Genomic DNA, 72,089 nt, shown 5'->3' on the forward strand with positions numbered 1-72,089 from the left:
GGAAGAAATTCCATCATTCTCACAACATCAGTTACATAGGTCTGATGATGAGGAAAAGGAAGACGTTTGGTTCTCCAGCGTACCTGCCCAAGAACTTTTAACGCAAGTGACAAAAATCCTTTACCCACAATCTGGACTTCAGAGATCTAAACGTGAGAAAAAACAAAACCAGATTCAAACCATGCCTATGGTTAAAGTTGCAGTTCCCACTGGACCATTACTGGTTTATCGACCCTGGACTGAGACTGACATCATGGAAGCATAACAATGCTTACCAGATCCAGAGATTTCTGGACCCCATTTTGCTGACGAGTTGCGAGATTTCTGCGCACAATTCTGCCCGACCGGGGTTGAATTGCGTCGCATATTGGCAAAAAAGTTCAAACTGACCGACCTCTGCAAAATAGAGGCCAGTATGCTACAACTGGATTTGCGACCTACCAACAGTGAACGAGGACATAATGATAACGCTCAATATGAAGCAGCCATCCAAAGACTGTGTCAAGCCATCACCACTCAATTTCCAACCAAAATCAATATGTCCCACATTTACACCTGCAAACAGAAACCCGGTGAAGGGACTGATGATTTTGTACACCGCATCCTTGAGGAAGTCAGCAAGCACAGCGGTCATCAGAGACCAAGGGATTTGGGTAATGAATCAGGACCATGGGAGAGTATTGCATGCAATGCAATAATTAAAGGCCTCATGCCAGATGTCGCCACTGAAGTAAAGAACATTTACGTGGGATGGTGTGAGGGTCCTCGTTTGGCTGACGTTCGCCGATATGCTCGCCATGCTCATAACCAAGTTGAGACGCGTAAGACAACCAAAAGGGACAAGTGTGAAAAGGAGCTGCATTTGGCAGCCATGACCATGTATTACGCAGTTGGTGTAAACAGAGGACGAGGCCGAAGTTGAAGACGTGGACGTGTGGGAGAGGAGGTCGAAATGGGCCACGCCAGAGCTATGATCCGAATATTTGTTTTTACTGTGGCTGTGTCCACAGCTGAAAAGTGATGAAATTGGGCAAAAGGCTGACTGAGGGTGGGAGGCAGGTTCTGGACGTCACGCGGCAGCGGAGCCTCCACTAATGGGTGATAGCACAAACACACTCACACATTTTTCCTGCTCTGTGTAGTGAAGAAACGCTTGCCGACTGTGATTCACGTAGTAAAGTTTTGTATGCTAGTTCCGTCCTAGAGCAAAGATATTTCTCTCAGAATATAGGAACTTATGTTCATCAGTAGTGACGTCAGGGGAGGTTGATTGTCCTCCAAAGTTAAGTGGAAACCACGTTTACTCTATGTCTGCATCAGGCCAGGTTGTGAAGGAGAAAATGACATCGCCCATTGCGTGTGTCACTCCCGATGGGCTCTCCTTCAAACACTCATTTTTGTTATCAGAGTTGTGTCCCATTAACCTGATGGGCTGTGATCTCATGTGTAAATTAGGCATTATTTTAACTTCTACACCAGAGGGTGTTAACGTTATGTTACAGCCTGACAAAGTTTTTACAGCAGTGCAGTTTGATTCATCTGCACTTACATATGCTTATGAGTGGAAACTTCCCAGCTCTCCTTTTTCACAACAACTAGTGGAAGAAGCAAAAGCGTTAGTTTCACCCCTTTCTGATTTCATGCAACCTGCTGATTTGCACTGAACATCACACATTTCTTTGGGGCCTGACAATGACTATGAGAAGAAGTGAAAAAATATGTGCGCCTACTTTATTGGCTGTGTCGCTCACTCCAGAGCAATTCGATTTTTTTAATGTTTGTGGTACTCGCCCTCACATTTCCTTGGCCAAACCTACACACTGGCATTGACAAGGTGTGGGAGAGTTTGTTGCTACATGTCAGAAAGAAACGGATTGGACCGTTTCACCTGCTGATCCAAATTTGATGTTTTCTGAACGATTGTCAGCATACAAAAAAACATTTTTGAGTACAATGCATTGTCAAAGAACTGTGGAATTAATTCCTACCACAGAATCACATTTTGAAGCATGTTTTTAATCTGAAAAAGATTTGTCTTCGATACCCATGTTGGCTGAAGTGCCCAATGATCTTTGGGCGAAGAGCAAATATGATGTGGGGTTGTTTATTGTTGAAACTAGATTAGAAATAGATAAATATGAAGGACAAAGCAGTTTGAACTTGGTTTGAGAGAAGGAATTAATTTTATTGCAAAATCCGAATTCATGCATAACTCGTCAAATAGATAGTGAAGTGTCGTTCGTGAGCGATTCGTTCGATATGAACAAATTTTTTATATGACTCGGGAGTAACGAGTTGTCTCAGTGAGTGATTCGTTCATTTTCATGCAGTACCCTTCCTCACCACATGGCAGGCGGCAGCTTCATAAGCTCAGTCAGCAGGACAGGAAACAGTATTGATTCGTTCATGACTCAACTCCTCGACTGACGGGTCCTCGCACAGGAAACAGTATTGATTAGTTTACGACTCAACTCCTTGGGTCTTCGTTCATTTGTCACGTTTTAAATTCTACGTTTCATTTGACAGGCTGAAGAGCAGTAGGCACAACAGTTCGTTCACAAACCGCATCGTTAATCTCATAGACTATTCTACCATCAACAACTTGGAAACCACAATCGACTCTCTAGATGCAGAAAAAGCATTTAATGGAGGGAACTGGAAATTTTTATTCGCAGCATAAAACAAATTCGGGTTTGGGTCACACTTCATCAACTGGATAAGGATATTATATAGCTCCCCAAATGCAAGTGTCAGGACAAATGATCAAACTTCTCCAAGCTTCAGTCTGCAGAGAGGTACAAGACAGGGTTGCTCACTTTCTCCCTCACTTTTTGCTATTTTCATCAAACCTTTAGCAGCTGCTATCAGACAAGATAGAAATATTAAAGGCATCCAACCCCAAAATATTGAGCATAAAATAAGTCTTTATGCTGATGATGTATTATTTTTCCTTCAGAACTCAGAGACGTCTCTCACTCACACGATCACACTCATAAATAAATTCTCGGCACTTTCTGACTACTCTATCAAATGGTCTAAGACCACAGTTCTGCCCATTAACTGTAGGGTCCAGAATATACCTGCGATCACTTTACAGTCAGGAAATATTAGATATTTAGGCATAAACATTTCCTCCAGGCTCCCAGAGCTAACAAAGCTAAATTATGTGCAATTATTAAAGACAGTAGAGGACGATCTCTCTCGTTGGAAGTCCTTACCTATATCACTTATGGGGAGAGTTACAACCATTAAAATGATGATACTACCAAAAGTTAACTATTTGTTCTCAATGATCCCCATAAAACCATTTGCTACTTGGTTTAAGTCACTAGATTCATGCATCTCCAAATTTCTGTGGAAAAACAAACCACCACGTATTAGTTTAAAAACCCTACAGAAGACCAAGGACAGTGGTGGATTAGATTTACCTAATTTTCAGCACTATTCCTTAGCCAATAGGTTACAATATATATCAAAATGGTTTAAACCTTGTTGTTGTCACAGTTCCCAGAGACGTTGTAATCGTTGAGGATTCTATATTCACCCCCTCATTAGAGGCACGTGTTGCAGATTGATGACACTGAATCTTCTTCTCTGTTCATTGCTGGCATCATTCCCAGCATCGTAAGTGTTCGTGGCATTGTTAGCCTCTTCTTCTGGATCTTGATATCGAGCATCCTTTTGTATTTCTGGTTTGTAAGTCCTCTCTCTTCGTTCACCGGAGTCTTCGTCTCTTTGTCCTTGAGTTTGGTGATTTTTTCTTCTTTTGATGCCTTGACACAGTGTGACAGGTGATACCACGTGGGAGATCCTTTAACTTGGACTGCTGTCCCTGTGCTGCGAAATGGCTGTGCTGCTCAAATGGTCTCTCCTTCATCATATACACAGTTATTTATACATCACCTTCCACCATGAAGCGTTGTCCCTTTTTGTTTCTCTCTTTGTTCTTAAAATGCTGTTATGCATGTCTAAACCAATCCATTAAACTAGATCATTTTGGCAGTAAAGCGATCTACAATGTGCTTGGTCGCAAAGCTGCTCATCTGTGGTAAACAGCTCTTCAGAAAGGCATTCTTCAATTGATTTCACTAATTTTATGTAATAATTTTGTGATTTCCTACAAAACTACACTTCTTCTCCCATCTGTCTGAGTATTTAATATTGTCTGGGTCCCGTTAAAACATGTATTTTTCCCATCTAATTCCTTGTTTGCTTTAAAACAAGTATTCCCCATTTTCTATCCCTTCAGTAGCCAACCAGTTTGTATGGAGTACACTGGAGCAACTTGACTGATCAGTAAAACACTGCTTTTGTTGTCACCGCAAGGCTTCCCCCGTCGGTTGTTTCACTGAGACACTACTGAGTAACTACAACTCAACACAGTTTATACACATAACATTCATATACATACTAACAAACAAACAAACAATAATTTATCGCAATTTTCTCATCTCTGTTTGAACGTACACCCAGGTAAATATTCCTGTAGTCTTCTCATACCGACTATGGACCCATTCATTGTTTAACTTCACTGTTTTGCAAATCCTAATTGAATATTACACATTGACATTGAACTTTACTGGATAAGCAGGTCTTCATTGCATTCAGCAGCCTATATGTGAGCATCTATGTGTAAGCTGTTCTTCTTTGCATTTATCAGCAGCAAGCAATTCTTCACTGCACATGCATATGTAAATAGTAAAACAATTCCAATGTGTTAGCGAAACCTTCTACATCACAGTGGTTTCTAAGATCTATTTTAAGTTCTTTGCCATCAGTGAGATGACATAGTTTACAAAGCCCTTATTTACAAAATACCCTTAGATCCTATTTCGGTGAATTTGACATCTGCCTTGCATGTAACAGATTAGCGGTTTAGCAGTTTAAATTTAGTTTGAGTGAAGGAATTCATTTTATAGCAAAATCCAAAATCGTGAAGAACTCATGGAAGTAAGCTTATTCTCGGATTCTTGAAACTTTAGATTTGCTCTTTCTTTTACTGCAAAGTACAACGTTGAGCAGCACTAATGAGTTGTTTCTATTTTTGGCAGGCTTTACCTTTGCGGATGAAGCCCTTTCTGTCTGTGCAAAAGAAATTTTGTTACTGTGCAGAGTGACTTCTCTGAGTAGAGTCGCCTTACTTGTTGCGACTGTGCCGATGTTCGAAGCTGGAGTGCAAAGTTGTTGCTTGAATGGTGCTCGCTGGAGCGTGCGGTAGTGTAAAGTTATACCATTTAAAAGGGCTGAAGAGTGCTCAGTGCAGCGGGTGGGCGGAGGTGCAAAGTGACACTATGGCCATAAAAAGAACACCGCTACAAGTGCGCATTGTGCCAGGAAGGGCCCTCGAACGTGAACCAGTGGACAGTTATCGCTTCTCGGCCTTTTGGCTAAGATCAAGTGTAGTATCTGTACTTATCAGTTTAATGTCTGATGTGTCCTCTATGCAAGGACTACATATTAAATGGATTTGTATCAATAGGAGTTGAAAAAGGAGCTTGCTCCGTTCACTCCAAGCATCGACTTGGTACTGCAGTGCCGCTGGGAACGGTGCGCTCTCCTCTGCTCTTGTGAAAAAGCAAACAGCGGTGCAGGATGGAAGTTTCTTTTAATCTGCTGAGAAAAGAGAGTGAATGCGAAGCAGACTTTAACACGGCTCTGGGAGCGAGCCGTGTGCGGGCTAACCGGGAGAATTGCTTGAAAGAAATGCGACACCGAATGAGCGGTCAGAACAAAGCCTCAATACGGTGTTCCTGTGGTGTTTTTATAAAAAAAAAGGTGTGAATGCCCCATAGAAAACTAAAAGGTGGAGCGGAAGTGTTCGGCTGCAAGAAGGTGTGAATGTCCGACTATATTTGGTGAAAAGCAGGTGAAGCAAGGTCTGAAGGCCAACCTTACATCATCAAAAGCGAGATCAGAGGTTTTTGGCTGCAAGAAGGCCATAGTTTGCCAAAAGCGGGTAAGGTGCGAATGACCGACTAAATATCAACAAAAGTGGGGGCGGAGGTCTTCGGATGCAAGTGGGTGTGAATATCCCACCATACAAGTATGGTGGAGAGGAAGCTGTGAATGGCCGACCATAGTTTGCAAAAAGCGGGTGAGAAAAGGTGCGAATGTCCAACCATACATGATCAAAACAGGGAGCGGAGGTGTTTGGCTGCGACAAGGTGTGAATGTCCACCCATAATTAATGAAAAGCGGGCAACAAGTAGGTTCGAATGCCCAACCATACATCATCAAAAGCAGGAGTGGATGTGTTCGGCTACAAGAAGGTTTGAATGTCCGAGCATAGGTTGTAAAAAGCGGGTAAGAAAAGGTTCGAATGCCCGAACATACACCATCAAAAGAGGGAGCGGAGGTGTTCCGCTGTAAGACGGTGTGAATGTCCGACCATATTTGGTAAAAAGTGGGTATGAAAAGGTTCGAATGCCCAAATTCGGCTGCAAAAAACTGTGTTCGGCTGCAAAAAGGTGTGAATGTTTGACTAAAGTTTGTAAAAAGCGGGTAAGACAAGGTGCGAATGCCTGACAATGTATGATCAAAAGCGGAAGAAGAGGTGTTCAGCTGCAAGAAGGTCTAAATGTCCATCATTAATTGCTAGAAAACATGAAAGAAAATTTTCGAAAATCAATCCGCACATGATCATAAGTGGGAGAGGAGGTGTTCAGCTGCAAGAAGGTGTGAATGTCCTACCATAATTGCTGAAAAATGTGTTAGAAACGGTAAGAATCCCGGACCATACATCATCAAAAGCTAGAGAGGTGGTGTTCGGTTGCAAGTAGGTGTGAGTGTCTGACTAAAGTTGAAATATATTAACAAAAGCGGGAGGAGAGGTCTTCGGATGAGTGGTTGAGAATTTTCAACTATAATCTATAAAATGCGGTGAAAAAAAAGGTGTGATAGAAACCTAAAAGGTGGAGCGGAAGTGTTCGGCTGCAAGAAGGTGTGAATGTCCGTCTATAGTTGGTGAAAAGCAGGAAAAGCAAGGTCTGATTGCCCAATCTTACATCATCAAAAGCGAGATCAGAGGTGTTTGGCTGCAAGAAAACGGGTAAGGTGTGAATGACCGACTAAATATCAACAAAAGTGGGGGCGGAGGTCTTCGGATGCAAGTGGGTGTGAATATCCCACCATACAAGTATGGTGGAGAGGAAGCTGTGAATGGCCGACCATAGTTTGCAAAAAGCGGGTGAGAAAAGGTGCGAATGTCCAACCATACATGATCAAAACAGGGAGCGGAGGTGTTTGGCTGCGACAAGGTGTGAATGTCCACCCATAATTAATGAAAAGCGGGCAACAAGTAGGTTCGAATGCCCAAACATACATCAACAAAAGCAGGAGTGGATGTGTTTGGCTACAAGAAGGTTTGAATGTCCGAGCATAGTTTGTAAAAAGCGGGTAAGAAAAGGTGCGAATGCCCGACAATGGATGATCAAAAGAGGGAGTGGAGGTTTTCGGCTACAAGAAGGTATGAATGTCCGACCATAGTTTGTAAAAAGCGGGTGAGAAAAGGTGCGAATGTCCAACCATACATGATCAAAACAGGGAGCGGAGGTGTTTGGCTGCGACAAGGTGTGAATGTCCACCCATAATTAATGAAAAGCGGGCAACAAGTAGGTTCGAATGCCCAAACATACATCAACAAAAGCAGGAGTGGATGTGTTTGGCTACAAGAAGGTTTGAATGTCCGAGCATAGTTTGTAAAAAGCGGGTAAGAAAAGGTGCGAATGCCCGACAATGGATGATCAAAAGAGGGAGTGGAGGTTTTCGGCTACAAGAAGGTATGAATGTCCGACCATAGTTTGTAAAAAGCGGGTAAGAAAAGGTGCGAATGCCCGAACATACACCATCAAAAGAGGGAGCGGAGGTGTTTCGCTGTAAGATGGTGCGAATGTCCGACCGGTAAAAAGCGGGTAAGAAAAGGTTCGAATGCCCGAATATATACCATCAAAAGCGGAAGCGGAGGTATTCGGCTGCAAGAAGGTGTGAACGTCCGACCAAAGTTTGTAAAAAGCAGTTAAGAAAAGGTTCGAATATCCAACCAAACATAATCAAAAGTGGGAGGAGAGCTGTTCGACTGCAAGTAGGTGTGAATGTCCACCCATAATTCCTGAAAAATGGGTAAGAAAAGGTGCGAATATCCAACCATACATCATCAAAAGAAGAAATGGATGTGTTCTGCTACAAGAAGGTTTGAATGTCCGAACATAGTTTGTAAAAAGTGGGTAAGAAAAAGTTCGAATGCCCGAACATACACCATCAAAAGAGGGAGCGGAGGTGTTCCGCTGTAAGACGGTGTGAATGTCCGAGCATAATTGGTAAAAAGCGGGTAAGAAAAGGTTAAAATACCCGACTCTACACAATCAATAGCGGGAGCGGAGTTGTTCGGCTAAAAGAAGGTGTGAAAGTCCGACCATGGTTTGTAAAAAGCGGGTAAGAAAAGGTTCGAATGCCAAAATATACACCATCAAAAGCGGAATCCGAGGTGTTCGGCTGCAAGTAGGTGTGAATGTCAGATCATAATTTGCAAAAAGCTGATGAGAAAGGTGTGAATGACCGACAATAATTGCTGAAAAATGTGTTAGAAAAGGTAAGAATGCCGGACCATTCATCATCAAAAGCGGGAGAAGAGGTGTTCCGCTGTAAGATGGTGTGAATGTCCGACCATAGTTGGTAAAAAGCGGGTAAGAAAAGGTTCGAATGCCCGAATATACACCATCAAAAGCGGAAGCGGAGGTGTTCGGCTGCAAGAAGGTGTCAACGTCCGACCAAAGTTTGTAAAAAGCAGGTAAAAAAAGGTGCGAATGCCCGAACATACACCATCAAAAGAGGGAGCGGAGGTGTTCCGCTTTAAGATGGTGTGAATGTCCGACCATAGTTGGTAAAAAGCGGGTAAGAAAAGGTTCGAATGCCCGAATATATACCATCAAAAGCGGAAGCGGAGGTGTTCAGCTGCAAGAAGGTGTGAACGTCCGACCAAAGTTTGTAAAAAGCAGTTAAGAAAAGGTTCGAATATCCAACCAAACATAATCAAAAGTGGGAGCAGAGCTGTTCGACTGCAAGTAGGTTTGAATGTCCACCCATAATTCCTGAAAAATGGGTAAGAAAAGGTGCGAATGCCCAACCATACATCATCAAAAGAAGAAGTGGTGGTGTTCTGCTACAAGAAGGTTTGAATGTCCGACCATAGTTTGTAAAAAGTGGGTAAGAAAAAGTTTGAATGCCCGAACATACACCATCAAAAGAGGGAGCGGAGGTGTTCCGCTGTAAGACGGTGTGAATGTCCGACCATAATTGGTAAAAAGCGGGTAAGAAAAGGTTAAAATACCCGACTGTACACAATCAATAGCGGGAGCGGAGTTGTTCGGCTACAAGAAGGTGTGAAAGTCCGACCATGGTTTGTAAAATGCGGGTAAGACAAGGTGCGAATGCCCGACAATGTATGATCAAAAGAGGGAGCGGAGGTGTTCGGCTGCAAGGTCTGAATTTCCAACCATAATTTGTAAACAATGTTGAAGAAAAGCCTCGAAAGCCCGACTATACACCATCAAAAGCGGGAGCAGAGGTGTTCAGCTGCAAGAAGGTCTGAATGTCCATCAATAATTACTGAAAAATGGGTAAGAAAAGGTGTGAATGCCCAACTATACATCATCAAAAGCAGAAGTGGATGTGTTCGGCCATAAGAAGGTTTGAATGTCCGACCATAGTTTGTAAAAGGCGGGTAAGAAAAGGTTCGAATGCCCGAACATACACAATCAAAAGAGGGAGTGGAGGTGTTTCGCTGCAAGAAGGTGTGAATGTCCGAGCATAGTTTGTAAAAAGTGGGTAAGAAAAGGTTCGAATGCCAGAACATACACCATCAAAAGAGGGAGCGGAGGTGTTCCGCTGTAAGAAGGTGTGAATGTCCGACCATAGTTTGTAAAAAGCGGGTAAGAAAAGGTTAAAATACCCGACTCTACACAATCAATAGCGAGAGCGGAGTTGTTCGGCTAAAAGAAGGTGTGAAAGTCCGACCATGGTTTGTAAAAAGCGGGTAAGAAAAGGTTCGAATGCCCGAATATATACCATCAAAAGCGGAAGCGGAGGTATTCGGCTGCAAGAAGGTGTGAACGTCCGACCAAAGTTTGTAAAAAGCAGTTAAGAAAAGGTTCGAATATCCAACCAAACATAATCAAAAGTGGGAGGAGAGCTGTTCGACTGCAAGTAGGTGTGAATGTCCACCCATAATTCCTGAAAAATGGGTAAGAAAAGGTGCGAATATCCAACCATACATCATCAAAAGAAGAAATGGATGTGTTCTGCTACAAGAAGGTTTGAATGTCCGAACATAGTTTGTAAAAAGTGGGTAAGAAAAAGTTCGAATGCCCGAACATACACCATCAAAAGAGGGAGCGGAGGTGTTCCGCTGTAAGACGGTGTGAATGTCCGAGCATAATTGGTAAAAAGCGGGTAAGAAAAGGTTAAAATACCCGACTCTACACAATCAATAGCGGGAGCGGAGTTGTTCGGCTAAAAGAAGGTGTGAAAGTCCGACCATGGTTTGTAAAAAGCGGGTAAGAAAAGGTTCGAATGCCAAAATATACACCATCAAAAGCGGAATCCGAGGTGTTCGGCTGCAAGTAGGTGTGAATGTCAGATCATAATTTGCAAAAAGCTGATGAGAAAGGTGTGAATGACCGACAATAATTGCTGAAAAATGTGTTAGAAAAGGTAAGAATGCCGGACCATTCATCATCAAAAGCGGGAGAAGAGGTGTTCTGCTGTAAGATGGTGTGAATGTCCGACCATAGTTGGTAAAAAGCGGGTAAGAAAAGGTTCGAATGCCCGAATATACACCATCAAAAGCGGAAGCGGAGGTGTTCGGCTGCAAGAAGGTGTCAACGTCCGACCAAAGTTTGTAAAAAGCAGGTAAAAAAAGGTGCGAATGCCCGAACATACACCATCAAAAGAGGGAGCGGAGGTGTTCCGCTTTAAGATGGTGTGAATGTCCGACCATAGTTGGTAAAAAGCGGGTAAGAAAAGGTTCGAATGCCCGAATATATACCATCAAAAGCGGAAGCGGAGGTGTTCAGCTGCAAGAAGGTGTGAACGTCCGACCAAAGTTTGTAAAAAGCAGTTAAGAAAAGGTTCGAATATCCAACCAAACATAATCAAAAGTGGGAGCAGAGCTGTTCGACTGCAAGTAGGTTTGAATGTCCACCCATAATTCCTGAAAAATGGGTAAGAAAAGGTGCGAATGCCCAACCATACATCATCAAAAGAAGAAGTGGTGGTGTTCTGCTACAAGAAGGTTTGAATGTCCGACCATAGTTTGTAAAAAGTGGGTAAGAAAAAGTTTGAATGCCCGAACATACACCATCAAAAGAGGGAGCGGAGGTGTTCCGCTGTAAGACGGTGTGAATGTCCGACCATAATTGGTAAAAAGCGGGTAAGAAAAGGTTAAAATACCCGACTGTACACAATCAATAGCGGGAGCGGAGTTGTTCGGCTACAAGAAGGTGTGAATGTCCGACCATGGTTTGTAAAACGCGGGTAAGACAAGGTGCGAATGCCCGACAATGTATGATCAAAAGAGGGAGCGGAGGTGTTCGGCTGCAAGGTCTGAATTTCCAACCATAATTTGTAAACAATGTTGAAGAAAAGCCTCGAAAGCCCGACTATACACCATCAAAAGCGGGAGCAGAGGTGTTCAGCTGCAAGAAGGTCTGAATGTCCATCAATAATTACTGAAAAATGGGTAAGAAAAGGTGTGAATGCCCAACTATACATCATCAAAAGCAGAAGTGGATGTGTTCGGCCATAAGAAGGTTTGAATGTCCGACCATAGTTTGTAAAAGGCGGGTAAGAAAAGGTTCGAATGCCCGAACATACACAATCAAAAGAGGGAGTGGAGGTGTTTCGCTGCAAGAAGGTGTGAATGTCCGAGCATAGTTTGTAAAAAGTGGGTAAGAAAAGGTTCGAATGCCAGAACATACACCATCAAAAGAGGGAGCGGAGGTGTTCCGCTGTAAGAAGGTGTGAATGTCCGACCATAGTTTGTAAAAAGCGGGTAAGAAAAGGTTAAAATACCCGACTCTACACAATCAATAGCGAGAGCGGAGTTGTTCGGCTAAAAGAAGGTGTGAAAGTCCGACCATGGTTTGTAAAAAGCGGGTAAGAAAAGGTTCGAATGCCAAAATATACACCATCAAAAGCGGAAGCCGAGGTGTTCGGCTGCAAGTACGTGTGAATGTCAGATCATAATTTGCAAAAAGCTGATGAGAAAGGTGTGAATGACCGACAATAATTGCTGAAAAATGTGTTAGAAAAGGTAAGAATGCCGGACCATTCATCATCAAAAGCGGGAGAAGAGGTGTTCGGCTGCAAGAAGCTGTGAATGTCCAGCCATAATTACTGAAAAACGGGTAAGAAAAGGTAGTATTGCCAGACCATAAATGATCAAAACAGGGAGCGGAGGTGTTCCGCTGAAAGAAGGTGTGAATGTCCGACCATAATTGGTAAAAAGCGGGTAAGAAAAGGTTAAAATACCCGACTGTACACAACCAATAGCGGTAGCGGAGTTGTTTGGCTACTAAAAGGTGTGAAAGTCCGACCATGGTTTGTAAAAAGCGGGTAAGAAAAGGTGTGAATGCCGGACAATGTATGATCAAAAGAGGAAACAGAGGTTTTCGGCTGCAAGAAGGTCTAAATGTCCAACCGTAATTTGTAAAAACCGGGGAAGAAAAGGCTCGGAAGCCCGACTATACACCATCAAAAGCGGGTGCAGAGGGGTTCAGCTGCAAGAAGGTCTGAATGTCCATCAATAATTGCTAGAAAACATGAAAATTTTTTTTCGAATATCCAACCGCACATGATCATAAGTGGGAGAGGAGGTGTTCAGCTGCAACAAGGTGTGAATGTCCACCCATAATTCCTCAAAAATGGGTAAAAAAAAAAGGTGCGAATGCCCAACATACATCATCAAAAGCAGGACTGGATGTGTTCGGCTACAAGAAGGTTTGAATGTCCGAGCATAGTTTGTAAAAAGCGGGTAAGAAAAGGTTCGAATGCCCGAACATACACCATCAAAAGAGGGAGCGGAGGTGTTCCGCCATAAGAAGGTGTGAATGTCCGACCGTAGTTGGTAAAAAGCGGGTAAGAAAAGGTTAAAATACCCGACTGTACACAATCAATAGCGGGAAGGGATGTGTTCGGCTACAAGAAGGTGTGAAAGTCCGACCATGTTTTGTAAAAAGCGTTTAAGAAAAGGTGCGAATGCCCGACAATGTATGATCAAAAGAGGGAGCGGAGGTTTTCGGCTGCAAGAAGGTCTGAATGTCCAACCATAATTTGTAAAAACCGGGGAAGAAAAGGCTCGAAAGCCCGACTATACACCATCAAAAGCGGGAGCAGAGGTGTTCAGCTGCAAGAAGGTCTCAATGTCCATCAATAATTGCTAAAAAACATGAAAGAAAATTTTCGAATATCAAACCGCACATGATCATATGCGAGAGAGGAGGTGTTCAGCTGCAAGAAGGTGTGAATGTCCACCCATAATTCCTGAAAAATGGGTAAAAAAAGGTACGAATGCCCAACCATACATCATCAAAAGCCGGTGTGAATGTCAGATCATAATTTGCAAAAACCTGATGAGAAATGGTGAGAATGCCTGACTATACACCATCAAATGCGGGAGCGGAGGTGTTCGGCTGTGAGTAGGTGTGAATGTCCGACCATACTTGCTGAAAAATATGACAAAGCAGTTTTCACTTGGTTCTAGTGAAGGAATTCATTTTATATCAAAATCCGAAATTGTGTAGAACTCGTTGAAATAAGTTTATTCTTTGATTCCTAAAGGTTTAATGTTGTTCTTTGGTATACTGCAAAGTAATACTTTCTATTTTGTTGAAACCGATTCAGACATAGATGAATATGAAGGACAAAGCAGTTTTAACTTGGTTTGAGTGAAGGAATTCATTTTATATCAAAATCCGAAATTGTGTAGAACTTGTCAATCGACGCTTATTCTCGGATTCCTGAAAAGGTTTAGAGTTGTTCTTTCCTATCCTGCAAAGTACAACGTTCTTTTTTTGTTTAAAGCTATTTAGACATGGATAAATATGAAGGACAAAGCAGTTCCTTCTGTGGGTACAGTAGCTCCCGGAATATGGTGACTGCAGGCCCTGAGCCTGGTGGACATAAGGCCCTCCTGCCCTGTGTTGGGTCCCAGGTTGCGGGGATGCCTATTGCAGCCAGTCTCTGGCTGCCCTCTCCGGGGTGGGAGGGACCAGGCGGATGAATTAATTATTCTGCTAGTTTATATATTTTAAACATAAACAATAAACATTTATAAAACTTCCCTTGGAAAGGCAAATCTGTTTGGCATAAAAGGTATGCAGACTACAATTCTGCTGCCATAATGCACAACTCTGGATTTTGATATAAAATGAATTCCTTCACTCAAACCAAGTTAAAACTGCTTTGTCCTTCATATTTATCCATGTCATAATAGCTTTAAAGAAAAAAAGAACGTTGTACTTTGCAGGATAGGAAATAACAACACTAAACCTTTAGGAATCCGAGAATAATCTTATTTTCACGAGTTCTACACAATTTCGGATTTTGATATAAAATGAATTCCTTCACTCAAACCAAGTTAAAACTGCTTTGTCCTTCATATTTATCCATGTCTAAATAGCTTTAAACAAAAAAAGAACGTTGTGCTTTGCAGGATAGGAAAGAACAACTCTAAACCTTTTCAGGAATCCGAGAATATGCGTCGATTGACGAGTTCTACACAATTTCGGATTTTGATATAAAATGAATTCCTTCACTCAAACCAAGTTAAAACTGCTTTGTCCTTCATATTTATCCATGTCTGAATAGGTTTCAACAAAAAAGAAAGTATTACTTTGCAGTATACCAAAGAACAACACTAAACCTTTAGGAATCCGAGAATAAGCTTCTTGTCACCAGTTCTACACAATTTCGGATTTTGATATAAAATGAATTCCTTCACTCAAACCAAGTTAAAACTGCTTTGTCCTTCATATTTACCCATGTCTAAATAGCTTTAAACAAAAAAGAACGTAGTACTTTGCAGGATAGGAAAGAACAACACTAATTTTTTTCATGAATCCGATAATAAGCTTCTTTTCACGAGTTCTACACAATTCCGGATTTTGATATAAAATGAATTCCTTCACTCAAACCAAGTTAAAACTGCTTTGTCCTTAATATTTATCCATGTCTGAATAGGTTTCAACAAAAAAGAAAGTATTACTTTGCAGTATAGGAAAGAACAACACTAAACCTTTAGTAATCCGAGAATAAGCTTCTTTTCACCAGTTCTACACAATTTAGGATTTTGATATAAAATGAATTCCTTCACTCAAACCCAGTTAAAACTGCTTTGTCCTTCATATTTATCCATGTCTGAATCGGTTTCAACAAAATAGAAAGTATTACTTTGCAGTATACCAAAGAACAACACTAAACTTTTAGGAATCCGAGAATAAACTTATTTCCACGAGTTCTACACAATTTCGGATTTTGATATAAAATTAATTCCTTCACTCAAACTAAGTGAAAACTGCTTTGTCATATTTTTCAGCAAGTATGGTTGGACATTCACACCTACTCACAGCTGAACACCTCCGCTCCCGCATTTGATGGTGTATAGTCGGGCATTCTCACCATTTCTCATCAGGTTTTTAAATTATGATCTGACATTCACACCTGCTTTTGATGTTGTATGGTTGGGCATTCGCACCTTTTTTTATCCATTTTTCAGGAATTATGGGTGGACATTCACACCTTCTTGCAGCTGAACACCTCCTCTCCCGCATATGATTGTGTGCGGTTTGATATTCAAAAAATTTTCTTTCATGTTTTCTAGCAATTATTGATGGACATTGAGACCTTCTTGCAGCTGAACACCTCTGCTCCCGCTTTTGATGGTGTATAGTCGGGCTTTCGAGCCTTTTCTTCCCCGGTTTTTACAAATTATGGTTGGACATTTAGACCTTCTTGCAGCCGAAAACCTCCGTTCCCTCTTTTGATCATACATTGTCCGGCATTCGCACCTTTTCTTACCCGCTTTTTGCAAACCATGGTCGGACTTTCACACCTTTTAGTAGCCAAACAACTCCGCTCCCGCTATTGATTGTGTACAGTCGGGTATTTTAACGTTTTCTTACCCGCTTTTTACCAATTATGGTCGGACATTCACACCTTCTTACAGCGGAACACCTCCGCTCCCTGTTTTGATCATTTATGGTCTGGCAATACTACCTTTTCTTACCCATTTTTGAGTAATTATGGCTGGACATTCACAGCTTCTTGCAGCCGAACACCTCTTCTCCTGCTTTTGATGATGAATGGTCCGGCATTCTTACCTTTTCTAACACATTTTTCAGCAATTATTGTCGGTCATTCACACCTTTCTCATCAGCTTTTTGCAAATTATGATCTGACATTCACACCTACTTGCAGCTGAACACCTCAGCTTCCGCTTTTGATGGTGTATATTTTGGCATTCGAACCTTTTCTTACCCGGTTTTTACAAACCATGGTCGGACTTTCACACCTTCTTTTAGCCGAACAACTCCGCTCCCGCTATTGATTGTGTAGAGTCGGGTATTTTAACCTTTTCTTACCCGCTTTTTACCAACTATGGTCGGACATTCACACCTTCTTGCAGCGAAACACCTCCGCTCCCTCTTTTGATTGTGTATGTTCGGTCATTCGAACCTTTTCTTACCCGCCTTTTACAAACTATGGTCGGACATTCAAACCTTCTTGTGGCCGAACACTTCCACTTCTGCTTTTGATGATGTATAGTTGGGCATTCACACCTTTTCTTACCCATTTTTCAGTAATTATTGGTGGACATTCAGACCTTCTTGCAGCTGAACACCTCCGCTCCCGCTTTTGATGGTGTATAGTCGGGCTTTCGAGGCTTTTCTTCAACGGTGTTTACAAATTATGGTTGGAAATTCAGACCTTGCAGCCGAACAACTCCGCTCCCTCTTTTGATCATACATTGTCGGGTATTCGCACCTTGTCTTACCCGCGTTTTACAAACCATGGTCGGACTTTCACACCTTCTTGTAGCCGAACAACTCCGCTCCCGCTATTGATTGTGTACAGTCGGGTTTTTTAACCTTTTCTTACCCGCTTTTTACCAACTATGGTCGGACATTCGCAGCATCTTACAGCGGAACACCTCCGCTCCCTCTTTTGATGGTGTATGTTCGGGCATTCGAAGTTTTTCTTACCCACTTTTTACAAACTATGGTCGGACATTCAAACCTTCTTGTAGCAGAACACATCCACTTCTTCTTTTGATGATGTATGGTTGGGCATTCGCACCTTTTGTTACCCATTTTTCAGGAATTATTGGTGGACATTCACACCTACTTGCAGTCGAACAGCTCTGCTCCCACTTTTGATTATGTTTGGTTGGATATTCGAACCTTTTCTTAACTGCTTTTTACAAACTTTGGTCGGATGTTCACACCTTCTTGCAGCCGAACACCTCCGCTTCCTCTTTTGATGGTATATATTCGGGCATTCGCACCTTTTCTTACCCGCTTTTTACAAACTATGGTCGGACATTCAAACCTTGTAGCCGAAAACCTCCACTCCCTCTTTTGATCATACTTTGTCGGGCATTCGCACCTTTTCTTACCCGCTTTTTACAAACTATGCTCGGACATTCAAACCTTCTTGTATCCAAACACATCCACTCCTGCTTTTGTTGATGTATGGTTGGGCATTCGAACCTACTTGTTGCCCGCTTTTCATTAATTATGGGTGGACATTCACACCTTGTCGCAGCCAAACACTTCCGCTCCCTGTTTTGATCATGTATGGTTGGACATTCGCACCTTTTCTCACCCGCTTTTTGCAAACTATGGTCGGTCATTCACAGCTTCCTCTCCACCATACTTGTATGGTGGGATATTCACACCCACTTGCATCCGAAGATCTCCGCCCCCACTTTTGTTGATATTTAGTCGGTCATTCACACCTTACCCGTTTTCTTGCCGCCAAACACCTCTGATCTCACTTTTGATGATGTAAGATTGGGCATTCAGACCTTGCTTTTCCTGCTTTTCACCAACTATAGATGGACATTCACACCTTCTTGCAGCCGAACACTTCCGCTCCACCTTTTAGGTTTCTATCACACCTTTTTTTTCACCGCATTTTATAGATTATGGTCGGAAATTCTCAACCACTCATCCGAAGACCTCTCCTCCCGCTTTTGTTAATATATTTGAACTTTAGTCAGACATTCACACCTACTTGCAGCCGAACACCACCTCTCTAGCTTTTGATGATGTATGGTCCGGCATTCTTACCGTTTCTAACACATTTTTCAGCAATTATGGTAGGACATTCACACCTTCTTGCAGCTGAACACCTCCTCTCCCACTTATGATCATGTGCGGATTGATTTTCGAAAATTTTCTTTCATGTTTTCTAGCAATTAATGATGGACATTTAGACCTTCTTGCAGCTGAACACCTCCGCTCCCGCTTTTGATCATACATTGTCAGGCATTCGCACCTTGTCTTACCCGCTTTTTACAAACTTTAGTCAAACATTCACACCTTTTTGCAGCCGAACACAGTTTTTTGCAGCCGAATTTGGGCATTCGAACCTTTTCATACCCACTTTTTACCAAATATGGTCGGACATTCACACAGTCTTACAGCGGAACACCTCCGCTCCCTCTTTTGATGGTGTATGTTCGGGCATTCGAACCTTTTCTTACCCGCTTTTTACAAACTATGCTCAGACATACAAACCTTCTTGTAGCCGAACACATCCACTCCTGCTTTTGATGATGTATGGTTGGGCATTCGAACCTACTTGTTGCCCGCTTTTCATTAATTATGGGTGGACATTCACACCTTGTCGCAGCCAAACACCTCCGCTCCCTGTTTTGATCATGTATGGTCGGCCATTCACAGCTTCCTCTCCACCATACTTGTATGGTGGGATATTCACACCCACTTGCATCCGAAGACCTCCGCCCTCACTTTTGTTGATATTTAGTCGGTCATTCGCACCTTACCCGCTTTTGGCAAACTATCGCCTTCTTGCAGCCAAAAACCTCTGATCTCGCTTTTGATGATGTAAGGTTGGGCATTCAGACCTTGCTTCACCTGCTTTTCACCAAATATAGTCGGACATTCACACCTTCTTGCAGCCGAACACTTCCGCTCCACCTTTTAGTTTTCTCTGGGGCATTCACACCTTTTTTTTCAACGCATTTTATAAAAACACCACAGGAACACCGTATTGAGGCTTTGTTCTGACCGCTCATTCGGTTCGCGTTTCTTTCAAGCAATTCTCCTGGTTAGCCCGCACTCGGCTCGCTCCCAGAGCCGTGTTAAAGTCTACTTCGCATTCACTCTCTTTTCTCAGCAGACTAAAAGAAACTTCCATCCTGCACCACTGTTTGCTTTTTCACAAGAGCAGAGGAGAGCGCACCGTTCCCAGCGGCACTGCAGTACCGGGTCGATGCTTGGAGTGAACGGAGCAAGCTCCTTTTTCAAATCCTATTGATAAAAATCCATTTAATATGTAGTCCTTGCATAGACATATCACATACTACACTTGATCTTAGCCAAAAGGCCGAGAAGCGATATCTGTCCACTGGTTCACGTCCGAGGGCCCTTCCTGGCACAATGCGCACTTGTAGCGGTGTTCTTTTTATGGCCATAGTGTCACTTTGCACCTCCACCCACCCGCTGCACTGAGCACTCTTCAACCCTTTTAAATGGTATAACTTTACACTACCGCATGCTCCAGCGAGCACCATTCAAGCAACAACTTTGCACTCCAGCTTTGAACATCGGCACAGTCGCAACAAGTAAGGCGACTCTACTCAGAGAAGTCACTCTGCACAGTAACAAGATTTCTTTTGCACAGACAGAAAGGGCTTCATCCACAAAGGTAAAGCCTGCCAAAAATAGAAACAACTCATTAGTGCTGCTCAACGTTGTACTTTGCAGTAAAAGAAAGAGCAAATCTAAAGTTTCAGGAATCCGAGAATAAGCTTACTTTCTTCTTTCTTCTTCACGATTTTGGATTTTGCTATAAAATGAATTCCTTCACTCAAACTAAATTAAAACTGCTAAACCGCTAATCTGTTAAATGCAAGGCAGATGTCAAATTCACCGAAATAGGATCTAAGGGTATTTGGCCAATCGAGCTGTAGCAGCTTCGGTAAAAGAGTATAAGTTGAAGAGTTTGTGAATAAAGGTGTGCGCACACATAGTGAGTTGTAGGAAAATAGGCAGGGAGCAATGCCGGCTGGGGTATATGTTCTTGTATGTTGTCTGACTGTTTGATTTGAATATGTTGTGTAAGTGTCCTGTTGAATGTTACATGTTTGGGCTTTGACACGCTTCACTGTGGTTGTTAACTGTGTGGTGTGTCCTGAAATGTTATATGTTTGGGCTGTGTGACATGCTTAATGCTTTTCAGTAGCAACCCACTTATTCATATATAGCAACTGACAACATAAGAAGTCCGGACATCTTTGATAGTAGTTGTAGAAGTATCCTTATTGATAATAGATAAACTAATTCATAGTGATAGAACAGTAGATGAACAGGTGCCTGCACATGTCTCATGAAAATAAAATGGGTGTATGATTGCTGACGGCAGAGCAATACTGCCAAACTTATGAGTTCTTGTGGCAAACTTGATTCAGTGTCTTGACGTGTATACGCTGTTTCGCTGACTTGTCACAAGAAACAAAGTGTGTTTGATAAGATCCGACCATTTTATTATGGGAGGATCAGTATGTATGGATTCTGATGTGACTGATAAACCCATTCGTATCTTAAGCATAATCAAATACGTGAGACAACGCCCTGGCACACAATCAAAAAAAAAAAAAGAGAGAGCGGTTTTGTGTCCCCACAGTCCATAATGTAGAAAAGAGAGAAAAAAGCCTTTCTGATTTGGTGTGTGTGCTCACAGTGCAGAGTGTAGAGAAAAGAGAGAAAAGAAAGCCGTTTTGGTGTCACGGGAGTTGTGACTTAAACACACACATTTCTGAATTGAGAAAGGAAATTATTTTAGAGGAAGCACTAGAGTTTAGATCCCACATTTGTTGATAGGCATTCATTTAATTTTTCTTTTAATCAGTTTTAAAGTGAATACTAACTGAGAAATGAAAAAGGTGAAGAGTTTAGAAGCTTGGTTCAAGAGCAAAACTTGGTTTATGATCAGCTGAGTCTCTAAACAGAACAGCAAAGGGCTTCATCGAACATTTAAAAAAGATTCAGATTGTTAGAATATCCAGAATTTATAGAAATGGTGGTGATTACTCTTATTTTCTAGAATGGAAATAACTGCACCATGTCTGTTTTATGAATTTAAGGGGCTAAAAAGTTTTGTTCTCGTTTTTCTATGATTAACCGAATGTATGTGAGAGTCCAAACAGACAGAAGGGTTACGGCCGAGCGCTGGACCTTCCAAAAAAGATGAGACAGGCTGGACCCGTGCCATACTAGTTAAGACCTGCCTGTGGATAACAGGTTCTTTAAACTCTCACAAACTCACACACGTTCGCACACATACACCCATACACACACACATTCTTGAACTTGCTGCAAGATTAAACCTTTGCATTAACTGACTCCAGCAACTCTGAGTCTCATTGAGAGACTTTTCTCAACAATTGGGTCCTCAAACCAGATCTCAACGTTTTTTCCGCTGTCCAGGGTCGGAGCTGAAACCGTGCACGGGGGAGTCCAGTACTCCTAATGAAAGACCCCCTGCTGAATTGCGGTAATTAGGGGCCAGTGTCCACTGAAAGGGGGAAAAAGGGACGAGATCGTACTTTTGAATCAATGGCCAGAAGCCATTGGCAGTGCAGGCATCAACAATAATGGTGTTATTTCACCCATTAACACTTAAGGTACCTCATGCAGTGGCTGTGATATGGTTACTTAACAAAATATCTTTACCAGACATCTCTCCTACATAACAGTTCTTCTTTCACAGCCACACCTTGTTGTCGAGAGATGTGCTACACTTAATCCATCCACACTGCTACCTACCCCACAGATGGAAAGCCTCATGATTGCATGTCAGAAATAACCATCAGTGTTTTACCCAGGCCAGACTTAACTGATATACGTTATGAAAATGCAGAAATAACTATATTTATTCAACAGGTCAAGCAAAAAACCCTGATGGCACAAATGCTACAGGATTTACAGTAGTAACAAAAACTGAAGTTTTCTTAAAACAACCACTACCAAAAAATTACTCTGTTCAAGCGGTCGAATTGGTAGCTTTAACTGAAGCTTGTAAATTAAATAACAAAAAGGTTGTTAACGTTTACACTGACAGTCAGTATGCTAAGTGTGACCAAATTTCATCTGCAGAGGCAAAAGTTTGCAAAGCATGGAGATCTGTGAGGGAGTCTTCTGCCTGCAAAGAGAGGGAAGCGAAAACAGGAAAAGATTTAGCTGCTTGCTTAGCTGCAGCATCAGCTCTGGCATTGCCACAAGCAACAGGATCGTCTGAGTTAGTGTGAGCCGCACACTTACAGACCGAGATTGCTGTAGGCAAAAGGATCGCATCAAGAAGATCAGAAACCTGCTTGGAGTTCAGAATAGTTTTACCATCTGATTTAAGGAAATGCCTGTGTTTCCACAGCGCACCAAAGTCATGAACAACACCAAAAGCATATCTGGAATCTGTGTAAATAGTGACTTACCAGCTGCCAACTTACAAGCTTCAGTAAGTGCAATAAGCTCAGTAGTTTGAGCAGAGAAATGTTTAGGAAGAGAACCAGACAACAAAGTGTCATGTGAAGAACATACTGCAAACCAAACACAGTTAGTACCTGTGGCTGGATCACGCAAAGCTGATCCATCTACAAAAAGAATCATGTCAGAGTTTGGAAGAGGAGTCTCTAAAAGATCAGGTCGGGGTGTACAAACTTGTTCCAAAACAGCTTCACAGTCATGAGGCTCCCCATCCTCAGGAGTTGGAAGCAAAGTAGCAGGATTCAGAACAGTACAACGTTTAACAGTGACATTTGGCATATCACAGAGGTGTATCTGAGCCAACGAGCAGTTGAAAGATGTGAAGTTTTCTGCTCGAGAAGAATAATGGCAACAGCATGAGGAACCAAAACAGTCAAATTAGCGTAGCCCACAATATCTTGGGAGGCCAGGACAGCTTTCTCTGCAGCTGCAACAGCACGAAGACAACCAGGCAGGCCTGCAGCCACAGAGTCCAGTTTTGCTGAGAAATGAGCCACTGGCCTTTGCCTGCCCCATGTTCCTGCATAAGAACAGATGTCATACAACCATGCTTCTCATCAACTGCCTGTATGAAAGGTTTATGAGGATCTGGAATGCCAAGTGTTGGTGCTGTTTGAAGAGCCAGCTTAAGCTGACTAAAGGCTGATTCAGCCTCAGGAGTCCATGGAACACGATCAGCTGACTGGAGGCCTTTACCATGGATAAGAGCACCTAAGAGAGCTTCGAGAAAAGAGTAGTTAGGAATAAAGTTCCTGCAGTAAGATGTTATACCTAAGAATGACATAAGCTGTTTTTTAGTAACCGGTTTAGGAATGATCTGAACTGCAGCAACACGTTTAGGAGAAAGTGAGCGCCCATCCTTAGAAATCACATGACCCAAAAAGGTGACTTCGTCCTGTACAAACTGTAAATTAGAAAGGCTGGCTTTATGGCCATAAGAAGGAAGATGTTTCAACAGATTCACTGTCTTTTTCACACTGTTGTTTAGATGGACTACATAAAAGGATGTCATCCACATACTGCAAAAGAGCGGAGCCTGTGGTTGATTGAAGTTAATCCAGACTAGCTTTGAGGGCAGCATTGTAAATAGTGGGACTTTCACAGTACCCCTGGCATAACCGGGTAAAAGTCCAAGATCTCCCTTCAAACTAAAAAGCAAACCAAAATGGGCTATCAGGGTGCACTGGCGACAAGTCAACCACTGAGAAAAACTGTGCATCTGATGTAATTTGAGACAAAATAGTGTGTGGGTTGGGCACAGTAGGAGCATGTGGCTGAACTGCAGCATTCACCGCTTGGAGGTCCTGTACAAAACGCCATTCATCTGGCTGGCCAGCATCTTTAATCTTTTTAACAGGAAACAATGGAGTAAGCACAGGTGAATTTTCAAAAGGAACAATAACGCCTGTTTTCTGAAAAGATTGAAAAACAGGTTTAATCCCTTTAATTGCTTCAGGCTTAAAAGGGTATTGTTTTTTACATGGACAAAAGTCTGATTTAGGGGTGACAATTACTGGTTCACAGCCTTTTATCAACCCCACATCATATTTGCTCTTAGCCCAAAGATCATTGGGCACTTCAGCCAACATGGGTATCGAAGACAAATCTGTTTCAGATAAAAAACATGCTTCAAAATGTGATTCTGTGGTAGGAATTAAGTCCACAGTTCTTTGAGAATGCATTGTACTCAAAAATGTTTTTTTGTACGCTGACAATCGTTCAGAAAACATCAAATTTGGATCAGCAGGTGAAACGGTCCACTCCATTTCTCTCTGACATGTAGCAACAAACTCTCCCACACCTTGTCACTGCCAGTGTGTACGTTTGGCCAAGGAAATGTGAGGGCGAGTACCACAAACATTAAAAAAATCGAAGTGCTCTGGAGTGAGCGACACAGCCAATAAAGTAGGCGCACATATTTTTTCACTTCTTCTCATAGTCATTGTCAGGCCCCAAAGAAATGTGTGATGTGCAGTGCAAATCAGTAGGTTGCATGACATCAGAAAGGGGTGAAACTAACGCTTTTGCTTCTTCCACTAGTTGTTGTGAAAAAGGAGAGCTGGGAAGTTTCCACTCATAAGCATATGTAAGTGCCGATGAATCAAACTGCACTGCTGTGAAAACTTTGTCAGACTGTAACATAACCTTAACACCCTCTGGTGTAGAAGTTAAAATAATGCCTAATTTACACATGAGATCACAGCCCATCAGGTTAATGGGACACAACTCTGATAACAAAAATGAGTGTTTGAAGGAGAGCTCATCGGGAGTGACAACACGCAATGGGCATTGTCATTTTCTCCTTCACAACCTGGCCTGATGCAGACATAGAGTAAACGTGGTTTCCACTTAACTTTGGAGGACAATCAAACTCCCCTGACGTCACTACTGATGAACATAATTTCCTATATTCTGAGAGAAATATCTTTGCTCTAGGACGGAAATAGCATGCAAAACTTTACTACGTGAATCACAGTCGGCAAGCGTTTCTTCACTACACAGAGCAGGAAAAATGTGTGAGTGTGTTTGTGCTATCACCCATTAGTGGAGGCTCCGCTGCCGCGTGACGTCCAGAACCTGCCTCCCACCCTCAGTCAGCCTTTTGCCCAATTTCATCACTTTTCAGCTGTGGACAGTCCTTCTTCCAGTGTCCAGTCTGGCCACAGTAAAAACAAATATTCGGATCATAGCTCTGGCGTGGCCCATTTCGACCTCCTCTCCCACACGTCCACGTCTTCGACTTCGGCCTCGTCCTCGTCCTCTGTTTACACACACTGCGTAATACATGGTCATGGCTGCCAAATGCAGCTCCTTTTCACACTTGTCCCTTTTGGTTGTCTTACGCGTCTCAACTTGGTTATGAGCATGGCGAGCATATCGGCGAACGTCAGCCAAACGAGGACCCTCACACCATCCCACGTAAATGTTCTTTACTTCAGTGGCGACATCTGGCATGAGGCCTTTAATTATTGCATCGCAAACTGTGGCCTTCTCTCAGCCAAACACCTCTGATCTCGCTTTTCATGATGTAAGTTCCTGCGTATGCTGCCGCTTACCTGGATCACGTCATCATCCATAGCAACAGCTGGGCGGAGCATGTTCAGCAGATGGCGGCAGTGCTGGAGTCACGGGGCTCACGGCCAACCCAAAGAAGTGTGCAGTTGGATGGAGGGAGGTACGGTATCTGGGGTACCACTTGGGCGGCGGACAGGTGCGTCCACAGGTAGACAAGACAGCAGCGATTGCAGCCTGCCCAAAACCTAAGACCAAGAAAGAGGTGAGGCGGTTTTTGGGGCTGGCCGGATATTACCGGCGATTTATTCCCAACTTCGCGGAGCTGACCAGCCCTTTGACCAACCTTACCCGAAAAGGTGCCTCTGATCCGGTCCGGTGGACGAAGCAGTGCCAGGTGTCACTTGAGAGGGTAAAGCAGACCCTCTGTGGGGAGCCTCTTCTCCACACACCTAACTCCTCTCTCCCATTTGTCCTGCAGACTGATGCATCGGGAAGGGGGTTGGGGGCTGTTCTGTCCCAGCAGGTGCGGGGCGTTGACCACCCAGTGCTTTACATCAGCCAGAAACTATCCGAGAGGGAGACCAGATACAACACGGTGGAGAGGGAGTGCCTGGCCATCCGGTGCGTGGTCGGCGCTCTGCGGTATTACTTGCTGGGGCGCCCATTCACCCTTTGCTCGGACCTTGCTCCCCTCCAGTGGCTCCACCGAATGAAAAATGTCAATGCACGGATCACCTGCTGGTATCTGGCACTACAGCCTTTTAAATTCAAAGTGGTCCATAGGCCGGGGGCACAGATGGCTGTGGCCGACTTCCTTTACAGCTCGCATGGCGAGGTGTGTGTGTGTGTGTGTGGGGGGGGGGGGGGGGGGGGGGGGGGGGGTTAGGCCGGACCGCAAGGTCAGGCGGTGGAGGTATGTGGAGGGGGCGTGGTGCATCAGCTGCAGGAGAGAGCTGTGGAGAGAGCTCTGGGGAGCAGGACTAGGTGAGTGATTAGTACACCGGCAGTCACTTGTCTAATCACTCTCCTCTTTAAAAAACTCAGAGCTGTAAGGAGGATTGAAGTGGAGTCGGCAGCACGAACCGGGAGGGAAGGCCTGCGAACGACTCCACATTCATGAAAAAGGGTTAAATAAACTATACGTTGAACCGTCCTCTGTCTCTGAGTCTCTCTGAAAGAACCCGCAGTGGCAACAGGCCGCCTCAATGTGGAATTATTAAAGACAGTAAAGGACGATCTCTCTCGTTGGAAGTCCTTACCTATATCACTTATCGGGAGAGTTACAACCATTAAAATGATGATACTACCAAAAGTTAACTATCTGTTCTCAATGATCCCCATAAAACCACCTGCTACTTGGTTTAAGTCACTAGATTCATGCATCTCTAAATTTCTGTGGAAAAACAAACCACCACGTATTAGTTTAAAAACCCTACAGAAGACCAAGGACAGGGTGGATTAGATTTACCTAATTTTCAGCACTATTCCTTAGCCAATAGGTTACAGTATATATCAAAATGGTTTAAACCTAGCCCAATAGATGAACATGGATAAGTATAGAACAAGCATTGTGTGATAATCTGGAAATCTCTGACCTGCCACTTATTAGTCAAATAGTGAAAAATCACAAATGTTTCAAAAGCATTAACATCAGCACCTCTCTGACAGCCTGGTGGGAATTTCTTAAAATAACAAAGTCTTCACTTGTCCCGTGTAAGCTTACACCCATCTGGAACAATCCTGACATCCTGCAAAACAAAAAAATGCTAAACTTTACTCTGTGGAAGATCAAAGGAATCAAACATCTGGAACATATAATCCAAAATGGACATTTTATTTCATTTGATGAGCTCATATCACAACATGAGATAGGCAGCAATAAATTCCTAGAATATCAACAACTTAAGTCTATAATAACAAAGAAATATATCCTCCACCAACCAGACTTACAACTCCCGATTAGGGTAGCAGAATTTCTAAGCATCTGCACCCCAAAACTACTATCAAAAATATATAAATTATTGTCTAAGATAGATGACACAATGTCTCTACCGTCCTCAAAATGGGAGGCAGATTTATCCATCAGTTCTAGTCATAGCTTCTGGCCACAAATATGTTTGAACACCTTCAGAATGACTCGAAATCCTAATTTACAGCTCATACAATACAAAATTCTTCATAGAACACACTATACCGGACAAAGGATGTTCAGGATGGGTCTAACACACTCAAACATCTGCTCACATTGCACAGATAACACACCTGATGATTATGCACACGCTTTGTGGTTTTGTGCGCCTGTCCAGAAGTTCTGGCTTGAAGTCTGTGCGGACCTATCAACATGGCTAAAGTGTAGCATTCCTGCATGCCCCACACTGTGCATACTGGGTGACTTAGACAACATCAACGTGGAATTTAGCTTAGCACACATGATCCTCACAGTGTTATGTATAGCAAAGAAAACTATTCTCATGAACTGGAAAGCGAAGAACAATCTGTGTATTAACCAGTTTAGAAATTTTCTTTTAGATTATATTAGCATGGAAACAATGTCTGCTTCCTCAAAACATCAATTGGCTGAATTTAATTCTCTCTGGTCCCCTCTGATTAGCTTGATCACATAGTGTTGGTGGTGGGTTGATGTCCCGTCGCTCTGGGCGGTTGGGTGTGTGCTGGGGGGGGGCTGTGTGGCTTCGGGCGTCTGGTGGTCTCTCGGGTCATGGGGACCGGGTTGGTCATTGCTGGGGGGGACTGTGTGTCGGGCTTGGAGGGCAGTTTTGGGGGCTTGCGGGTGGGGCTGTCTTGCGGTGTGGGGCGGGGTCCCTTAGGGGCCTTGGGGTGGTGGCTGCTGGCTCTGTACCGGGTGACGGGGCCGCTCTGGCGTGGGTGGTGGAGCTGGGCCTGGACCTGGTGGCTTGCCGCTGCCTTGTGCCCGGGGCGGGGCCCTGCCTGTGCCTGGGGGGTCTGGGTTGCCCTGGACATGCCACAGTATGCGTGGGTTGGTGCAGGTCCTGGTGCCGGCCTTGTTGCTCTGGGAACTCCAAGGTGTCCGCAGGTGGTTGTTTTTTTTAGGGTGTTGGGGCGTGCGGTGAGGAGGAGGGGGTCTGTATGGGGGTGTGCTTTTCCCCTGTTGGGGGGGGGCCTGGGGGGGCCTGGGTGATGGTGGGTCTCAGGCCCGGGCTGCTGCGACTGGTGTAACCGGGTGATTTGTTTGTTTGTTTGTTTGATTTTTGTTGTTGTTTGTTTGTTTTTGTAGAGGTCCTCTGGGGTGGGGTTGGGTTGAGTGGGGTGGGGCGGGATGGGTTCCTTCTGGGGGTACAGTAGTTCCCGGAATATGGTGACTGCAGGCCCCGAGCCTGGTGGACATCAGGCCCTCCTGCCCTGTGTTGGGTCCCAGGTAGCGGGGATGCCTATTGCAGCCAGTCTCTGGCTGCCCTCTCCGGGGTGGGAGGGAACAGGAGGATGAATTAATTATTCTGCTAGTTTATATATTGTAAACATAAACAATAAACAATTATAAAACTTCCCTTGGCAAAGCAAATCTGTTTGGCATAAAGGTATTCAGACTACAATTCTGCTGCCATAATGCACAATTCCGGATTTTGATATAAAATGAATTCCTTCACTCAAACCAAGTTAAAACTGCATTTTCCTTCATATTTATCCATGTCTAAATAGCTTTGAACAAAAAAGAACGTTGTACTTTGCAGGATAGGAAACAACAACACTAAACCTTTAGGAATCCGAGAATAAGCTTATTTTTACGAGTTCTACACAATTTCGGATTTTGATATAAAATGAATTCCTTCACTCAAACTAAGTTAAAACTTCTTTGTCCTTCATATTTATCCATGTCCAAATAGCTTTAAACAAAAAAGAACGTTGTACTTTGCAGGATAGGAGAGAACAACACTAAACCTTTTCAGGAATCCGAGAATAAGCGTCGTTTCACGAGTTCTACACAATTCCGGATTTTGATATAAAATTAATTCCTTCACTCAAACCAAGTTGTGATATGTCTATGCAAGGACCACATATTAAATGGATTTGTATCAATAGGAGTTGAAAAAGGAGCTTGCTCCGTTCACTCCAAGCATCGACCCGGTACTGCAGTGCCGCTGGGAACGGTGCGCTCTCCTCTGCTCTTGTGAAAAAGCAAACAGCGGTGCAGGATGGAAGTTTCAGGGACCCCAAGATGAAACTTTCTTTTAGTCTGCTGAGAAAAGAGAGTGAATGCGAAGTACACTTTAACACGGCTCTGGGAGCGAGCCGAGTGCGGGCTAACCAGGAGAATTGCTTGAAAGAAATGCGACACCGAATGAGCGGTCAGAACAAAGCCTCAATACGGTGTTCCTGTGGTGTTTTTATAAAATGCAGTGAAAATAAAGGTGTGAATGCCCCAGAGAAAACTAAAAGGTGGAGCGGAAGTGTTCGGCTGCAAGAAGGTGTGAATGTCCGACTATATTTGGTGAAAAGCAGGTGAAGCAAGGTCTGAATGCCCAACCTTACATCATCAAAAGCGAGATCAGAGGTTTTTGGCTGCAAGAAGGCCATAGTTTGCCAAAAGCGGGTAAGGTGCGAATGACCGACTAAATATCAAGTAAAAGTGAAGTAAAATATAAATAAAAGTGGGGGCGGAGGTCTTCGGATGCAAGTGGGTGTGAATATCCCACCATACAAGTATGGTGGAGAGGAAGCTGTGAATGGCCGACCATAGTTTGCAAAAAGCGGGTGAGAAAAGGTGCGAATGTCCAACCATACATGATCAAAACAGGGAGCGGAGGTGTTTGGCTGCGACAAGGTGTGAATGTCCACCCATAATTAATGAAAAGCGGGCAACAAGTAGGTTCGAATGCCATACCATACATCATCAAAAGCAGGAGTGGATGTGTTCGGCTACAAGAAGCTGTGAATGTCCAGCCATAATTACTCAAAAACGGGTAAGAAAAGGTAGTATTGCCAGACCATAAATTATCAAAACAGGGAGCGGAGGTGTTCCGCTGTAAGAAGGTGTGAATGTCCGACCATAATTGGTAAAAAGCGGGTAAGAAAAGGTTAAAATACCCGACTGTACACAATCAATAGCGGGAGCGGAGTTGTTTGGCTACTAAAAGGTGTGAAAGTCCGACCATGGTTTGTAAAAAGCGGGTAAGAAAAGGTGCGAATGCCGGACAATGTATGATCAAAAGAGGGAACGGAGGTTTTCGGCTGCAAGAAGGTCTAAATGTCCAACCATAATTTGTAAAAACCGGGGAAGAAAAGGCTCGGAAGCCCGACTATACACCATCAAAAGCGGGAGCGGAGGTGTTCAGCTGCAAGAAGGTCTGAATGTCCATCAATAATTGCTAGAAAACATGAAAAAAAATGTTCGAATATCCAACCGCACATGATCATAAGTGGGAGAGGAGGTGTTCAGCTTCAAGAAGGTGTGAATGTCCACCCATAATTCCTCAAAAATGGGTAAAAAAAAAGGTGCGAATGCCCAACCATACATCATCAAAAGCAGGACTGGATGTGTTCGGTTACAAGAAGGTTTGAATGTCCGAGCATAGTTTGTAAAAAAATTTCCAGTTCACTCCATTAAATGCTTTTTCTGCATCTAGAGAGTCGATTGTGGTTTCCAAGTTGTTGATGGTAGAATAGTCTATGAGATTAATGATCCGGTTTGTGAACGAACTGTTGTGCCTACTGCTCTTCAGCCTGTCAAATGAAACGTAGAATTTAAAACGTGACAAATGAACGAAGACCCAAGGAGTTGAGTCGTAAACTAATCAATACTGTTTCCTGTGCGAGGACCTGTCAGTCGAGGAGTTGAGTCATGAACGAATCAATACTGTTTCCTGTCCTGCTGACTGAGCTTATGAAGCTGCCGCCTGCCATGTGGTGAGGAAGGGTACTGCATGAAAATGAACGAATCACTCACTGAGACAACTCGTTACTCCCGAGTCATATAAAAAATTTGTTCATGTCGAACGAATCGCTCACGAACGACACATCACTATCTATTTGACGAGTTATGCATGAATTCGGATTTTGCAATAAAATTAATTCCTTCTCTCAAACCAAGTTCAAACTGCTTTGTCCTTCATATTTATCTACTTCTAATCTAGTTTCAACAATAAACAACCCCACATCATATTTGCTCTTCGCCCAAAGATCATTGGGCACTTCAGCCAACATGGGTATCGAAGACAAATCTTTTTCAGATTAAAAACATGCTTCAAAATGTGATTCTGTGGTAGGAATTAATTCCACAGTTCTTTGACAATGCATTGTACTCAAAAATATTTTTTTGTATGCTGACAATCGTTCAGAAAACATCAAATTTGGATCAGCAGGTGAAACGGTCCAATCCGTTTCTTTCTGACATGTAGCAACAAACTCTCCCACACCTTGTCAATGCCAGTGTGTAGGTTTGGCCAAGGAAATGTGAGGGCGAGTACCACAAACATTAAAAAAATCGAATTGCTCTGGAGTGAGCGACACAGCCAATAAAGTAGGCGCACATATTTTTTCACTTCTTCTCATAGTCATTGTCAGGCCCCAAAGAAATGTGTGATGTGCAGTGCAAATCAGCAGGTTGCATGAAATCAGAAAGGGGTGAAACTAACGCTTTTGCTTCTTCCACTAGTTGTTGTGAAAAAGGAGAGCTGGGAAGTTTCCACTCATAAGCATATGTAAGTGCAGATGAATCAAACTGCACTGCTGTGAAAACTTTGTCAGGCTGTAACATAACGTTAATACCCTCTGGTGTAGAAGTTAAAATAATGCCTAATTTACACATGAGATCACAGCCCATTAGGTTAATGGGACACAACTCTGATAACAAAAATGAGTGTTTGAAGGAGAGCCCATCGGGAGTGACACACGCAATGGGCGATGTCATTTTCTCCTTCACAACCTGGCCTGATGCAGACATAGAGTAAACGTGGTTTCCACTTAACTTTGGAGGACAATCAAACTCCCCTGACGTCACTACTGATGAACATAAGTTCCTATATTCTGAGAGAAATATCTTTGCTCTAGGACGGAAATAGCATGCAAAACTTTACTACGTGAATCACAGTCGGCAAGCGTTTCTTCACTACACAGAGCAGGAAAAATGTGTGAGTGTGTTTGTGCTATCACCCATTAGTGGAGGCTCCGCTGCCGCGTGACGTCCAGAACCTGCCTCCCACCCTCAGTCAGCCTTTGGCCAAATTTCATCACTTTTCAGCTGTGGACAGTCCTTCTTCCAGTGTCCAGTCTGGCCACAGTAAAAACAAATATTCGGATCATAGCTCTGGCGTGGCCCATTTCGACCTCCTCTCTCACACGTCCACGTCTTCGACTTCGGCCTCGTGCTCTGTTTACACCAACTGCGTAATACATGGTCATGGCTGCCAAATGCAGCTCCTTTTCACACTTGTCCCTTTTGGTTGTCTTACGCGTCTCAACTTGGTTCTGAGCATTGCGAGCATATCGGCGAACGTCAGCCAAACGAGGACCCTCATACCATCCCACGTAAATGTTCTTTACTTCAGTGGCGACATCTGGCATGAGGCCTTTAATTATTGCATCGCAAACTGTGGCCTTCTCTCAGCCAAACACCTCTGATCTCGCTTTTCATGATGTAAGGTTGGGCATGCAGACCTTGCTTCACCTGCTTTTCACTAAATATAGTCGGACATTCACACCTTCTTGCAGCCGAACACTTCCGCTCCACCTTTTAGTGTTCTATCACACCTTTTTTTTCACCGCATTTTATAGATAATGGTTGGAAATTCTAAACCACTTCTCCTGGTTAGCCCGCACTCGGCTCGCTCCCAGAGCCGTGTTAAAGTCTGCTTCGCATTCACTCTCTTTTCTCAGCAGATTAAAGAAACTTCCATCCTGCACCGCTGTTTGCTTTTTCACAAGAGCAGAGGAGAGCGCACCGTTCCCAGCGGCACTGCAGTACCGGGTCGATGCTTGGAGTGAACGGAGCAAGCTCCTTTTTCAACTCCTATTGATAAAAATCCATTTAATATGTAGTCCTTGCATAGACATATCACATATTAAACTGATAAGTACAGATTTTTTTATTTTTTTTTTTTTTTTTTTTTATTACAAAACTTCCAAGAAACATTTAGAACAACATGACAAAACAGTCAAAGTAATGCTTTACATGTCCGACACAAAAACCATACAAACATAAGAAACAACCACAAAGAAACACTACCCGCTCATGAAAATAAAGTCTTCCATCGCTCTCTTGCAGCGTGATACCCGTACTTTTCCTCCTCCATTCTTCTCATGCATCCAATCTCTGCCCTCACCCTTGCCACCACCCTTCCCACCTGCCAGTCCACATTGTTTTTAATCAACGCCGTCCTTGCATCCCACAGCGCCACCTTTCCCATAGACAGAACCAACCATAACAGAAAACCCTCCCTACCTTTCCCCCTTAAACCCAAGCCCAGCATTATCATGTCATACTTTAAAGACCCCAATCTTGGAAAAAAAAGAACCAACTCAACCCACACTTTTGTTGCAAACCCACATTCCCAAAACACATGCTCAATTGTCTCATCAGCCCCACACCCCTCCCTTGGGCACAAACTCCCCCGTGTCAACCCGTGTCTATTTAAAACTTCCCTGACTGGCAACCTCCTGTGTAAGGCGAGCCAATTTATATCCCTCGCCCTGTTTGTGAGACCTTTCTGCTGTGTGAAAACCCACCCTTGTTGCCCCACCCCATACACCCCCACCAGCCCCCTTTTTTCCACCAGAGCCCTGTACAGGCGCCGGTGACTGAAGCACAGGTCCCCCTCCTGACACTCTGGGTGCTTTTTCCCCCAGCATACCACCTGCCTATAATACGGGGGTAAGACATCCCCCTTTGGCCTTCTATTGTCCCAGGACACCAATCTCCTGAAGGGGAATGACAACCAAAACAGCAAAAGTGCCTGAAAATGATGGCCACTTGTCTGTTGCACAGACCTGCACAAAAAGGAAAAGAAAACCACATCCAACTTAAGTGGGATGTCCGGCACACCCCTCCCTCCCATCCGAACTTCCTGGTACATCCACTCCCTTCTCACATATTCATACCCCCCCCATACAAAGGAAAAAACATCTCTCATGAAACTTCTCCTATATTGAGGAGGTAAAGGAAAAACATACGCTAGGTATACCAAAAATGGCAAAATATCAGCCTTCAAAACCAGCACTCTACCACTTAAGGAAAGTTGCCGGGATTTCCACAGCCCCATCCGCGAACGGGCTGCAGCCAGACGCCTTCCCCAATTTAATGCTGCACTCCCTTCTCCCTGAAACTCTACCCCCAGGACTCTCACTGGGCCCTGGCACTGGGGCAGACCAGCTAGGCCTCCCACCCTACCAGCCCATGGTCCAAAAAACTTAATGGTGGACTTCCCTAAGTTCACCTTGGCCCCCGACACTATTGAAAAACTCTCCACCACTTTCAACAGCCGTGTGACCGACCTCTCTGTTGTCAAAAAAAAGGTCATGTCATCCGCATACTGCATCACTGTCAACTTGTCCGGACCTGCTCCAGGAAGGTGCAGACCCACCACACCCGGGTCCCCCCGCACCACCGAACCCAGCGGCTCCATGTAAGCCACAAAGAGCAGCGGGGAGAGTGGGCATCCCTGCCTCACCCCAGTTCTCTGTGCCACCACTGTACCCAAGTGCCCGTTCACCATAACTCTGCTCCCCACCCCCTTGTACATGATCTCCAACCACTCTATAAAACGGGGCCCAAATCCCATCCTCTCCAAAACTGCAAAAAGAAACCTGTGGTTCACCCTGTCAAACGCTTTCTCCATATCTAACCCCACCAAACTCATATTGATCCCCCGCTCCTCCACCCAATGAATACAGTCCCTCACCAATCCCAGATTCCACTGTATTAGCCTTCCCTCCACCCCACACGTCTGATCCTCATGGATTACATGAGGTAGAGCCTTCCGAAGACGACCAACTAGGACTCGAGCCACAATTTTGTAGTCCACACAGAGCAACGTGATCGGCCTATAGCTTTCCATTCGCTCCCTGTTTTGATCATGTATGGTTGGACATTCGCACCTTTTCTCACCCGCTTTTTGCAAACTATGGTCGGCCATTCACAGCTTCCTCTCCACCATACTTGTATGGTGGGATATTCACACCCACTTGCATCCGAAGACCTCCGCCCCCACTTTTGTTGATATTTAGCCGATCATTCGCACCTTACCCGCTTTTGGCAAACTATGGCCTTCTTGCAGCCAAAAACCTCTGATCTCGCTTTTGATGATGTAAGGTTGGGCATTCAGACCTTGCTTCACCTGCTTTTCACCAAATATAGTCGGACATTCACACCTTCTTGCAGCCGAACACTTCCGCTCCACCTTTTAGTTTTCTATGGGGCATTCACACCTTTTTTTACACCGCATTTTATAAAAACACCACAGGAACACCGTATTGAGGCTTTGTTCTGACCGCTCATTCGGTGTCGCGTTTCTTTCAAGCAATTCTCCTGGTTAGCCCGCACTCGGCTCGCTCCCAGAGCCGTGTTAAAGTCTGCTTCGCATTCACTCTCTTTTCTCAGCAGATTAAAGAAACTTCCATCCTGCACCGCTGTTTGCTTTTTCACAAGAGCAGAGGAGAGCGCACCGTTCCCAGCGGCACTGCAGTACCGGGTCGATGCTTGGAGTGAACGGAGCAAGCTCCTTTTTCAACTCCTATTGATAAAAATCCATTTAATATGTAGTCCTTGCATAGACATATCACATATTAAACTGATAAGTACAGATACTACACTTGATCTTAGCCAAAAGGCCGAGAAGCGATAACTGTCCACTGGTTCACGTCCGAGGGCCCTTCCTGGCACAATGCGCACTTGTAGCGGTGTTCGTTTTATGGCCATAGTGTCACTTTGCACCTCCGCCCACCCGCTGCACTGAGCACTCTTCAGCCCTTTTAAATGGTATAACTTTACACTACCGCACGCTCCAGCGAGCACCATTCAAGCAACATCGGCACAGTCGCAACAAGTAAGGCGACTCTAGTCAGAGAAGTCACTCTGCACAGTAACAAGATTTCTTTTGCACAGACAGAAAGGGCTTCACCCGCAAAGGTAAAGCCTGCCAAAAATAGAAACAATTCATTAGTGCTGCTCTCCACGGAAGTCTTTAGTAAAAGGCGAAAGACTTGTACATTATGAAGAGAAACCAGTGTATGATTATCCATCACTGCGGGAGCAGGGCATCAGGCTAGTTGGCATAGCCACCTTCCCCATGGTGAGCTTTGCTTGGTTGAGACGCTTGCTCCCCCCCCTTGCTCCTCGGCTGACCAAGTAGGAACAATCGGGCCCTATTCGATGGCTGCCTTGTCTTTTACTCTGTGCAAAAGACAAGGCAGCCACAAACAACACGGGAACACCGTATTGAGGCTTTGATCTGACTGCTCATTCGGTGTCGCGTTTCTTTCAAGCAATTCTCCCGGTTAGCCCGCACTCGGCTCGCTCCCAGAGCCGTGTTAAAGTCTGCTTCGCATTCACTCTCTTTTATCAGCAGATTAAAAGAAAGTTTCATCTTAGGCTCCCTGAAACTTCCATCCTGCACCGCTGTTTGCTTTTTCACAAGAGCAGAGGAGAGCGCACCGTTCCCAGCGGCACTGCAGTACCGGGTCGATGCTTGGAGTGAACGGAGCAAGCTCCTTTTTCAACTCCTATTGATAAAAATCCATTTAATATGTAGTCTCGCATAGAGGACATATCAGACATTAAACTGATAAGAACAGATACTACACTTGATCTTAGCCAAAAGGCCGAGAAGCGATAACTGTCCACTGGTTCACGTCCGAGGGCCCTTCCTGGCACAATGCGCACTTGTAGCGGTGTTCTTTTTATGGCCATAGTGTCACTTTGCACCTCCGCCCACCCGCTGCACTGAGCACTCTTCAGCCCTTTTAAATGGTATAACTTTACACTACCACACGCTCCAGCGAGCACCATTCAAGCAACAACTTTGCACTCCAGCTTCGAACATCGGCACAGTCGCAACAAGTAAGGCGACTCTAGTCAGAGAAGTCACTCTGCACAGTAACAAGATTTCTTTTGCACAGACAGAAAGGGCTTCATCCGCAAAGGTAAAGCCTGCCAAAAATAGAAACAACTCATTAGTGCTGCTCAACGTTGTACTTTGCAGTAAAAGAAAGAGCAAATCTAAAGTTTCAGGAATCCGAGAATAAGCTTACTTTCATGAGTTCTTCACGATTTCGGATTTTGCTATAAAATGAATTCCTTCACTCAAACTAAATTAAAACTGCTAAACCGCTAATCTGTTACATACAAGGCAGATGTCAAATTCACCGAAATAGGATCTAAGGGTATTTGGCCAATCGAGCTGTAGCAGCTTCGGTAAAAGAGTATAAGTTGAAGAGTTTGTGAATAAAGGTGTGCGCACACATAGTGAGTTGTAGGAAAATAGGCAGGGAGCAATGCCGGCTGGGGTATATGTTCTTGTATGTTGTCTGACTGTTTGATTTGAATGTGTTGTGTAAGTGTCCTGAAATGTTATATGTTTGGGCTGTGTGACATGCTTAATGCTTTTCAGTAGCAACCCACTTATTCATATATAGCAACTGACAACATAAGAAGTCCGGACATACTTTGATAGTAGTTGTAGAAGTATCCTTATTGATAATAGATAAACTAATTCATAGTGATAGAACAGTAGATGAACAGGTGCCTGCACATGTCTCATGAAAATAAAATGGGTGTATGATTGCTGACGGCAGAGCAATACTGCCAAACTTATGAGTTCTTGTGGCAAACTTGATTCAGTGTCTTGACGTGTATACGCTGTTTCGCTGACTTGTCACAAGAAACAAAGTGTGTTTGATAAGATCCGACCATTTTATTACGGGAGGATCAGTATGTATGGATTCTGATGTGACTGATAAACCCATTCGTATCTTAAGCATAATCTAATACGTGAGACAACGCCCTGGCACACAATCAAAAAAAAAAAGAGAGAGAGCGGTTTTGTGTCCCCACAGTCCATAATGTAGAAAAGAGAGAAAAAAGCCTTTCTGATTTGGTGTGTGTGCTCACAGTGCAGAGTGTAGAGAAAAGAGAGAAAAGAAAGCTGTTTTGGTGTCACGGGTGTTGTGACTTACACACACACATTTCTGAATTGAGAAAGGAAATTATTTTAGAGAAAGCACTAGAGTTTAGATCCCACATTTGTTGATAGGCATTCATTTAATTTATCTTTTAATCAGTTTTAAAGTGAATACTAACTGAGAAATGAAAAAGGTGAAGAGTTTAGAAGCTTGGTTCAAGAGCAAAACTTGGTTTATGATCAGCTGAGTCTCTAAACAGAACAGCAAAGGGCTTCATCGAACATTTAAAAAAGATTCAGATTGTTAGAATATCCAGAATTTATAGGAATGGTGGTGATTACTCTTATTTTCTAGAATGGAAATAACTGCACCATGTCTGTTTTATGAATTTAAGGGGCTAAAAAGTTTTGTTCTCGTTTTTCTATGATTAACCGAATGTATGTGAGAGTCCAAACAGACAGAAGGGTTACGGCCGAGCGCTGGACCTTCCAAAAAAGATGAGACAGGCTGGACCTGTGCCATACTAGTTAAGACCTGCCTGTGGATAACAGGTTCATTAAACTCTCACATACACAAACTCACACACGTTCGCACACATACACCCATTCACACACACATTCTTGAACTTGCTGCAAGATTAAACATTTGCATTAACTGACTCCAGCAACTCTGAGTCTCATTGAGAGACTTTTCTCAACAATTGGGTCCTCAAACCAGATCTCAACGTTTTTTCCGCTTTCCAGGGTCGGAGCTGAAACCGTGCACGGGGGAGTCCAGTACTCCTAATGAAAGACCCCCTGCTGAATTGCGGTAATTAGGGGCAAGTGTCCACTGAAAGGGGGAAACAGGGACGAGATCGTACTTTTGAATCAATGGCCAGAAGCCATTGGCAGTGCAGGCATCAACAATAATGGTGTTATTTCACCCATTAACACTTAAGGTACCTCATGCAGTGGCTGTGATATGGTTACTTAACAAAATATCTTTACCAGACATCTCTCCTACATAACAGTTCTTCTTTCACAGCCACACCTTGTTGTCGAGAGATGTGCTACACTTAATCCATCCACACTGCTACCTACCCCACAGATGGAAAGCCTCATGATTGCATGTCAGAAATAACCATCAGTGTTTTACCCAGGCCAGACTTAACTGATATACGTTATGAAAATGCAGAAATAACTATATTTATTCAACAGGTCAAGCAAAAAACCCTGATGGCACAAATGCTACAGGATTTGCAGTAGTAACAGAAACTGAAGTTTTCTTAAAACACCAACTACCAAAAAATTACTCTGTTCAAGCAGTCGAATTGGTAGCTTTAACTGAAGCTTGTAAATTAAATAACAAAAAGGTTGTTAACGTTTACACTGACAGTCAGTATGCCTTCTCAACTGTACATGTGTTAACACAGCATTGGAAAAACAGGTATGTTGACATCCACAGCTAAATGTATAAACTACAAATATTTTAGCATTATTAGATGTTATTCAATTGCCATCTACAATAGACTCGTATGAATGACCGGAAGGAAAACCATACTGCCAAAGAATTTGTTTAAATATGCTGCAGTATTGAGCCACGGACCATGTCATGTCTCAACAGGAGGGATGGAAGCAATAATGAACAAGGTTTTTACAGCATATGGTTTTACTAATTATTGAATTTTTTTTTTAGAATAAATAAATGAATAAAGTTTTGTCTAGCAGGTCAAATATGTGCAAAATACATTCCACAGGGCAATCTAAGACCAAAACGAAGATAATTCCCTAAGCCAGTGTATCTTTTTCAACATATTTGTTTGTATTTCATTATTTCATTATTGTGTAGATTTCATTGAACTAAATTAATGTTAAGGGAAACGATTCTGCTCAGTGACAACAGAGGTTTTTACCAAATGGTCTGAAATATTTCCATGTGCACAAGCAGATGCACTCTCAGTAGCAAAATCACGCGTAAAATAACTCATTTCTAGATTTGAAATTCCTGAAAAGATCTTCAGTGATAATTTGACACACTTTGTAAACTATGTCATCTCACTGATGGCAAAGAACTTAAAATAGATCTTAGAAACCACTGTGATATAGAAGGTTTCGCTAACACATTGGAATTGTTTTACTATTTACATATGCATGTGCAGTGAAGAATTGCTTGCTGCTGATAAATGCAAAGAAGAACAGCTTACACATAGATGCTCACATATAGGCTGCTGAATGCAATGAAGACCTGCTTATCCAGTAAAGTTCAATGTCAATGTGTAATATTCAATTAGGATTTGCAAAACAGTGAAGTTAAACAATGAATGGGTCCATAGTCGGTATGAGAAGACTACAGGAATATTTACCTGGGTGTACGTTCAAACAGAGATGAGAAAATTGCGATAAATTATTGTTTGTTTGTTTGTTAGTATGTATATGAATGTTATGTGTATAAACTGTGTTGAGTTGTAGTTACTCAGTAGTGTCTCAGTGAAACAACCGACGGGGGAAGCCTTGCGGTGACAACAAAAGCAGTGTTTTACTGATCAGTCAAGTTGCTCCAGTGTACTCCATACAAACTGGTTGGCTACTGAAGGGATAGAAAATGGGGAATACTTGTTTTAAAGCAAACAAGGAATTAGATGGGAAAAATACATGTTTTAACGGGACCCAGACAATATTATATAGATGTCGCCACTGAAGTAAAGAACATTTACGTGGGATGGTGTGAGGGTCCTCGTTTGGCTGACGTTCGCCGATATGCTCGCCATGCTCAGAACCAAGTTGAGACGCGTAAGACAACCAAAAGGGACAAGTGTGAAAAGGAGATGCATGTGGCAACCATGACCATGTATTACGCAGTTGGTGTAAACAGAGGACGAGGCCGAAGTCGAAGACGTGGACGTGTGGGAGAGGAGCCACGCCAGAGCTATGATCCGAATATTTGTTTTTACTGTGGCCAGACTGGACACTGGAAGAAGGACTGTCCACAGCTAAAAAGTGATGAAATTGGGCAAAAGGCTGACTGAGGGTGGGAGGCAGGTTCTGGACGTCACGCGGCAGCGGAGCCTCCACTAATGGGTGATAGCACAAACACACTCACACATTTTTCCTGCTCTGTGTAGTGAAGCAACGCTTGCCGACTGTGATTCACGTAGTAAAGGTTTGCATGCTATTTCCGTCCTAGAGCAAAGATATTTCTCTCAGAATATAGGAACTTATGTTCATCAGTAGTGACGTCAGGGGAGTTTGATTGTCCTCCAAAGTTAAGTGGAAACCACGTTTACTGTATGTCTGCATCAGGCCAGGTTGTGAAGGAGAAAATGACAATGCCCATTGCGTGTTGTCACTCCCGATGAGCTCTCCTTCAAACACTCATTTTTGTTATCAGAGTTGTGTCCCATTAACCTGATGGGCTGTGATCTCATGTGTAAATTAGGCATTATTTTAACTTCTACACCAGAGGGTGTTAAGGTTATGTTACAGCCTGACAAAGTTTTCACAGCAGTGCAGTTTGATTCATCGGCACTTACATATGCTTATGAGTGGAAACTTCCCAGCTCTCCTTTTTCACAACAACTAGTGGAAGAAGCAAAAGCGTTAGTTTCACCCCTTTCTGATTTCATGCAACCTACTGATTTGCACTGCACATCACACATTTCTTTGGGGCCTGACAATGACTATGAGAAGAAGTGAAAAAATATGTGCGCCTACTTTATTGGCTGTGTTGCTCACTCCAGAGCACTTCGATTTTTTTAATGTTTGTGGTACTCGCCCTCACATTTCCTTGGCCAAACGTACACACTGGCAGTGACAAGGTGTGGGAGAGTTTGTTGCTACATGTCAGAAATAAATGGAGTGGACTGTTTCACCTGCTGATCCAAATTTGATGTTTTCTGAACGATTGTCAGCATACAAAAAAACATTTTTGAGTACAATACATTGTCAAAGAACTGTGGACTTAATTCCTACCACAGAATCACATTTTGAAGCATGTTTTTTATCTGAAACAGATTTGTCTTCGATACCCATGTTGGCTGAAGTGCCCAATGATCTTTGGGCTAAGAGCAAATATGATGTGGGGTTGATAAAAGGCTGTGAACCAGTAATTGTCACCCCTAAATCAGACTTTTGTCCATGTAAAAAACAATACCCTTTTAAGCCTGAAGCAATTAAAGGGATTAAACCTGTTTTTCAATCTTTTCAGAAAACAGGCGTTATTGTTCCTTTTGAAAATTCACCTGTGCTTACTCCATTGTTTCCTGTTAAAAAGATTAAAGATGCTGGCCAGCCAGATGAATGGCGTTTTGTACAGGACCTCCAAGCGGTGAATGCTGCAGTTCAGCCACATGCTCCTACTGTGCCCAACCCACACACTATTTTGTCTCAAATTACATCAGATGCACAGTTTTTCTCAGTGGTTGACTTGTCGCCAGTGCACCCTGATAGCCCATTTTGGTTTGCTTTTTAGTTTGAAGGGAGATCTTGGACTTTTACCCGGTTATGCCAGGGGTACTGTGAAAGTCCCACTATTTACAATGCTGCCCTCAAAGCTAGTCTGGATTAACTTCAATCAACCACAGGCTCTGCTATTTTGCAGTATGTGGATGACATCATTTTATGTAGTCCATCTAAACAACAGTGTGAAAAAGACCAAATGACTCAAATAACTTTTTTGCTTTCAAAATTTTTCCTCTAGTGACGCTGACTTAGAGAGGGATGAAGATAATCATGTTTAATTGTTCATGTTTTGATTGTTTATCATTGGACCCTTTATTACTATGATGCCTGCATTTTAAACTCACGTTGTGTGCAAATGCAGGCTGATGTTTTACAGATAAAGTTATTATTTTCCTTGTTTCTTTTGGGTTGATTAATATAATGGTATTATTATAATCAAAAGGGAGGAATGTAATGGAAAATAATTCTTATATGCATTGTATTGAGTGTTACTGTGTATAACCTGCAAATGACCGAGCTGCAAGGTACCACCCTGCCCTGTTTTCTTAAATTCCTCTTTACAATGGTGGGCTTGTTATAATGAGATAGCTGCACTTTAGGGGGGACAGGGTTAGGCTGGTATTTACGAGTGTGTCTGGGTAACCTCAACTGATGGTTGGGGAGGAAAGTTAGAAGAACAATCAATTATACCCAAAAACAGATGACGTGATGAGCGGGCAATATAACTGTGTGTTTTTGCTTCAGTGGTCAGAGCAACTCTGTATTCTGTACTGTGTTGTTCTCTCTTGCAAGATATTATTATTAAAGTCTCTTATCTCCTCACAAGAAAATAACTGACTCCCCAAATGCAAGTGTCAGGACAAATGATCAAACTTCTCCAAGCTTCAGTCTGCAGAGAAGTACAAGACAGGGTTGCTCACTTTCTCCCTCACCTTTTGCTATTTTCATCAAACCTTTAGCAGCTGCTATCAGACAAGATAGAAATATTAAAGACATCCAACCCCAAAATATTGAGCATAAAATAAGTCTTTATGCTGATGATGTATTACTTTTCCTTCAGAACTCACAGACGTCTCTCACTCACGATCACACTCATAAATAAATTCTCAGCACTTTCTGACTACTCTATCAATTGGTCTAAGACCACAGTTCTGCCCATTAACTGTAGGGTCCAGAATATACCTGCGATCACTTTACAGTCAGGAAATATTAGATATTTAGGCATAAACATTTCCTCCAGGCTCTCAGAGCTAACAAAGCTAATTTATGTGCAATTATTAAAGACAGTAGAGGACAATCTCTCTCGTTGGAAGTCCTTACCTATATCACTTATGGGGAGAGTTACAACCATTAAAATGATGATACTACCAAAAGTTAACTATTTGTTCTCAATGATCCCAATAAAACCAACCTGCTACTTGGTTTAAGTCACTAGATTCATGCATCTCCAAATTTCCGTGGAAAAACAAACCACCACGTATTAGTTTAAAAACCCTACAGAAGACCAAGGACAGTGGTGGATTAGATTTACCTAATTTTCAGCACTATTCCTTAGCCAATAGGTTACGGTATATATCAAAATGGTTTAAACCTAGCCCAATAGATGAACATGGATAAATATAGAACAAGCATTGTGTGATAATCTGGAAATCTCTGACCTGCCACTTATTAGTCAAAACGTAAAAAATCACAAATGTTTCAAAAGCATTAACATCAGCACCTCTCTGACAGCCTGGTGGGAATTTCTTAAAATAACAAAGTCTTCACTTGTCCCGTGTAAGCTTACACCCATCTGGAACAATCCTGACATCCTGCAAAACAAAAAAATGCTAAACTTTACTCTGTGGAAGATCAAAGGAATCAAACATCTGGAACATATAATCCAAAATGGACATTTTATTTCATTTGATGAGCTCATATCACAACATGAGATAGGCAGCAATAAATTCCTAGAATATCAACAACTTAAGTCTATAATAACAAAGAAATATATCCTCCACCAACCAGACTTACAACTCCCGATTAGGGTAGCAGAATTTCTAAGCATCTGCACCCCAAAACTACTATCAAAAATATATAAATTATTGTCTAAGATAGATGACACAATGTCTCTACCGTCCTCAAAATGGGAGGCAGATTTATCCATCAGTTCTAGTCATAGCTTCTGGCCACAAATATGTTTGAACACCTTCAGAATGACTCAAAATCCTAATTTACAGCTCATACAATACAAAATTCTTCATAGAACACACTATACAGGACAAAGGATGTTCAGGATGGGTCTAACACACTCAAACATCTGCTCACATTGCACAGATAACACACCTGATGATTATGCACACGCTTTGTGGTTTTGTGCGCCTGTCCAGAAGTTCTGGCTTGAAGTCTGTGCGGACCTATCAACATGGCTAAAGTGTAGCATTCCTGCATGCCCCACACTGTGCATACTGGGTGACTTAGACAACATCAACGTGGAATTTAGCTTAGCACACATGATCCTCACAGTGTTATGTATAGCAAAGAAAACTATTCTCATGAACTGGAAAGCGAAGAACAATCTGTGTATTAACCAGTTTAGAAATTTTCTTTTAGATTATATTAGCATGGAAACAATGTCTACCTCCTCAAAACATCAATTGGCTGAATTTAATTATCTCTGGTCCCCTCTGATTAGCTTGATCACATAGTGTTGGTGGTGGGTTGCTGTCCCGTCGCTCTGGGCGGTTGGGTGTGTGCTGGGGGGGGCTGTGTGGCTTCGGGCGTCTGGTGGTCTCTCGGGTCGTGGGGACCGGGTTGGTCATTGCTGGGGGGGACTGTGTGTCGGGCTTGGAGGGCAGTTTTGGGGGCTTGCGGGTGGGGCTGTCTTGCGGTGTGGGGCGGGGTCCCTTAGGGGCCTTGGGGTGGTGGCTGCTGGCTCTGTACCGGGTGACCGGGCCGCTCTGGCGTGGGTGGTGGAGCTGGGCCTGGATCTGGTGGCTTGCCGCTGCCTTGCGCCCGGGGCGGGGCCCTGCCTGTGCCTGGGGGGTCTGGGTTGCCCTGGACATGCCACAATATGCGTGGGTTGGTGCAGATCCTGGTGCCGGCCTTGTTGCTCTGGGAACTCCAAGGTGTCCGCAGGTGGTTATTTTTTTTAGGGTGTTGGGGCGTGCGGTGAGGGGGAGGGGGTCTGTGTGGGGGTGTGCTTTTCCCCTGTTGGGGGGGGCCTGGGTGATGGTGGGTCTCGCTGCTGCGACTGGTGTGACCGGGTGATTTGTTTGTTTGTTTGTTTGATTTTTGTTGTTGTTTGTTTGTTTTTGTAGAGGTCCTCCGGGATGGGGTTGGGTTGAGTGGGGTGGGGCGGGATGGGTTCCTTCTGGGGGTACAGTAGCTCCCGGAATATGGTGACTGCAGGCCCCGAGCCTGGTGGACATCAGGCCCTCCTGCCCTGTGTTGGGTCCCAGGTAGCGGGGATGCCTATTGCAGCCAGTCTCTGGCTGCCCTCTCCGGGGTGGGAGGGACCAGGAGGATGAATTAATTATTCTGCTAGTTTATATATTGTAAACATAAACAATAAACATTTATAAAACTTCCCTTGGCAAAGCAAATCTGTTTGGCATAAAGGTATTCAGACTACAATTCTGCTGCCATAATGCACAATTCCGGATTTTGATATAAAATGAATTCCTTCACTCAAACCAAGTTAAAACTGCTTTGTCCTTCATATTTTTGCATGTCTAAAAAGGTTTCAGGCATAAAATTCTTCATATTACCCTGTATGTGAAAGAAGCATACTTGTGATGGAGCAATACACTCCTTTTGGGTAACCTAAACTGATGGTTGGGGAGGAAAGTTAGAAGAACAATCAACTATCAACCAAAGACAGATGACGTGATGAGCGGGCAATATAACTGTGTGTTTTTGCTTCAGTGGTCAGAGCAACTCTGTATTCTGTACTGTGTTGTTCTCTCTTTCAAGATATTATTATTAAAGCCTCTTATCTCCTCAGAAGAAAATAACTGACTCTGTGCGTTACTAAATTTCCACCACAATTTTGGCGTCACGAACAGGATCCCTCGACTGGTGTCTCTGGACCGGATCGCAGTGCATGGCCAGCCTGGACTGAAGTAGCTGTTCCAGCCTCATACCTCCAAGGCCTTTTCTGAGAGAGAGGACTGGCAGGTCCTTTTCTTGAATACCAGCGCTGGGATCATTTTTGAAATATGATAGTCTGAGACGATAGGACTGCTTTTTAGTTTTTATTTGAATAAAAGAGTGTTTCCCGGTTGTGTCATCAGTGAGACAGAGATTTCATGGGTAAGTGAAACTTTTGAAGCAGTCCGAAGAAGTGTGAAGTACTCCGAAGAAGTGTGAGTACAGATTAAAGGTCCTCATTGGAGACGTCCTTTGAGTTTTGGTGTCACGGGTGTTGTGACTTACACACACACATTTCTGAATTGAGAAAGGAAATTATTTTAGAGGAAGCACTAGAGTTTAGATCCCACATTTGTTGATAGGCATTCATTTATTTCTTCACTTCTGATGAAGTTTCAACAATAAACAACAAACTTTGTATTATGAGAAAGAACCAGACTCATTCTTCAGGAATCCGAAAATAAGCTCTATTTTACGAGTTATGCACGAATTCGGATTCTCCTATAAAACGAATTCCTTAACTCTAACCAAGTTAAGACTGCTTTGTACTTCATATTTATTCATGTCTAATCAAGTTTCAACGATAAACAACGTTGTACTTTCTAGAATGAGAAAGAACTTCTTCAGCAATAAGCATCTCTCGACATATGACGAAATACAGATTTTGCTATAAAATTAATTCCTTCTATCAGCCTGACTTAAAACTGTTTGTCCTCCTTATTTATCCACTTCAAATCAAGTTTCAACAATTAAAAAAATGTTGTAGTTTGAGAAAAAACAACTTCATCTTAAGCAATCAGTAGGGTAAGAAAGGGTAAGAAAAGGTGCAAATGCCAACCATACATCACTAAAAGGTGGAGCGGAAGTATTCGGCTGCAAGTAGGTGCGAATGCATGACAATGTATGATCAAAAGAGGGAGCGGAGGTTTTCGGCTGCAAGGTCTGAATGTCCAACCATAATTTGTAAAAACCGGGGAAGAAAAGGCTCGAAAGCCCGACTATACACCATCAAAAGCGGGAGCGGAGGTGTTCGGCTGCAAGTAGGTGTGAATGTTCGACCATAATTTGTAAAAAGCGGGTAAGAAAAGGTTCGAATGCCCGACTATATATTAACCAAAGCAGGAGGAGAGGTCTTCGGATAAGAGTGGGTGAGAATTTACAACCATAATCTATAAAATGCGGTGAAAAAAAAGGTGTGAATACCCCATAGAACACTAAAAGGTAGAGCGGAAGTGTTCGGCTGCAAGAAGGTGTGAATGTCTGACCATAGTTTGTAAACAGCGGGTAAGAAAAGGTTCGAATGCCCGAACATACACCATCAAAGGAGGGAGCGGAGGTGTTCAGCTGTAAGAAGGTGTGAATGTCCGACCATAGTTGGCAAAAAGCAGGTAAGAAAAGGTTAAAATACCCGATTGTACACAATCAATAGCGGGAGCAGAGTTGTTCCGCTACTAAAAGGTGTGAAAGTCCGACCATGGTTTGTAAAAAGCGGGTAAGAAAAGGTGTGAATGCCCGACAATGTATGATCAAAAGAGGGAGAGGAGGTTTTCGGCTGAAACAAGGTCTGAATGTCCATCCATATTTTGTAAAAATCTGGGAAGAAAAGGCTCGAAAGCCCGACTATACACCATCAACAGCTGGAGCGGAGGTGTTCAGCTGCAAGAAGGTCTGAATGTCCATCAATAATTGCTAGAAAACATGGAAGAGAATTTTCGAATATCAAACCGCACATGATCATAAGCGGGAGAGGAGGTGTTCAAATGCAAGAAGGTGTGAATGTCCACCCATAATTACTGCAAAATGGGTAAGAAAAGGTACGAATGCCCAACCATACATGATCCTAACAGGGAGCGGAGGTGTTTGGCTGCGACAAGGTGTGTATGTCCACCCATAATTAATGAAAAGCGGGCAACAAGTAGGTTTGAATACCCATCATCAAAAGCAGGAGTGGATGTGTTCGGCTACAAGAAGGTGTGAACGTCCGACCAAAGTTTGTAAAAAGCAGTGAAGAAAAGTTTCGAATATCCAACCAAACATAATCAAAAGCGGGAGCAGAGCTGTTCGACTGCAAGTAGGTGTGAATGTCAGATCATAATTTGCAAAAAGCTGATGAGAAAGGGTGAGAATGCCCGGCTATACACCATCAAATGCGGGAGCGGAAGTGTTCGGCTGTGAGTAGGTGTGAATGTCAAACCATAATTGCTGAAAAATGTGTTAGAAAAGACTAGAATGCCGGACCATACATCATCAAAAGCGGGAAAAGTGGTGTTCGGCTGCAAGTAGGTGTGAATATACAGCCATAATTACTCACAAACCGGTAAGAAAAGGTAGTATTGCCAGACCATACATTATCAAAACAGGGAGCGGAGGTGGTTCAGCTGCAAGGTGTGAATATCTGACTAAAGTTTATAAAAAGCGGGTAAGACAAGGTGCGAATGCCTGACAATGTATGATCAAATGAGGGAGCGGAGGTTTTCGGCTGCAAGGTCTGAATGTACAACCATAATTTGTAAAAACCGGGGAAGAAAAGGCTCGAAAGCCCGACTATACACCATCAAAAGCGGGAGCGGAGGTGTTCGGCTGCAAGTAGGTGTGAATGTTCAACCATAATTTGTAAAAAGCGGGTAAGAAAAGGTTTGAATGCTCGACTATATATTAACAAAAGCAGGAGGAGAGGTCTTCGGATAAGAGTGGGTGAGAATTTCCAACCATAATCAATAAAATGCGATGAAAAAAAAGGTGTGAATACCCCATAGAACACTAAAAGGTGGAGCAGAAGTGTTCGGCTGCAAGAAGGTGTGACTGTTCGACTATATTTGGTGAAAAGCAGGTGAAGCAAGGTCTGAATGCCCAACCTTACATCATCAAAAACGAGATCAGAGGTGTTTGGCTGCAAGAAGGCCATAGTTTGCCAAAAGCGGGTAAGCTGCGAATGACCGGCTAAATATCAACAAAAGTGGGGGCGGAGGTCTTCGGATGCAAGTGGGTGTGAATATTCCACCATACAAGTATGGTGGAGAGGAAGCTGTGAATGGCCGACCATAGTAAAAAGCGGGTGAGAAAAGGTGCGAATGTCCAATCATACATGATCAAAACAGGGAGCGGAGGTGTTTGGCTGCGACAAGGTGTGTATGTCCACCCATAATTAATAAAAAGCGGGCAACAAGTAGGTTTGAATACCCATCATCAAAAGCAGGAGTGGATGTGTTCGGCTACAAGAAGGTTTGAATGTCTGACCATAGTTTGTAAAAAGCGGGTAAGAAAAGGTTCGAGTGCCCGAACATACACCATCAAAAGAGGGAGCGGAGGTGTTCCGCTGTAAGACGGTGTGAATGTCCAACAATAGTTGGTAAAAAGCGGGTAAGAAAAGGTTAAAATACCCGACTGTACACAATCAATAGCGGGAGCGGAGTTGTTCCGCTACAAGAAGGTGTGAAAGTCCGACCATGGTTTGTAAAAAGCGGGTAAGAAAAGGTGCGAATGCCCGACAATGTATGATCAAAAGAGGGAGTGGAGGTTTTCGGCTGCAAGAAGGTCTGAATGTCCAACCATAATTTGTAAAAACCGGGGAAGAAAAGGCTCGAAAGCCCGACTATACACCATCAAAAGTGGGAGCGGAGGTGTTCAACTTCAAGACGGTCTGAATGTCCATCAATAATTGCTAGAAAACATGAAAGAAAATTTTCAAATATCAAACTGCACATGATCATAAGCAGGAGAGGAGGTGTTCAGCTGCAAGAAGGTGTGAATGTCTACCCATAATTACTGAAAAATGGGTAAGAAAAGGTGCGATTGCCTAACCATACATCATCAAAAGAGGGAGCGGAGGTGTTCCGCTGTAAGACGGTGTGAATGTCCGACCATAGATGGTAAAAAGCGGGTAAGAAAAGGTTAAATTACCCGACTCTACACCATCAAAAGAGGGAGCGGAGTTGTTCAGCTAAGAGAAGGTGTGAAAGTCCGACCTTGGTTTGTAAAAAGCGGGTAAGAAAAGGTTCGTATGCCCGAATATACACCATCAAAAGCGGAAGCGGAGGTGTTCGGCTGGAAGATATTGTGAACGTCCGACCAAAGTTTGTAAAAAGCAGTTAAGAAAAGGTTCGAATATCTAACCAAACATAAGAATGAGTCTTTTCCGCTGTAGAATGCCCGACTATAGACCATCAAATGCGGGAGCGGAGGTGTTCGGCTCTGAGTAGGTGTGAATGTCCGACCATAATTGCTGAAGAATGTGTTAGAAAAGGTAAGAATGCTGGACCATACATCATCAAAAGCGGTAGAGGTGGTGTTCGGCTGCAAAAAGGTGTGACTGTTCGACTAAAGTTTGTAAAAAGTGGGTAAGACAAGGTGCGAATGCCTGACAATGTATGATCAAAAGCGGGAGCGGAGGTGTTCAGCTGCAAGAAGGTCTACATGTCCATCAATAATTGCTAGAAAACATGAAAGAAACTTTTCGAAAATCAAACCGCACATGATCATAAGTGGGATAGGAGGTGTTCAGCTGCAAGGTGTGAATGTCCACCCATAATTCCTGAAAAATGGGCAAAAAAAGGTGTGAATGCCCAACCATACATCATCAAAAGCAGGAGTGGAAGTGTTCGGCAACAAGAAGGTGTGAACGTCCAACCAAAATATGTAAAAAGAAGTTAAGAAAAGGTTCGAATATCCAACCAAACATAATCAAAAGCGGGAGCAGAGCTGTTCGACTGCAAGTAGGTGTGAATGTCAGATCATAATTTGCAAAAAGCTGATGAGAAAGGGTGAGAATGCCCGACTATACACCATCAAATGCGGGAGCGGAGTTGTTCGGCTGTGAGTAGGTGTGAATGTCCAGCCATAATTACTCACAAACGGGTAAGAAAAGGTAGTATTGCCAGACCATATATGATCAAAACAGGGAGCGGAGGTGGTTCAGCTGCAAGAAGGTTTGAATGTCAAAGTAAAGTTCAAATATATTAACAAAAGCGGGAGGAGAGGTCTTCGGATGAAAGTGGTTGAAAATTTCCAACCATAATGTATAAAATGCGGTGAAAAAAAAGGTGTGATAGAACACTAAAAGGTGGAGCGGAAGTGTTCGGCTGCAAGAAGGTGTGAATGTCCGACTATATTTGGTGAAAAGCAGGTGAAGCAAGGTCTGAATGCCCAACCTTACATCATCAAAAGCGAGATCAGAGTTGTTTGGCTGCAAGAAGGCCATAGTTTGCCAGAAGCGGGTAAGGTGCGAATGTCCGACTAAATATCAACAAAATTTGGGGCGGAGGTTTTCGGATGCAAGTGGGTGTGAATATCCCACCATACAAGTATGGTGGAGAGGAAGCTGTGAATAGCCGACCATAGTTTGGAAAAAGCGGGTAAGAAAAGGTTTGAATGCCCGAACATACACCATCAAAAGAGGGAGCGGAGGTGTTCCGCTGTACGAAAGTGTGAATGTCCAACCATACTTGGTAAAAAGCGGGTAAGAAAAGGTTAAAATACCCGACTGTACACAATCAATAGCGGGAGCGGATGTGTTCGGCTACAAGAAGGTGTGACAGTCCGACCATGGTTTGTAAAAAGCGGGTAAGAAAAGGTGCGAATGTCCGACAATGTATGATCAAAAGAGAGAGCGGAGGTTTTCGGATACACGAAGGTTTGTATGTCCTACCATAGTTTGTAAATAGCGGGTAAGAAAAGGTTCGAATGCCCGACTATACACCATAAAAAGCGGGAGCGGAGGTGTTCCGCTGTAAGACGGTGTGAATGTCCGACCATAGTTGGTAAAAAGCGGGTAAGAAAAGGTTAAAATACCCGACTGTACACAATCAATAGCGGGAGCGGAGTTGTTCGGCTACAAGAAGGTGTGAAAGTCCGACCATGGTTTGTAAAAAGCAGTTAAGAAAAGGTTCGAATATCCAACCAAACATAATCAAAAGCGGGAGCAGAGCTGTTCGACTGCAAGTAGGTGTGAATGTCCAGCCATAATTACTCACAAACGGGGGAAGAAAAGGTAGTATTACCAGACCATACATGATCAAAACAGGGAGCGGAGGTTCAGCTGCAAGGTGTGAATGTCTGACTATAGTTTGTAAAAAGCGGGTAAGACAAGGTGCGAATGCCCAACAATGTATGATCAAAAGAGAGAGCGGAGGTGTTCGGCTGCAAGGTCTGAATGTCCAACCATAATTTGTAAAAACCGGGTAAGAAAAGGCTCGAAAGCCCGACTATACATCATCAAAAGCGGGAGCGGAGGTGTTCAGCTGCAAGAAGGTGTGAATGTTCGACTAAAGTTTGTAAAAAGCTGGTAAGACAAGGAGCGATGTCCCTTCATTGTATAATCAAAAGCGAGAGCGGAGGTGTCCAGCTGTGAGTAGGTGTGAATGTCCGACCATAATTGCTGAAAAATGTGTTAGAAAAGGTAAGAATACTGGACCATACATCATTAAAAGCGGGAGAGGTGGTGTTCGGCTGCAAGAAGGTGTGAAAGTCCGACAATGGTTTGTAAAAAGCGGGTAAAAAAAGGTTCGAATGCCCGAATATACATCATCAAAAGCGGAAGCGGAGGTGTTCGGATGCAAGAAGGTGTGAACGTCCGACCAAAGTTTGTAAAAAGCAGTGAAAAGTGAGAAAAAGCATTTCGTGAGTTCTGCATGATTTGGGATTTTGCTTATAAAATGCATTACTTCACTCAAACTATGTTAAAACTGATTTGTCCTTCATATTTACCATGTCTAGAAATATTTAAACAACGTTGTTTTTTTGTTTAAATCTATCGAGACATTGATAAATATGAAGGTAAAAGCCGTTTTAACATAGTTTGAGTGAAGGAATTGATTTGATAGATAAAATCCCAAATCATGCAGAACTCCTCAAAAGGGGCGTATGGCTTAATCACAAGTGTGGTTCTTTCTCATTCAGGGTAGTATGAGGAAGTTTATGCTTGAAATATATGTAGAAATGGGTACATATGAAGGACAAAGCAGTGTTAACTTAGTTTGAGTGAAGGAATTCATTTTATACATAAAATCCCAAATCATGCAGAACGTATGAAAAGAAGCTTATTCTCGGATTCCTGATCCTTCAGTTTTGCTCTTTCTTCTACTGCAAAATACAATGTTGTTCTTTGTTGAAGTCGATCTAGACATTGATAAATATGAAGGAAAAAGCAGTTTTAACTTGGTTTGAGTGAATGAATTCATTTTATACATAAAATCCGAAATCGTGCAGAACTCATGAAAATAAGCTTATTCTCGGATTCCTAAAACTTTTGATTGGCTCTTTCTTTTATTGAAAAGTACAACGTGGTTTTTTTGTTTAAATCTATCGAGACATTGATAAATATGAAGGTAAAAGCCGTTTTAACATAGTTTGAGTGAAGGAATTAATTTTATAGATAAAATCCCAAATCATGCAGAACTCCTCAAAAGGGAGGTATGGCTTAATCACAAGTGTGGCTCTTTCTCATTCAGGGTAATATGAGGAAGTTTATGCTTGAAATATATGTAGAAATGGGTACATATGAAGGACAAAGCAGTGTTAACTTAGTTTGCGTGAAGAAATTCATTTTATACATAAAATCCGAAATCGTGCAGAACTCATGAAAATAAGCTTATTCTCGGATTCCTAAAACTTTTGATTTGCACTTTCTTTTACTGCAAAGTACAACATTGTTTTTTGTTGAAATCTATCTAGACATTGATAAATACCAGCCGAAACTCTGCTGCCACTTTTGATAATTTATGGTTGGGCATTCTTACCTTTTCTTACCCGCTTTTTACAAATTATGATCTTACATTCACACCTACTTGCAGTCGAACACCTTCTCATCCACTTATGATCATGTGCGGTTGGGCTTTCGCACCTTTTCTTACCCATTTTTCAGTAATTATGGGTGGATATTCAGACCTTCTTGCAGCTGTAAACCTCCGCACCTCTTTTGATCATACATTGTCGGGCATTCACACCTTGTCTTACCCGCTTTTTACAAACTTTAGTCGGACATTCAAACCTTCTTGCAGCTGAACCACCTCCGCTCCCTGTTTTGATCATATATGGTCTGGCAATAGTACCTTTTCTTACCCGTTTGTGAGTAATTATGGCTGGACATTCACACCTTCTTGCAGCCGAACACAACCTCTCCCGCTTTTGATGATATATGGTCCGGCATTCTTACCTTTTCTAACACATTTTTCAGTATTCGAACCTTCTCTTACCCGCTTTTTACAAACCATGGTTGGACTTTCATACCTTCTTGTAGCTGAACAACTCCACTCCTGCTTTTGATGATTTATGGTTGGACATTCGCATCTTTTCCTACCCATTTTTCAGTAATTATGGGTGGATATTCACATCTTCTTGCAGCTGAACACCTCCTCTCCCGCTAATGATCATGTAAGGTTTGATATTCGAAAATTTTCTTTCATGTTTTAAAGCAATTATTAATGGACATTCACACCTACTTGCAGCCGAACACCACCTCTCCCGCTTTTGATGATGTATGGACCGGCATTCTTACCTTTTCTAACACATTTTTCAGCAATTATGGTTGGAGAATCACACCTACTCACAGTCGAACAACTCCGCTACCGCATTTGATGGTGTATAGTCGGGATTTCTCACCCTTTCTCATCAGCTTTTTGCAAATTATTCTCTGACAGTCACACCTACTTGCAGTCAAACAGCTCTGCTCCCGCTTTTGATTATGTTTGGTTAGATATTCGAACCTTTTCTTAACTGCTTTTTTACAAATTTTGGTCGGACGTTCACACCTTCTTGCAGCCGAACACCTACGCTTCCGGTTTTGATAGTGTATATTCGGGCATACGAACCTTTTCTTACCCGCTTTTTACAAACCATGGTCGGACTTTCACACCTTCTCTTAGCTGAACAACTCCGCTCCCTCTTTTGATTGTGTACAGTCGGGTATTTTAACCTTTTCTTACCCGCTTTTTACCAACTATGATCGGACATTCACACCGTCTTACAGCGGAACACCTCCGCTCCCTCTTTTGATGGTGTATGTTCGGGCATTCGAACCTTTTCTTACCCGCTTTTACAAACCAGGGTCGGACTTTCACACCTTTTAGTAGCCGAACAACTCCGCTCCCGCTATTGATTGTGTACAGTCGGGTATTTTAACCTTTTCTTACCCGCTTTTTACCAACTATGGTCGGACATTCACACCGTCTTACAGCGGAACACCTCCTCTCCCGCTTATGATCATGTACGGTTTGATATTCGAAAATTTACTTTCTTGTTTTAAAGCAATTATTGATGGACATTCAAACCTTCTTTTTGATTGTGTATAGTCGGGCTTTCGAGCCTTTTCTTCCCGGTTTTTACAAACCATGGTGTGACTTTCACACCTTCTTGTAGCCAAACAACTCCGCTCCCGCTATTGATTTTGTACAGTCGGGTATTTTAACCTTTTCTTACCCGCTTTTTACCAACTATGGTCGGACATTCACACCGTCTTACAGCGGAACACCTCTGCTCCCGCTTTTGATGGTGTATAGTCGGGCTTTCGAACCTTTTCTTACCCGCTTTTTACAAACTATGGTGGGACATTCAAACCTTCTTGTATCCGAAAACCTCCGCTCTCTCTTTTGATCATATATTGTCGGACATTCGCACCTTTTCGTACCCGCTTTTTACAAACCATGGTCGGACTTTCACACCTTTTAGTAGCCAAACAACTCCGCTCCCGCTATTGATTGTGTACAGTCGGGTATTTTAACCTTTTCTTACCCGCTTTTTACCAATTATGGTCGGACATTCACACCTTCTTTCGGCGGAACACCTCCGCTCCCTGTTTTGATCATTTATGGTCTGGCAATACTACCTTTCCTTACCCGTTTTTAGGTAATTATGGCTGGACATTCACAGCTTCTTGCAGCCGAACACCTCTTCTCCCGCTTTTGATGATGAATTGTCCGGCATTCTTACCTTTTCTAACACATTTTTCAGCAATTATTGTCGGTCATTCACACCTTTCTCATCAGCTTTTTGCAAATTATGATCTGACATTCACACCTACTTGCAGCCGAACACCTCGGCTTCCGCTTTTGATGGTGTATATTTTGGCATTCGAACCTTTTCTTACCCGCTTTTTACAAACCATGGTCGGACTTTCACACCTTCTTTTAGCCGAACAACTCCGCTCCTGCTATTGATTGTGTAGAGTCGGGTAATTTAACCTTTTCTTACCCGCTTTTTACCAACTATGGTCGGACATTCACACCTTCTTACAGCGAAACACCTCCGCTCCCTCTTTTGATTGTGTATGTTCGGGCATTCGAACCTTTTCTTACCCGCCTTTTACAAACTATGGTTGGACATTCAAACCTTCTTGTGGCCGAACACATCCACTTCTGCTTTTGATGATGTATAAATGGGCATTCATACCTTTTCTTACCCATTTTTCAGTAATTATTGGTGGACATTCAGACCTTCTTGCAGCTGAATACCTCCGCTCCCGCTTTTGATGGTGTATAGTCGGGCTTTGGAGGCTTTTCTTCAACGGTGTTTACAAATTATGGTTGGAAATTCAGACCTTGCAGCCTAAAATCTCCGCTCCCTCTTTTGATCATACATTGTGGGGCATTCGCACCTTGTCTTACCCGCGTTTTACAAACCATGGTCGGACTTTCACACCTTCTTGTAGCCGAACAACTCCGCTCCCGCTATTGATTGTGTACAGTCGGGTTTTTTAACCTTTTCTTACCCACTTTTTACCAACTACGGTCGGACATTCACACCTTCTTATGGCGGAACACCTCCGCTGCCTCTTTTGATGGTGTATGTTCGGGCATTTCAACCTTTTCTTACCCGCTTTTTACAAACTATGGTCGGACATTCACACCTACTTGCAGCCGAACACCTCGGCTTCCGCTTTTGATGGTGTATATTTTGGCAATCGAACCTTTTCTTACCCGCTTTTTACAAACCATGGTTGGACTTTCACACCTTCTTTTAGCCGAATAACTCCGCTCCCGCTATTGATTGTGTAGAGTCGGGTATTTTAACCTTTTCTTACCCGCTTTTTACCAACTATGGTCGGACATTCACACCTTCTTACAGCGGAACACCTCCGCTCCCTCTTTTGATGGTGTATGTTCTGGCATTCGAACCTTTTCTTACCGACTTTTTACAAACTATGCTCGGACATTCACACCTTCTTGCAGCGAAACACCTCCGCTCCCTCTTTTGATTGTGTATGTTCGGGCATTCAAACCTTTTCTTACCCGCCTTTTACAAACTATGGTCGGACATTCAAACCTTCTTGTGGCCGAACACATCCACTTCTGCTTTTTATGATGTATAGTTGGGCATTCACACCTTTTCTTACCCATTTTTCAGTAATTATTGGTGGACATTCAGACCTTCTTGCAGCTGAACACCTCTGCTCCCGCTTTTGATGGTGTATAGTCGGGCTTTCGAGGCTTTTCTTCAACGGTGTTTACAAATTATTGTTGGAAATTCAGACCTTGCAGCCGAACACCTCCGCTCCCTCTTTTGATCATACATTGTCGGGCATTCGCACCTTTTCTTAACCACTTTTTACAAAACATGGTTGGACTTTCACACTTTCTTGTAGCCGAACACATCCCTTCCCGCTATTGATTGTGTACAGTCGGGTATTTTAACCTTTTCTTACCCGCTTTTTACCAACTACGGTCGGACATTCACACCTTCTTATGGCGGAACACCTCCGCTCCCTCTTTTGATGGTGTAGGTTCGGGCATTCGAACCTTTTCTTACCCGCTTTTTACAAACTATGCTCGGACATTCAAACCTTCTTGTAGCCGAACACATCCAGTCCTGCTTTTGATGATGTATGGTTGGGCATTCGCACCTTTTTTTTTACCCATTTTTGAGGAATTATGGGTGGACATTCACACCTTCTTGCAGCTGAACACCTCCTCTCCCACTTATGATCATGTGCGGTTGGATATTCGAACATTTTTTTTCATGTTTTCTAGCAATTATTGATGGACATTCAGACCTTCTTGCAGCTGAACACCTCCGCTCCCGCTTTTGATGGTGTATAGTCGGGCTTCCGAGCCTTTTCTTCCCCGGTTTTTACAAATTATGGTTGGACATTTAGACCTTCTTGCAGCCGAAAACCTCCGTTCCCTCTTTTGATCATACATTGTCCGGCATTCGCAACTTTTCTTACCCGCTTTTTACAAACCATGGTCGGACTTTCACACCTTTTAGTAGCCAAACAACTCCGCTCCCGCTATTGATTGTGTACAGTCGGGTATTTTAACCTTTTCTTACCCGCTTTTTACCAATTATGGTGGGACATTCACACCTTCTTACAGCGGAACACCTCCGCTCCCTGTTTTGATCATTTATGGTCTGGCAATACTACCTTTTCTTACCCGTTTTTGAGTTATTATGGCTGGACATTCACAGCTTCTTGCAGCCGAACACCTCTTCTCCCTTTTTTGATGATGAATGGTCCGGCATTCTTACCTTTTCTAACACATTTTTCAGCAATTATTGTTGGTCATTCACACCTTTCTCATCAGCTTTTTACAAATTATGATCTGACATTCACACCTACTTGCAGCCGAACACCTCGGCTTCCGCTTTTGATGGTGTATATTTTGGCAATCGAACCTTTTCTTACCCGCTTTTTACAAACCATGGTCGGACTTTCATACCTTCTTTTAGCCGAACAACTCCGCTCCCGCTATTGATTGTGTAGAGTTGGGTATTTTAGCCTTTTCTTACCCGCTTTTTACCAACTATGGTCGGACATTCACACCTTCTTACAGCGGAACACCTCCGCTCCCTCTTTTGATGGTGTATGTTCTGGCATTCGAACCTTTTCTTACCCACTTTTTACAAACTATGCTCGGACATTCACACCTTCTTGCAGTGAAACACCTCCGCTCCCTCTTTTGATGGTGTATGTTCGGGCATTTGCACCTTTACTTACCCGCTTTTTACAAACTATGGTCGTACATTCAAACCTTGTAGCCGAAAACCTCCACTCCCTCTTTTGATCATACTTTGTCGGGCATTCGCACCTTTTCTTACCCGCTTTTTACAAACTATGCTCGGACATTCAAACCTTCTTGTATCCAAACACATCCACTCCTGCTTTTGTTGATGTATGGTTGGGCATTCGAACCTACTTGTTGCCCGCTTTTCATTAATTATGGGTGGACATTCACACCTTGTCACAGCCAAACACCTCCGCTCCCTCTTTTGATCATGTATGGTTGGACATTCGCACCTTTTCTCACCCGCTTTTTGCAAACTATGGTCGGCCATTCACAGCTTCCTCTCCACCATACTTGTATGGTGGGATATTCACACCCACTTGCATCCGAAGATCTCCGCCCCCACTTTTGTTGATATTTAGTCGGTCATTCACACCTTACCTGTTTTCTTGCCGCCAAACACCTCTGATCTCGCTTTTGATGATGTAAGATTGGGCATTCAGACCTTGCTTTTCCTGCTTTTCACCAACTATAGATGGACATTCACACCTTCTTGCAGCCGAACACTTCCGCTCCACCTTTTAGGTTTCTATCACACCTTTTTTTTCACCGCATTTTATAGATTATGGTTGGAAATTCTCAACCACTCATCCGAAGACCTCTCCTCCCGCTTTTGTTAATATATTTGAACTTTAGTCAGACATTCACACCTACTTGTAGCCGAACACCACCTCTCTAGCTTTTGATGAGGTATGGTCCGGGATTCTTACCGTTTCTAACACATTTTTCAGCAATTATGGTAGGATATTCACACCTTCTTGCAGCTGAACACCTCCTCTCCCACTTATGATCATGTGCGGATTGATTTTCGAAAATTTTCTTTCATGTTTTCTAGCAATTAATTATGGACATTTAGACCTTCTTGCAGCTGAACCCCTCCGCTCCCGCTTTTGATCATACATTGTCAGGCATTCGCACCTTGTCTTACCCGCTTTTTACAAACTTTAGTCGAACATTCACACCTTTTTGCAGCCGAACACAGTTTTTTGCAGCCGAATTTGGGCATTCACACCTTTTCATACCCACTTTTTACCAACTATGGTCGGACATTCACACCGTCTTACAGCGGAACACCTCCGCTCCCTCTTTTGATGGTGTATGCTCGGACATTCAAACCTTCTTGTAGCCGAACACATCCACTCCTGCTTTTGATGATGTATGGTATGGCATTCGAACCTACTTGTTGCCCGCTTTTCATTAATTATGGGTGGACATTCACACCTTGTCGCAGCCAAACACCCTGTTTCGATCATGTATGGTTGGACATTCGCACCTTTTCTCACCCGCTTTTTGCAAACTATGGTCGGCCATTCACAGCTTCCTCTCCACCATACTTGTATGGTGGGATATTCACACCCACTTGCATCCGAAGACCTCCGCCCCCACTTTTGTTGATATTTAGTCGGTCATTCGCACCTTACCCGCTTTTGGCAAACTATGGCCTTCTTGCAGCCAAAAACCTCTGATCTCGCTTTTGATGATGTAAGGTTGGGCATTCAGACCTTGCTTCACCTGCTTTTCACCAAATATAGTCGGACATTCACACCTTCTTGCAGCCGAACACTTCCGCTCCACCTTTTAGTTTTCTATGGGGCATTCACACCTTTATTTTCACCGCATTTTATAAAAACACCACAGGAACACCGTATTGAGGCTTTGTTCTGACCGCTCATTCGGTGTCGCGTTTCTTTCAAGCATTTCTCCTGGTTAGCCCGCACTCGGCTCGCTCCCAGAGCCGTGTTAAAGTCTACTTCGCATTCACTCTCTTTTCTCAGCAGACTAAAAGAAACTTCCATCCTGCACCGCTGTTAGCTTTTTCACAAGAGCAGAGGAGAGCGCACCGTTCCCAGCGGCACTGCAGTACCGGGTCGATGCTTGGAGTGAACGGAGCAAGCTCCTTTTTCAACTCCTATTGATAAAAATCCATTTAATATGTAGTCCTTGCATAGACATATCACATATTAAACTGATAAGTACAGATGGATTATGTGCAATTAGTAAAGAGAGTAGAGGACGATCTCTCTCGTTGGAAGTCCTTACCTATATCACTTATGGGGAGAGTTACAACCATTAAAATGATGATACTACCAAAAGTTAACTATTTGTTCTCAATGATCCCCATAAAACCATCTGCTACTTGGTTTAAGTCACTAGATTCATGCATCTCCAAATTTCTGTGGAAAAACAAACCACCACGTATTAGTTTAAAAACCCTACAGAAGACCAAGGACAGTGGTGGATTAGATTTACCTCATTTTCAGCACTATTCCTTAGCCAATAGGTTACAATATATATCAAAATGGTTTAAACCTTGTTGTTGTCACAGTTCCCAGAGACGTTGTAATCGTTGAGGATTCTATATTCAACCCCTCATTAGAGGCACGTGTTGCAGATTGATGACACTGAATCTTCTTCTCTGTTCATTGCTGGCATCATTCCCAGCATCGTAAGTGTTCGTGGCATTGTTAGCCTCTTCTTCTGGATCTTGATATCGAGCATCCTTTTGTATTTCTGGTTTGTAAGTCCTCTCTCTTCGTTCACCGGAGTCTTCGTCTCTTTGTCCTTGAGTTTGGTGATTTTTTCTTCTTTTGATGCCTTGACACAGTGTGACAGGTGATACCACATGGGAGATCCTTTAACTTGGACTGCTGTCCCTGTGCTGCGAAATGGCTGTGCTGCTCAAATGGTCTCTCCTTCATCATATACACAGTTATTTATACATCACCTTCCACCATGAAGCGTTGTCCCTTTTTGTTTCTCTCTTTGTTCTTAAAATGCTGTTATAAATGTCTAAACCAATCCATTAAACTAGATCATTTTGGCAGTAAAGCGATCTACAATGTGCTTGGTCGCAAAGCTGCTCATCTGTGGTAAACAGCTCTTCAGAAAGGCATTCTTCAATTGATTTCACTCATTTTATGTAATAATTTTGTGATTTCCTACAAAACTACACTTCTTCTCCCATCTGTCTGAGTATTTAATATTGTCTGGGTCCCGTTAAAACATGTATTTTTCCCATCTAATTCCTTGTTTGCTTTAAAACAAGTATTCCCCATTTTCTATCCCTTCAGTAGCCAACCAGTTTGTATGGAGTACACTGGAGCAACTTGACTGATCAGTAAAACACTGCTTTTGTTGTCACCGCAAGGCTTCCCCCGTCGGTTGTTTCACTGAGACACTACTGAGTAACTACAACTCAACACAGTTTATACACATAACATTCATATACATACTAACAAACAAACAAACAATAATTTATCGCAATTTTCTCATCTCTGTTTGAACGTACACCCAGGTAAATATTCCTGTAGTCTTCTCATACCGACTATGGACCCATTCATTGTTTAACTTCACTGTTTTGCAAATCCTAATTGAATATTACACATTGACATTGAACTTTACTGGATAAGCAGGTCTTCATTGCATTCAGCAGCCTATATGTGAGCATTTATGTGTAAGCTGTTCTTCTTTGCATTTATCAGCAGCAAGCAATTCTTCACTGCACATGTATATGTAAATAGTAAAACAATTCCAATGTGTTAGCGAAACCTTCTATATCACAGTGGTTTCTAAGGTCTATTTTAAGTTCTTTGCCATCAGTGAGATGACATTGTTTACAAAGTGTGTCAAATTATCACTGAAGATCTTTTCAGGAATTTCAAATCTAGAAATGAGTTATTTTACGCGTGATTTTGCTACTGAGAGTGCATCTGCTTGTGCACATGGAAATATTTCAGACCATTTGGTAAAAACCTCTGTTGTCACTGAGCAGAATCGTTTCCCTTAACATTAATTTAGTTCAATGAAATCTACAAAATAATGAAATAATGAAATCCAAACAAATATGTTGAAAAAGATACACTGGCTTAGGGAATTATCTTCGTTTTGGTCTTAGATTGCCCTGTGGAATGTATTTTGCACATATTTGACCTGCTAGACAAAACTTTATTCATTTATTTATTCTAAAAAAATGTTTTTAATAATTAGTAAAACCATATGCTGTAAAAACCTGGTTCATTATTGCTTCCATCCCTCCTGTTGAGACATGACATGGTCCGTGGCTCAATACTGCAGCATATTTAAACAAATTCTTTGGCAGTATGGTTTTCCTTCCGGTCATTCATACGAGTCTATTGTAGATGGCAATTGAATAACATCTAATAATGCTAAAATATTTGTAGTTTATACATTTAGCTGTGGATGTCAACATACCTGTTTTTCCAATGCTGTGTTAACACATGTACAGTTGAGAAGGCATACTGACTGTCAGTGTAAACGTTAACAACCTTTTTGTTATTTAATTTACAAGCTTCAGTTAAAGCTACCAATTCGACTGCTTGAACAGAGTAATTTTTTGGTAGTGGTTGTTTTAAGAAAACTTCAGTTTCTGTTACTACTGCAAATCCTGTAGCATTTGTGCCATCAGGGTTTTTTTCTTTGATCTGTTGAATAAATATAGTTATTTCTGCATTTTCATAATGTATATCAGTTAAGTCTGGCCTGGGTAAAACACTGATGGTTATTTCTGACATGCAATCATGAGGCTTTCCATCTGTGGGGTAGGTAGCAGTGTGGATGGATTAAGTGTAGCACATCTCTCGACAACAAGGTGTGGCTGTGAAAGAAGAACTGTTATGTAGGAGAGATGTCTGGTAAAGATATTTTGTTAAGTAACCATATCACAGCCACTGCATGAGGTACCTTAAGTGTTAATGGGTGAAATAACACCATTATTGTTGATGCCTGCACTGCCAATGGCTTCTGGCCATTGATTCAAAAGTACGATCTCGTCCCTTTTTCCCCTTTCAGTGGACACTGGCCCCTAATTACCGCAATTCAGCAGGGGGTCTTTCATTAGGAGTACTGGACTCCCCCGTGCACGGTTTCAGCTCCGACCCTGGACAGCGGAAAAAACGTTGAGATCTGGTTTGAGGACCCAATTGTTGAGAAAAGTCTCTCAATGAGACTCAGAGTTGCTGGAGTCAGTTAATGCAAAGGTTTAATCTTGCAGCAAGTTCAAGAATGTGTGTGTGTATGGGTGTATGTGTGCGAACGTGTGTGAGTTTGTGTGTGTGAGAGTTTAAAGAACCTGTAATCCACAGGCAGGCCTTAACTAGTATGGCACGGGTCCAGCCTGTCTCATCTTTTTTGGAAGGTCCAGCGCTCGGCCGTAACCCTTCTGTCTGTTTGGACTCTCACATACATTCGGTTAATCATAGAAAAACGAGAACAAAACTTTTTAGCCCCTTAAATTCATAAAACAGACATGGTGCAGTTATTTCCATTGTAGAAAATAAGAGTAATCACCACCATTCCTATAAATTCTGGATATTCTAACAATCTGAATCTTTTTTAAATGTTCGATGAAGCCCTTTGCTGTTCTGTTTAGAGACTCAGCTGATCATAAACCAAGTTTTGCTCTTGAACCAAGCTTCTAAACTCTTCACCTTTTTCATTTCTCAGTTAGTATTCACTTTAAAACTGATTAAGAGAAAAATTAAATGAATGCCTATCAACAAATGTGGGATCTAAACTCTAGTGCTTCCTCTAAAATAATTTCCTTTCTCAATTCAGAAATGTGTGTGTGTAAGTCACAACACCCGTGACACCAAAACGGCTTTCTTTTCTCTCTTTTCTCTACACTCTGCACTGTGAGCACACACAACAAATCAGAAAGGCTTTTTTCTCTCTTTTCTACATTATGGACTGTGGGGACACAAAACCGCTCTCTCTTTTTTTTTTTTTGATTGTGTGCCAGGGCGTTGTCTCACGTATTAGATTATGCTTAAGATACGAATGAGTTTATCAGTCACATCAGAATCCATATATACTGATCCTCCCGTAATAAAATGGTCGGATCTTATCAAACACACTTTGTTTCTTGTGACAAGTCAGCGAAACAGCGTATACACGTCAAGACACTGAATCAAGTTTGCCACAAGAACTCATAAGTTTGGCAGTATTGCTCTGCCGTCAGCAATCATACACCCATTTTATTTTCATGAGACATGTGCAGGCACCTGTTCATCTACTGTTCTATCACTATGAATTAGTTTATCTATTATCAATAAGGATACTTCTACAACTACTATCAAAGTATGTCCGGACTTCTTATGTTGTCAGTTGCTATATATGAATAAGTGGGTTGCTACTGAAAAGCATTAAGCATGTCACACAGCCCAAACATATAACATTTCAGGACACACCACACAGTTAACAACCACAGTGAAGCGTGTCAAAGCCCAAACATGTAACATTCAACAGGACACTTACACAACACATTCAAATCAAACAGTCAGACAACATACAAGAACCTATACCCCAGCCGGCATTGCTCCCTGCCTATTTTCCTACAACTCACTATGTGTGTGCACACCTTTATTCACAAACTCTTCAACTTATACTCTTTTACCGAAGCTGCTACAGCTCGATTGGCCAAATACCCTTAGATCCTATTTCGGTGAATTTGACATCTGCCTTGCATGTAACAGATTAGCGGTTTAGCAGTTTTAATTTAGTTTGAGTGAAGGAATTCATTTTATAGCAAAATCCGAAATCGTGAAGAACTCATGGAAGTAAGCTTATTCTCGGATTCCTGAATCTTTAGATTTGCTCTTTCTTTTACTGCAAAGTACAACGTTGAGCAGCACTAATGAGTTGTTTCTATTTTTGGCAGGCTTTACCTTTGCGGATGAAGCCCTTTCTGTCTGTGCAAAAGAAATCTTGTTACTGTGCAGAGTGACTTCTCTGAGTAGAGTCGCCTTACTTGTTGCGACTGTGCCAATGTTCGAAGCTGGAGTGCAAAGTTGTTGCTTGAATGGTGCTCGCTGGAGCGTGCGGTAGTGTAAAGTTATACCATTTAAAAGGGCTGAAGAGTGCTCAGTGCAGCGGGTGGGCCGAGGTGCAAAGTGACACTATGGCCATAAAAAGAACACCGCTACAAGTGCGCATTGTGCCAGGAAGGGCCCTCGGACGTGAACCAGTGGACAGTTATCGCTTCTCGGCCTTTTGGCTAAGATCAAGTGTAGTATCTGTTCTTATCAGTTTAATGTCTGATGTGTCCTCTATGCGAGGACTACATATTAAATGGATTTGTATCAATAGGAGTTGAAAAAGGAGCTTGCTCCGTTCACTCCAAGCATCGACCCGGTACTGTAGTGCCCCTGGGAACGGTGCGCTCTCCTCTGCTCTTGTGAAAAAGCAAACAGCGGTGCAGGATGGAGGTTTCAGGGAGCCCAAGATGAAACTTTCTTTTAGTCTGCTGAGAAAAGAGAGTGAATGCGAAGTAGACTTTAACACGGCTCTGGGAGCGAGCCGAGTGCGGGCTAACCAGGCGAATTGCTTGAAAGAAACGCGACACCGAATGAGCGGTCAGAACAAAACCTCAATACGGTGTTCCTGTGGTGTTTTTATAAAATGCGGTGAAAAAAAAGGTGTGAATGCCCCATAGAAAACTAAAAGGTGGAGCGGAAGTGTTCGGCTGCAAGAAGGTGTGAATGTCCGACTATATTTGGTGAAAAGCAGGTGAAGCAAGGTCTGAATGCCCAACCTTACATCATCAAAAGCGAGATCAGAGGTTTTTGGCTGCAAGAAGGCCATAGTTTGCCAAAAGTGGGTAAGGTGCGAATGACCGACTAAATATCAACAAAAGGGGGGGCGGAGGTCTTCGGATGCAAGTGGGTGTGAATATCCCACCATAGAAGTATGGTGGAGAGGAAGCTGTGAATGGCCGACCATAGTTTGCAAAAAGCGGGTGAGAAAAGGTGCGAATGTCCAACCATACATGATCAAAACAGGGAGCGGAGGTGTTTGGCTGCGACAAGGTGTGAATGTCCACCCATAATTAATGAAAAGCGGGCAACAAGTAGGTTCGAATGCCATACCATACATCATCAAAAGCAGGAGTGGATGTGTTCGGCTACAAGAAGGTTTGAATGTCCGAGCATAGTTTCTAAAAAGCTGGTAAGAAAAGGTTCGAATGCCTGAACATACATCATCAAAAGCAGGACTGGATGTGTTCGGCTACAAGAAGGTTTGAATGTCCGACCATAGTTGGTAAAAAGTGGGTATGAAAAGGTTCGAATGCCCAAGTTCGGCTGAAAAAAACTGTGTTCGGCTGCAAAAAGGTGTGAATGTTTGACTAAAGTTTGTAAGACAAGGTTCGAATGCCTGACAATGTATGATCAAAAGCGGGAGCGGAGGTGTTCAGCTGCAAGAAGGTCTAAATGTCCATCATTAATTGCTAGAAAACATGAAAGAAAATTTTCGAAAATCAATCTGCACATGATCATAAGTGGGAGAGGAGGTGTTCAGCTGCAAGAAGGTGTGAATGTCCTACCATAATTGCTGAAAAATGTGTTAGAAACGGTAAGAATTCCGGACCATACATCATCAAAAGCTAGAGAGGTGGTGTTCGGCTGCAAGTAGGTGTGAATGTCTGACTAAAGTTCAAATATATTAACAAAAGCGGGAGGAGAGGTCTTCGGATGAGTGGTTGAGAATTTCCAACCATAATCTATAAAATGCGGTGAAAAAAAAGGTGTGATAGAAACCTAAAAGGTGGAGCGGAAGTGTTCGGCTGCAAGAAGGTGTGAATGTCCGTCTATAGTTGGTGAAAAGCAGGAAAAGCAAGGTCTGAATGCCCAATCTTACATCATCAAAAGCGAGATCAGAGGTGTTTGGCTGCAAGAAAACGGGTAAGGTGTGAATGACCGACTAAATATCAACAAAAGTGGGGGCGGAGGTCTTCGGATGCAAGTGGGTGTGAATATCCCACCATACAAGTATGGTGGAGAGGAAGCTGTGAATGTCCGACCATGGTTTGTAAAACGCGGGTAAGACAAGGTGCGAATGTCCGACAATGTATGATCAAAAGAGGGAGCGGAGGTGTTCGGCTGCAAGGTCTGAATTTCCAACCATAATTTGTAAACACCGTTGAAGAAAAGCCTCGAAAGCCCGACTATACACCATCAAAAGCGGGAGCAGAGGTGTTCAGCTGCAAGAAGGTCTGAATGTCCACCAATAATTACTGAAAAATGGGTAAGAAGAGGTGTGAATGCCCAACTATACATCATCAAAAGCAGAAGTGGATGTGTTCGGCCACAAGAAGGTTTGAATGTCCGACCATAGTTTGTAAAAGGCGGGTAAGAAAAGGTTTGAATGCCCGAACATACACAATCAAAAGAGGGAGCGGAGGTGTTTCGCTGCAAGAAGGTGTGAATGTCCGAGCATAGTTTGTAAAAAGCGGGTAAGAAAAGGTTAAAATACCCGACTCTACACAATCAATAGCGGGATCGGAGTTGTTCGGCTAAAAGAAGGTGTGAAAGTCCGACCATGGTTTGTAAAAAGCGGGTAAGAAAAGGTTCGAATGCAAAAATATACACCATCAAAAGCGGAAGCCGAGGTGTTCGGCTGCAAGTAGGTCTGAATGTCCACCCATAATTAATGAAAAGCGGGCAACAAGTAGGTTCGAATGCCCAACCATACATCAACAAAAGCAGGAGTGGATGTGTTTGGCTACAAGAAGGTTTGAATGTCCAACCATAGTTTGTAAAAAGCGGGCAAGAAAAGGTGCGAATGCCCGAAAATACACCATCAAAAGAGGGAGCGGAGGTGTTCCGCTGTAAGATGGTGCGAATGTCCGACCATAGTTGGTAAAAAGCGGGTAAGAAAAGGTTCGAATGCCCGAATATATACCATCATAAGCGGAAGCGGAGGTGTTCGGCTGCAAGAAGGTGTGAACGTCCGACCAAAGTTTGTAAAAAGCAGTTAAGAAAAGGTTTGAATATCCAACCAAACATAATCAAAAGTGGGAGCAGAGCTGTTCGACTGCAAGTAGGTGTGAATTTCCACCCATAATTCCTGAAAAATGGGTAAGAAAAGGTGCGAATGCCCAACCATACATCATCAAAAGAAGAAGTGGATGTGTTCTGCTACAAGAAGGTTTGAATGTCCGACCATAGCTTGTAAAAAGTGGGTAAGAAAAAGTTCGAATGCTCGAACATACACCATCAAATTTGGGAGCGGAGGTGTTCCGCTGTAAGACGGTGTGAATGTCCGACCATAATTGGTAAAAAGCGGGTAAGAAAAGGTTAAAATACCCGACTGTACACAATCAATAGCGGGAGCGGAGTTGTTCGGCTACAAGAAGGTGTGAAAGTCCGACCATGGTTTGTAAAACGCGGGTAAGACAAGGTGCGAATGCCCGACAATGTATGATCAAAAGAGGGAGCGGAGGTGTTCGGCTGCAAGGTCTGAATTTCCAACCATAATTTGTAAACACCGTTGAAGAAAAGCCTCGAAAGCCCGACTATACACCATCAAAAGCGGGAGCAGAGGTGTTCAGCTGCAAGAAGGTCTGAATGTCCACCAATAATTACTGAGAAATGGGTAAGAAAAGGTGTGAATGCCCAACTATACATCATCACAAGCAGAAGTGGATGTGTTCGGCCACAAGAAGGTTTGAATGTCCGACCATAGTTTGTAAAAGGCGGGTAAGAAAAGGTTTGAATGCCCGAACATACACAATCAAAAGAGGGAGCGGAGGTGTTTCGCTGCAAGAAGGTGTGAATGTCCGAGCATAGTTTGTAAAAAGTGGGTAAGAAAAGGTTCGAATGCCAGAACATACACCATCAAAAGAGGGAGCGGAGGTTTTCCGCTGTAAGAAGGTGTGAATGTCCGACCATAGTTGGTAAAAAGCGGGTAAGAAAAGGTTAAAATACCCGACTCTACACAATCAATAGCGGGAGCGGAGTTGTTCGGCTAAAAGAAGGTGTGAAAGTCCGACCATGGTTTGTAAAAAGCGGGTAAGAAAAGGTTCGAATGCAAAAATACACACCATCAAAAGCGGAAGCCGAGGTGTTCGGCTGCAAGTAGGTGTGAATGTCCACCCATAATTAATGAAAAGCGGGCAACAAGTAGGTTCGAATGCCCAACCATACATCAACAAAAGCAGGAGTGGATGTGTTTGGCTACAAGAAGGTTTGAATGTCCGAGCATAGTTTGTAAAAAGCGGGTAAGAAAAGGTGCGAATGCCCGACAATGTATGATCAAAAGAGGGAGTGGAGGTTTTCGGCTACAAGAAGGTTTGAATGTCCAACCATAGTTTGTAAAAAGCGGGTAAGAAAAGGTGCGAATGCCCGAAAATACACCATCAAAAGAGGGAGCGGAGGTGTTCCGCTGTAAGATGGTGCGAATGTCCGACCATAGTTGGTAAAAAGCGGGTAAGAAAAGGTTCGAATGCCCGAATATATACCATCATAAGCGGAAGCGGAGGTGTTCGGCTGCAAGAAGGTGTGAACGTCCGACCAAAGTTTGTAAAAAGCAGTTAAGAAAAGGTTCGAATATCCAACCAAACATAATCAAAAGTGGGAGCAGAGCTGTTCGACTGCAAGTAGGTGTGAATTTCCACCCATAATTCCTGAAAAATGGGTAAGAAAAGGTGCGAATGCCCAACCATACATCATCAAAAGAAGAAGTGGATGTGTTCTGCTACAAGAAGGTTTGAATGTCCGACCATAGCTTGTAAAAAGTGGGTAAGAAAAAGTTCGAATGCTCGAACATACACCATCAAATTTGGGAGCGGAGGTGTTCCGCTGTAAGACGGTGTGAATGTCCGACCATAATTGGTAAAAAGCGGG

General features: G+C 42.9%; 5 non-coding genes and 4 pseudogenes across 5 annotated transcripts; 3 read left to right on the forward strand and 6 right to left on the reverse strand.

Annotated features, from left to right (window-relative positions):
- The first annotated feature begins 5,367 nt into the window (after positions 1 to 5,367).
- LOC140287443 (U2 spliceosomal RNA) lies at positions 5,368 to 5,558 on the forward strand. The gene has a single exon (XR_011911610.1). It is a non-coding gene; the product is annotated as a U2 spliceosomal RNA (small nuclear RNA).
- Positions 5,559 to 19,471: 13,913 nt separating this feature from the next.
- On the reverse strand, positions 19,472 to 19,638 carry LOC140287433 (U2 spliceosomal RNA; annotated as a pseudogene).
- A 10,149-nt stretch (positions 19,639 to 29,787) lies between these two features.
- On the forward strand, positions 29,788 to 29,937 carry LOC140287438 (U2 spliceosomal RNA; annotated as a pseudogene).
- Positions 29,938 to 33,704: 3,767 nt separating this feature from the next.
- LOC140287437 (U2 spliceosomal RNA) lies at positions 33,705 to 33,910 on the reverse strand (annotated as a pseudogene).
- A 2,513-nt stretch (positions 33,911 to 36,423) lies between these two features.
- LOC140287444 (U2 spliceosomal RNA) lies at positions 36,424 to 36,611 on the reverse strand. The gene has a single exon (XR_011911611.1). It is a non-coding gene; the product is annotated as a U2 spliceosomal RNA (small nuclear RNA).
- Positions 36,612 to 36,886: 275 nt separating this feature from the next.
- Positions 36,887 to 37,000, reverse strand: LOC140287441 (U5 spliceosomal RNA). Its single transcript, XR_011911608.1, has one exon. It is a non-coding gene; the product is annotated as a U5 spliceosomal RNA (small nuclear RNA).
- A 411-nt stretch (positions 37,001 to 37,411) lies between these two features.
- On the reverse strand, positions 37,412 to 37,601 carry LOC140287432 (U2 spliceosomal RNA). Its single transcript, XR_011911605.1, has one exon. It is a non-coding gene; the product is annotated as a U2 spliceosomal RNA (small nuclear RNA).
- A 24,679-nt stretch (positions 37,602 to 62,280) lies between these two features.
- LOC140287434 (U2 spliceosomal RNA) lies at positions 62,281 to 62,457 on the reverse strand (annotated as a pseudogene).
- A 4,985-nt stretch (positions 62,458 to 67,442) lies between these two features.
- On the forward strand, positions 67,443 to 67,633 carry LOC140287442 (U2 spliceosomal RNA). The gene has a single exon (XR_011911609.1). It is a non-coding gene; the product is annotated as a U2 spliceosomal RNA (small nuclear RNA).
- The last annotated feature ends 4,456 nt before the right edge of the window (positions 67,634 to 72,089 follow it).

This window comes from Leuresthes tenuis, unplaced genomic scaffold, assembly GCF_036924035.1.
Source record: "Leuresthes tenuis unplaced genomic scaffold, fLeuTen1.0.hap1 SCAF_134, whole genome shotgun sequence".
Taxonomy (NCBI): domain Eukaryota; kingdom Metazoa; phylum Chordata; class Actinopteri; order Atheriniformes; family Atherinopsidae; genus Leuresthes; species Leuresthes tenuis.